Consider the following 72,089-nt stretch of genomic DNA (forward strand, 5'->3'; position numbering starts at 1 on the left):
ACCACTGTAGTCCATATGTCTAAACGGCTCCAAAACCAAGGATTGACAAACGAGACACAGTGAAGTCAACTACATGATCTAGAGAAACCTTTCTTCGACTGGGTTCCTGGCTGAGAGACAGCCTCAATTCCTAGCATCCAGCAAGTCTCACAATCCCTCAAACCACCCTGATGGGATCACCATATATTCCTGGAAAGATGGCAAGCTTATACCTGTGTGTCGACCCTGGATGATACCTACAGCTATCACAGGGTTGGGCAACAGGAAGGCGCTGCAAATCAAAGGGAGGAGTACAAGATCAGCAAGTATAGAGACATAAGCCATCAGTATCAATATGTCCTAGTGGGATCAGAGACCCTGAGATCACTGGGAAAGAATGCCGCATGTTTTCTCAAAGAACTGAGTTTCACTCTGATACCACTAGGGACCAAAGGGCGATCACTCCAGCATCTCAATGTGGCCATCCAGAGAGGAAATGCTTGCTGCATACTTGGCTCACATCCAGTTTCAGAATAGCTGGAGGAGATTCATATTTGATATATATATATATATATATATATATATATATATATATATATATATATATATATATATATATATATATATATATTCGTGCCGAATAGGTAAAGTTGGTCAATTAGCAAGAACTCATTTAAAATTAAGTCCTTTCTAAAAATTTCTCTTACACGTTTAAAGATATATTTTTTTTTCATTTATACAAGGAAGGTCAGACACTGCAACATCATGGAATCTTGGTTCATAGGACATCTACAAGACCTTCTTCACGGCTGCTACAACTAACCCATCTCTTTGGGAAGGACCTACTTCCACTGGGAAATTCCGCCTACCAGTGACTGTGTCCTCGTCTGCTACCCATCCCTATCCACTGACGCCTATATAACCGCCAGTCTTCATGCCTTTGCTCCAGATTCTCCTCCACCACGATGCTGTGAACACTAACTCCAAGGCTGAGGGACTGATTACCTCATCTTTTGTACATAGTTCTACTGTCTTCTAATTATGTCCTAGAATCTGTATTGATATTGAGGGGCTCTGGTGGCCTAGTGGTTAACGCTCTCGCTTCACACGGCGAGGGCCTGGGTTCGATTCCCAGCCAGAGTAGAAACATTGGGCGCGTTCTTTCCACCTGTTGTCTATGTTTCCCATCAGCAAAATGGGTACCTGGGTGTTAGTGGACTGGTGTGGGTCGCATCCTGGGACACTGACCTAATTTGCCCGACATGCTCAGCATAACAAATAGCTTTCTAAGTAGTAGTATGTCATTGTTGTCAGCGTAGGGAGACACTGGTCAGAGAAATAGCAAACATCGAACTTAAGCTAAAGGAATCTTATAGGAGTCAGGAATCGCGGGAAGAACTAAAAGCCATAAATGAAATTGAAAGAAACCCAAAGTATTTCTTCTCCTATGCCAAATCAAAGTCGAGAACAACGTCCAGTATTGGGCCCTTACTTAAACAAGATGGGTCCTACACAGATGACAGCAAGGAAATGAGTGAGCTACTCAAGTCCCAATATGACTCAGTTTTTAGCAAGCCACTAACCAGACTGAGAGTCGAAGATCAAAATGAATTTTTTATGAGAGAGCCACAGAATTTGGTTAACACAAGCCTATCTGATGTTATCCTGACGCCAAATGACTTCGAACAGGCGATAAATGACATGCCCATGCACTCTGCCCCAGGGCCAGACTCATGGAACTCCGTGTTCATCAAGAACTGCAAGAAGCCCCTATCACGAGCCTTTACCATCCTATGGAGAGGGAGCATGGACACGGGGGTCGTCCCTCAGTTACTAAAAACAACAGACATAACCCCACTCCACAAAGGGGGCAGTAAAGCAACAGCAAAGAACTACAGACCGATAGCACTAACATCCCATATCATAAAAATCTTTGAAAGAGTCCTAAGAAGCAAGATCACCACCCATCTAGAAACCCATCAGTTACACAACCCAGGGCAACATGGGTTTAGAACAGGTCGCTCCTGTCTGTCTCAACTATTGGATCACTACGACAAGGTCCTAGATGCACTAGAAGACAAAAAGAATGCAGATGTAATATATACAGACTTTGCAAAAGCCTTCGACAAGTGTGACCATGGCGTAATAGCGCACAAAATGCGTGCTAAAGGAATAACAGGAAAAGTCGGTCGATGGATCTATAATTTCCTCACTAACAGAACACAGAGAGTAGTCGTCAACAGAGTAAAGTCCGAGGCAGGCACGGTGAAAAGCTCTGTTCCACAAGGCACAGTACTTGCTCCCATCTTGTTCCTCATCCTCATATCTGACATAGACAAGGATGTCAGCCACAGCACCGTGTCTTCCTTTGCAGATGACACCCAAATCTGCATGACAGTGTCTTCCATTGCAGACACTGCAAGGCTCCAGGCGGACATCAACCAAATCTTTCAGTGAGCTGCAGAAAACAATATGAAGTTCAACGATGAGAAATTTCAATTACTCAGATATGGTAAACACGAGGAAATTAAATCTTCATCAGAGTACAAAACAAATTCTGGCCACAAAATAGAGCGAAACACCAACGTCAAAGACCTGGGAGTGATCATGTCGGAGGATCTCACCTTCAAGGACCATAACATTGTATCGATCGCATCTGCTAGAAAAATGACAGGATGGATAATGAGAACCTTCAAAACGAGGGATGCCAAGCCCATGCTGACACTCTTCAGGTCACTTGTTCTATCTAGGCTGGAATATTGCTGCACACTAACAGCACCTTTCAAGGCAGGTGAAATTGCTGACCTAGAAAATGTACAGAGAGCCTTCACGGCGCGCATAACGGAGATAAAACACCTCAGTTACTGGGAGCGCTTGAGGTTCCTGAATCTGTATTCCCTGGAACGCAGGCGGGAGAGATACATGATTATATACACCTTGAAAATCCTAGAGGGACTAGTACCGAACTTGCAAACGAAAATCACTCACGACGAAAGCAAAAGACTTGGCAGACGATGCACCATCCCCCCAATGAAAAGCAGGGGTGTCACTAGCACGTTGAGACCATACAATAAGTGTCAGGGGCCCAAGACTGTTCAACTGCCTCCCAGCACACATAAGGGGGATTACCAACAGACCCCTGGCAGTCTTCAAGCTGGCACTGGACAAGCACCTAAAGTCAGTTCCTGATCAGCCGGGCTGTGGCTCGTACGTTGGTTTGCATGCAGCCAGCAGCAACAGCCTGGTTGATCAGGCTCTGATCCACCAGGAGGCCTGGTCACAGACCGGGCCGCGGGGGCGTTGACCCCGGAACTCTCTCCAGGTAAACTCCAGGTAAACAATACCATGCTGACACTCACCTCGCAATACCATGCTGACACTCACCTCGCTATACCATGCTGACACTCACCTCACAATACCATGCTGACACCTCACAATACCATGCTGACACCTCACAATACCATGCTGACACTCACCTCACAATACCATGCTGACACTCACCTCACAATACCATGCTGACACTCACCTCACAATACCATGTTGACACCTCACAATACCATGCTGACATCTCACAGTACCATGCTGACACACCTCACAATACCATGCTGACACCTCACAATACCATGCTGACACCTCACAGTACCATGCTGACACACCTAACAATACCATGCTGACACCTCACAATACCATGCTGACACCTCACAATACAATGCTGACACCTCACAATACCATACTGACACTCATCTCACAATACCATACTGACACCTCACAGTACCATGCTAACACACCTCACAATACCAGGCTGACACCTCACAATACCATGCTGACTCACCTCACAATACCATGCTACACCTCACAATACCATGCTGACACCTCACAATACCATGCTGACACCCCACAATACCATGCTGACACCTCACAATACCATGCTGACACTCACCTCACAATACCATGCTGACACTCATCTCAATACCATGCTGACACCCACTTCACAATACCATGCTGACACCTCACAATACCATGCTGACACCTCACAATACCATGCTGATAATCACCTCACAATACCATGCTGACACCTCACAATACCATGCTGACACTCACCTCCTCACAATACCATGCTGACACCCCCTCATTGTACCATGCTGACACTCACCCCCTCACAATACCATACTGGCACTCACCTCACAATACCATGCTGAAACTCACCTCACAATACCATACTGATACCTCAACACTATGCTGATACCTCACAATACCATGCTGACACTCACCTCTTCACAATACCATGCTGACACTCACCCCCTCACTGTACCATGCTGACACCCCCTCACAATACCATGCTGACACTCACCTCACAATACCATGCTGACATTCATCTCATAATACCATGCTGACACCTCACAATACCATGCTGACACCTCACTATACCTTACCGCTGTCTCCTCATTGTTTCGTCCACAGAAAAAAATTCTGCTCACAAGACAGACTATGTTGTTTCTTTTAATAAAAAAAATGTCCTTTAATGAAACAAATTAAATTTACAGTTCAGTGAATCATTCGCTAGCGCACTCACCTCACACACTGAGGTCCGGGGTTCGAATCTCCTCCGGTACGGCTGGAAAACATTAGGGACGTGTTTCCATAAGACACCTGCTTTTCATGTTCACCCATCAGTTTAAAATGGGTACCTGGGTGTTAGTAGACTGGTGTGGGTCGCATCCTGGGACAAAACTGACCTAATTTCCCCGAAATGCTCAGCATAACACAGACTTTGCAAAAGCCTTCGACAAGTGTGACCATGGCGTAATAGCGCACAAAATGCGTGCTAAAGGAATAACAGGAAAAGTTGGTAGATGGATCTATAATTTCCTCACTAACAGAACACAGAGTAGTCGTCAACAGAGTAAAGTCTGAGGCGGCTACGGTGAAAAGCTCTGTTCCACAAGGCACAGTACTCGCTCCCATCTTGTTCCTCATCCTCATATCCGACATAGACAAGGATGTCAGCCACAGCACCGTGTCTTCCTTTGCAGATGACACCCGAATCTGCATGACAGTGTCTTCCATTGCAGACACTGCAAGGCTCCAGGCGGACAACAACCAAATCTTCAACGATGAGAAATTTCAATTACTCCGATATGGTAGACACGAGGAAATCAAGACTTCATCAGAGTACAAAACAAATTCCGGCCACAAAATAGAGCGAAAAACAAACGTCAAAGACCTGGGAGTGATCATGTCGGAGGATCTCACCTTCAAGGACCATAACATTATATCAATTGCAGCTACTAGAAAAATGATAGGATGGATAATGAGAACCTTCAAAACTAGGGAGGCCAAGCCCATGATGACAGTCTTTAGGTCGCATGTTCTATCTAGGCTGGAATATTGCTGCACACTAACAGCACCTTTCAAGGCAGGTGAAATTACTGACCTAGAAAATGTACAGAGAACCTTCACAGCGCACATAACGGAGATAAAACACCTCAATTATTTGGAGCGCTTTAAGTTCCTGAACCTGTATTCCCTGGAATGCAGGCGGGAGAGATACATGATTATATACACCTGGAAAATCCTAGAGGGACTAGTACCGAACTTGCACACGAAAATCACTCACTACGAAAGCAAAAGACTTGGCAGACGATGCAACATCCCCCCAATGAAAAGCAGGCGTGTCACTAGCACGTTAAGAGACAATACAATAAGTGTCAGGGGCCCGAGACTGTTCAACTGCCTCCCAGCATACATAAGGGGGATTACCAATAGACCACTGGCAGTCTTCAAGCTGGCATTGGACAACCACCTAAAGTCGGTACCTGACCAGCCGGGCTGTGGCTCGTACGTTGGATTGCGTGCAGCCAGCAGTAACAGCCTGGTTGATCAGGCTCTGATTCACCAGGAGGCCTGGTCCCAGACCGGGCCGCGGGGGCGTTGACCCCCGGAACTCTCTCCAGGTAAATAACAAGCGGCTTTCTATATAGTAGCATGTCATTGGTGTCAGCTATGGTCTGTGTAGCTTGTACATGTACTGGTAGTAAATATACTGATGCCAAGTTAGTTAGGAGCAGTTAGTTTTATCGAAAAAGCATTGCACCTGTATGGGCAACAGTTGAGAGATAAACACCAAGATGCAGACTCTCTGTAACTAGCTAGAATCACACTAATTAGTCCTGTTGTTACTACAGATTCTTCAGAAATAGTCTATTAAAAAATATATTAATTGCCCCACTTGTCGCTTCCATTATCAGCTAAGGCTGCCACCACCCGGTTGATCTACGGGGTGTAGAGACTTGTTCTATCAATAAATCCACTTGAAGTCGGCGAGTTTCGACCTATATTGTCTCTGAGAACAAACACATGTGGATAACACTGTACGAGAGGAAGGGAGAGAAGACATGACATGAGACAATGAGCCAATTTATGGCTGTGCTGCCTTTGAAAGCGTTCCAGATTCTATTGTCCTTCGTGCCTAAGCCTATTAGAATTGACCTCCTAATACCGCCACATTACCTGGAGAGGGTTTCAGGGTGAACGCCCCCGCGGCCCGGTCTGAGACCAGGCCTCAATTTAGACCAATTACAACTGCCACAGTTATCTATGACAAACGGACCTCATCTCAGAGCTGTTGCTACATGGTTCGGTGGCACATGTTTCTTTTGTCTCCGTCCTCCTCTATGATATGATCAGGCAGTTGAGTGCCAAGATCGGTAACTCATTTAACTAGATGACTAACCTATCTGTGGATTATTAAACAAATAGCAGCATCCTAAATTACAAAAATAGAATCAAATTTGTTTCCCACACCACAGCTGCAGGACGAACACAGACAATTGCAACACTGAAAAAGACAGTACAGCTGTGACAAGGACATACACAGCAGTAGCTGCGTCAAGGAAACACAAATTTGCAGACAGGGCAGGGACGCAGACAGTTATATCTGTATCAGGAATATGGGTATTTACAGCTGCGGCAGTTAACTGCAGCTGTGACAGGGACATAGTTACAGCTGTAACAGGAACACCAATAGTAGTGAGTCATTTGAAGCTATGACTGACACACAAAGATGTAGTAATAACAATAACCAGGGGCGTCGTAAGGAGGGGGGCCGCCCCGGGTGACACCATTTAGGGGGTGACACCATAGAGCCTCTAAAGAAGGTGACACTAATGCACATTATTATTATAATCAAGGGGGAAGCGCTAAACCCGGAGGATTATACAGCGCCTGGGGGGGTGGAAGGCATTCAGGCTTAATTCGGGGAACTGGAGCACAGATCCAATTCCCTAAATCAAGAGCCCCTCACCAACATCAAGGAACCTTCCTTGAGGGGCACTAATGCACAAAACAGTGCTGCACCAACATAACAGAAGAATCCTTCGTTTCTACATAGCCTATTATATATTAACAAAATACAAATAAGCCTATATAGGGAAAATCATTGATTTTGATGATGTGATAGATGATTTTTGCATAACTGAAGGCAAGGAAATGTAAGATCAGATTCACTGAGATGTTACCTGTACTCAGGGTCAAATGTAAGATCAGATTCACTCAGATGTTACCTGTACTCAAGGTCAAATGTAAGATCAGATTCACTGAGATGTTACCTGTACTCAGGGTCAAATGTAAGATCAGATTCACTCAGATGTTACCTGTACTCAGGGTCAAATGTAAGATCAGATTCACTCAGATGTTACCTGTACTCAGGGTCAAATGTAAGATCAGATTCACTCAGATGTTACCTGTACTCAAGGTCAAATGTAAGATCAGATTCACTCAGATGTTACCTGTACTCAAGGTCAAATGTAAGATCAGATTCACTCAGATGTTACCTGTACTCAGGGTCAAATTGGAACTAGTGTTTCTCTGATATTTCAATGTTTTTCTTTATTTTTCAATTTTTTTTTGTATTGTTGAAGATTAATAAATGTAGGATGTGTTGGTGTATTCAAAGTGCTATTTGAGTTTATGTTTCCTCAATATTACTACGATTATTTATTTTATCATTAACAAAGTTGAGAAGTATTCTCCTGTTCAGTTTATGGCCTTTAAACGTTCTCATTGTTATATATTAGTTACTGGTCATGCAGTAGTGACGTAGCTGGTCATGCAGTAGTGACGTAACTGGTCATGCAGTAGTGACGTAACTGGTCATGCAGTAGTGACGTAACTGGTCATGCAGTAGTGACGTAGCTGGTCATGCAGTAGTGACGTAACTGGTCATGCAGTAGTGACGTAGCTGGTTATGCAGTAGTGACGTAACTGGTCATGCAGTAGTGACGTAGCTGGTCATGCAGTAGTGACGTAGCTGGTCATGCAGTAGTGACGTAGCTGGTCATGCAGTAGTGACGTAGCTGGTCATGCAGTAGTGACGTAACTGGTCATGCAGTAGTGACGTAGCTGGTCATGCAGTAGTGACGTAGCTGGTCATGCATTAGTGACGTAGCTGGTCATGCAGTAGTGACGTAGCTGGTCATGCAGTAGTGACGTAGCTGGTCATGCAGTAGTGACGTAGCTGGTCATGCAGTAGTGACGTAACTGGTCATGCAGTAGTGACGTAGCTGGTCATGCAGTAGTGACGTAACTGGTCATGCAGTAGTGACGTAACTGGAGTTTAACCCCCCCCATCCCCCCGGCCTTGAATTTCCTGGGGGTGACACCAGAGATTCCGCCCCAGGTGACACTAGCGACGCCTCTGGCAGTAACATAGATAGTAACAGCTGCAGCAAGAAGACAGTTGAAGCTGAGACATGAACAGTGAAACAGACAGCTGTGGCAGATAGTAGTTTTTCTCAACAGATAACCTCGATATGTACTGAAAGGTGTTCTGATATCGTACTTTCTCATATAGTCTACTAGTAAGATGCCAGAATCAACATCCAACTTTAGCTAAGCGGAGACGGACCAGCTGGAAGAAGATAGACAAAGGCAAAGAGACAGCAAATAAACAAAAGATTATGCAACGAAAACATAGACCTAGCGAATGCTTCATCCTGTTTATATCATTGTTACTAAGAGAGTAACTGCATAAGAATATCCACAAGCATTTTCTTAAGTGTACATATATATATATATATATATATATATATATATATATATATATATATATATATATATATATATATATATTTAACCTCTAGTTGGTCGATGCATGCAGGGGATGAGATGAAAAGCTGTAAGCCTTCTCCCTGAAAGCTAGTTGCCTTGGATCAACGTCTAGCGTGAGCTGGGCGCCAAGGTATTGGTCCAGTGTGGTGAGAATGGTAAAGCACTGAATACCTTGTTCCTAGGTTCGTAGGTTCGAGTCTCCTTCGGCCAGAGATCAGTGTTTGTGTATATTTCGCCTGCTCTTGCGAATTAAACACATCGGCTGTTTCCCACCATGGCAGGGTGACTGGAAAAAGAAGAAACACTTCCAGCATCATTCACTCCATCACTGTCTTGCCAGAGGCACATCTACACTACAGTCAATAAACTGCAGTACCGTCAGTGTACTTCCCATCTCCAGGAATTCCTCCATAAATGTTACATTGCACACACTCCAACAGCACATCAAGCCATAAAATATATTTGTCTCCATTCGCTATCTAACACGCTCACACACGCTTGCTGGAAGTCCAAGCCCATCACACACAAAACCTCCTTTACCCCTTCTCTCCAACCCCTACTCTCCCTTCCTTCCGCTACAGATTTATATGTTCTTTAAGTCATTCTATTTTGTTCCAACCTCTATACATGTCCAAACCACCTCAACAACCCCTCCTCAGCCTTCTGAATAATACTTTTAGTAACCCCACACCTACTAATTTCCAAACTATGGATTCTTTGCTTTATATTCACACATTATATTCAGACACATCTCCACTGCCTCCAGTCTTCTCCTTGTTGCAACATTCACCACCCGTGCATCATACCTATATAAGAGTGTTGGTGTAGCTAAACTCTCATACATTCCCCCCTTGCTTCCGTGGATAATGTTGTTTCCAGACTCCTCAGAGCACCGTTCAACTTTTTCCCCTCATCAATTCTATGATTCACCTCGTCCTTCATAAACCCATCTGTTAATAATGCACTCCCAGACATCTAAATACATTCACTTCCTCCATACTCTCTCCTTCTAATCTGATATCCAATCTTTCGTTACCTAATTTTTTTATCCGCATCACCTTACTCTTTCGTATGTTCACTTTTGGTTTCTTGTTTTTTTACATAGCCTTTCAAACTCATCAACCAATTTCTCTTTAGAATCTGCCAAAAGCACAATATCAGCAAGAAATATTTGCGACAACTTTCACTTTGTTAGATTCTTTATCTTTTAATTTCACACCTCTTGCCAACACTCTAGCATTCACTTCTCTTACAACCCCATTTATAAATATATAGAACTATGGTGACATCATGCATCCCTGTCTAAGGCCTACTTTACTGGGAAATAATCCCCTCTCTCCTACATACCACCGAGGTTGGAGGCCATCTAGTAACTCTAGAATAAGAAAGCCGAGAAAGTCTCCTTTGGAGGCGGAGATGGGAGACTGCCATTGTGTAAGAGAAACCTTCTTTCACTTTGAGCTAGCAGATTTCTCGTTCCTTTAAGAAAACCTGGCAATGACGAGAATAAGCTGGGTGAGCCTCATTACAATTAAAGCAACAGGGAGGATGGTCAGCAGCACCACAGACCGGGTATTCCGCCATGGACCTAAAATATTTCACTGGGTGGCCAAAGTGCCAGCAATTTCTACATTGTTGTGATGTAGGGATCAAATCCCATACTTTTAAATGGTGTTTCGAAATATAAACAGAGGATGGAAGTTCACAGCAGTCAAAAGTTAACCGAGCTATATTGCAGAGAAAGCATCTCTGCCCACAGGCAAATAGTACACGAGTTTCCAGTTTAAGAACTGGGAGGTCTTGGAGCTCAAGCTGCCCCAAAATGTTTGCATCACATAAAAGGAAATCACGTTGAACAATGGTACATGGAAGAACTATGGTTCCACTTCTGCAAGAACTGAGAGAAATGTGTTTATGAATCATGGCAGGAACATTGTCATTGGAACAAAGAATGGAAAGATTGTGAGCCTGTCCAGCATTTTGCACCGTGACAATGTATGCACCACTGTTAAGAACATGAAATATTTTGACCACCATGGAGTAGGAATGCCTTACTGACACTATGATCTGAAAGATAGTTAGTGGGAGATGTCAGTTACAGAGTGAAGAACAGTCCATTGTATACCTTGAAACGTAGAGTGTAAAGGAAGTGTCATGACAGTCATTTTTGGGAAAAGCGAGAGGTATCCGAGACAATGTCATCTGTTAGTGTCCTTGGTTGTTTGGGTGGGGGATCGGTGGTGGTCCATCCTGAGATGAGCGAGTGATCTGAAAATTGTCACACTGTACAGGGTGAAGCCAGAAGCATGGTCAAAGACACATAGGTTGGATATATCAGAAGAGTAGGGAAGAACCTCGGTACCAGAGGTGGGCAATGAAATGTTACCTGAATAAGGTACCGGGTTGTTAGAGAGATCCAAAGAATGGTCCAATGAGGAGCCAGGGTCGTGAAGGGATGCCAAAGGAGGGTCCAGGAGGAGGAATTTCATGGACATGGGACCCCCATTTCAAGGTTTCCTTTTTTTTTTAAAAAAAAAAAGGGGGTACATGCAGGGATACCATGCAGAAATTGAGCATCTCTCTCTGTGCCCAAGAGGGTCCTCAGTGTGGCTGGTAGTGCAGATGCAGCATGGAACCTGTACCATACCCTACCCCTCATGCTGGTAACCCAGCAACCCATAACAGTAACCTCACATCTACTGAGCCACCTCGGTGGGCAAAAGAGGGCAGTTGGAAGCCCACTACAAGGCATACTTCCTTCGGCCACCACTTCCTGGAGTCGACAGGCAGCCTCCAGAGATACATCCATCACTTGAGGGGGGAGGCACAAATTAAAAAAAAATCAAAAGTTTATAAATTTTTTTCTTACTGGAAAATAGTGCATAAATCTGGCAACATGTTGATGCAATCAGCTTGTTACTACCAGATTTCTAAGTACCTTTTTCCAAAAATGTATTTTTTTTTTGTTCTTGCTGTCATCAAGAGGATATGATGCCATGTCGTTTTTTTTAACTGAAAAATTACGAGTTTTATGATTGTTTCTTTGCAAATACACAACATGGCATCTTGTCTGTCACTCCATATTAGTGCTCACAGGGAGAGCTGCTCAGTCCCCTGTGGGCTGCCTTTGTGAATGGAGGTATGTGCTCCCGCGGCTTGAGGCGGGCAAACTCTGTAGAGTTTTACAGAAAATGGAATTTCTGTTTTACTCAGGAATAAGTTATATACAAACAAATTTTTTCTTTGCATGATTATATTGAGATTATGAAATTACAAACATGAGTTGCAGTGCAAAGAGAGCCATTATCATGCCTAGGCATTATGGGCAGACTTAATTTAATGGCTTACAGGCTACTTAATACCTTTCAGTATGCTTTTTGCAAAAACTATTTGATAGAATGTCATGATTTTTGCACACATTATTGAGGAATGATGTTTTAACAAAGTCATAACTGGAATTTGCAATAGCCTTTGCCATTTTTTTATTGATTTTTTTGCAACCGCTTATTTCTCTACGTGCCTCTTATGAATGAAAATGTTGATCCTGATATCAACCTCATATTGAACTGCACAAATAATCCTAACAGTAACTGCCATTACTGCACTGCTAGTCAGGCTAAAACTCTACTCAGTGCCAGCAAGAACATTACAGTTTTCAACTACAGTGGCACCCCGAGTTTCGAACTTTCTTCGTTCCAGAAGGCTGTTTAAGTGCAGTTACTGACCGGATTCAAACAGATTCATTGATAACAAGGTATCCTCTGACTGGTTTCACTAACTGACAGGGCTCTACGTGTCTTTATCAAACACTCAAACAGTAACTACAACAAATAGTTACAATACAGATACAGATCTAGTGTTAAGGTGATCATTAGAAAAAAGATATACAGTGATCCACTAACTGGATTCGTCCGGATTCACTGGATTCGGGTAGATTCAAACAGTTTCGTTGGAAATAAAGCCAAATCAGAAGAACTGTTACAAAAAATTAAATAAATACTTCGGGGAATTGTAGACTAGCTAGCTATGAGAGTTGTCAAGTATTGTAAGATGACCACCACCATGAAGATCTGTGTAGGCTGCAGAAAGGGTAAGGGACAAAAACAGGCCTGGATTGCTTGCCATCTCTGTGGTCAGTGGTCCCATGGTATATGCAGGGACTTTAATTAAACCAGTGACCACACTTGACAAACTCAAAGAGATGTTTTTGGGTCTGCCCAAACGAGATACACCTGTATGAGGTAATGACATCTATATCAAAAGACAAGAACACCAATAAAACATCCTTATTTAAAGATATGTCAGCAGGGTATGACAGCTGGGAAAATAAGATGGGTGGTAGGGACAGGGCTGTCTTGGACAGGGCTGTCTTGGACAGGGCTGTCTTGGACAGGGCTGTCTTGGACAGGGCTGTCTTGGACAGTGCTCCTGAGGGTGGTAGTGCTGTCCTGGAGGACAGTGCTGAGGGTGCTAGTGTTGTCCTGGAGGACAGTGCTGAGGGTGCTAGTGTTGTCCTGGAGGACAGTGCTGAGGGTGCTAGTGTTGTCCTGGAGGACAGTGCTCCAGAGGGTCATAGTGATGTCTTAGAAGACAGTGTTTGTGAGGGTATTAGTGTTGTCTTGGAGGACAATGAAGACGTTATTCAGTCCACAGAGGTTCAAAATAGAGATACTGCTGGAGATGGATCAAAATGGGATGATGCCTCAGGAAACAGCGTCGACACACTACCAGCAAAACCTGGTGGAAGCACTGATGTCCATACAGGGTGAGAGATAGGGAGGAAACAGGAAAAATAAATGCACCAGCAGCGAACGCAGCTACAATATGCCTTGGGTATCTGCAGGCATGGCATATCTGGTAAAACAGGTGGGACATGCACCTCTGACCATCCCAAAAAATGCCGCACCCACATGACAACAGGAGAGTGCAACTTCCCTTCTTGTAACTTATTTCACCCAGAAATGTGTCACTCATCAATCCATGAAAGAAAATGCTACAATGCATACTGCCAGGCACATCATCTACAGGGGACTAGAAGATGGACCAGCCAGACTATGGGAAACAAAAGAGAGGAACCACAACCTCTCCAGGGACAGGGTTTCTAGGACCAGGAGGGAAAAAAGACTGGCAAGAAATAACAATAATCCTACACCACCTGAAAACACTTCTGGAGCAGAGGCACGGACATTGCCCTCTACTCCAGAACAACAGATATTAGAGCCAGCAAATAAAACCCCCCTAAATTCCACCAATACAACGATATTTGTCTTTGCAAACATACAGGGTCTAAAGCCATCAAAAAACAACAAAATTCCTTACATCAAGGGACTGCTCACGGAATCAAATGCAATGTTTGCAGCATTCACAGAGACCCACATAAAGGATCATTATGACAACGAAATATGGATCCTAGGTTATAACCTATTCCAATGCAACAGACTAAACAGGCAACAAGGGGAGATTGGCCTGTATGTCACAGTCGCTCATTTGCACAAAACTACTAAACACCACAAATGATGTAGTTGAATTTTTGGCAGTAAAGATTGAAAACCAAAACCTTGTCATTGTGGTAGTATACAAGCCTCCAGATGCAACTTCCCAGCAATTCCAGGAGCAGCTTGAGAAAATTGACAACTCTCTGGAGAATCTCCCAATTCCTGCTACTACAAGGAGATTTCAACTCGAGATGCCTAAAATGGAAGAGTATAGCAAACAATGTTTTAGCAGAGATCACCCCGGGAGGCAGCTCAGATGAAAATTCACACACACATGAACTATTATATCTCTGCACCAAATTCACCTTAAGTCAGCAAATAGTAGAGCCTACTACAAGACTAGAAAATACGCTGGACCTCATCTTCACTAACAATGATGATCTGATATGTAATATAACTGTATCAAAGACAATACACTCAGATCATTTATTAATACATAATTGAACACTATATTTGTTGTGTGTATGTAAAATTGCAATTAATCTCTATAAAATGTATTTTTTTGTGAATATTTTTGAGTTTCTGGAATGGATTAATTGTATTTCCATTATTTCTTATGGTAAACATTGCTTCACTTTTCAAACTTTCCGAATTTAGAACTAGCTCCTGGAACGGATTAAGTTCGATATTTGAGGTTCCACTGTATGTCATTACGTATGTGATGAGTGGTGCTGTGTTGTTTGTTGTTGGGTGTATAAGGGCCACTGAAAGATAATCCTTACACAGTGCAGCAGCAGAGAGAGCGGTGTTGTCAGTCACCCTATATACCTCCAACAACACTGGAGGAGTCAGTTTCATGCTGTCCTTTTTTTATCGATTAATTGCTTAACTTATCTGCTATACTGTTAATGCTACACTTTACCATTGGCTGGCGCTTTAGCCTTTACTGACTCCTGCTGCTTTAGTATCGTACATATCGCAGAATCACTCAAGAAGGTACATTCTTCCCTCTCTCTCAGCCCGTTACCTAAGGGCTGGCTGGCACTAAGAACTTTCTTTGGGCCCATGGTGGCTTATTTAGCAGTTGCAAGCACTAAAAAGAATGATTATGAAATGTATCGTAGGAACGCATGGGGTGACGGTCATTCTCTGATAAACAATGACAGACTGACTGTGAATAGTGTGGAATGGTGTGTGGGGCGGCTCGTATGCATTCGGAACGAACGACTATTACCGAGCTAAATGACGATCACTGAGCCAATATTTTGACAAAAAAAAGTTACAATTACTGAATATTATGAAATCCGATGACTACGACATCCGGGGGTCCACTGTATATTAATGTAATATACAACATTTAATGCACCTCAAAGTGATTATTATTGTCTATTATTATTATCTTTATTAACCATTAAACTGTCCAAACCTAGATCTACGTTTTTTCAACATTTGAAAGTATGTAAAAAAAGTAGATCTTTTCTTTTTTTTACATTTGAAAACATGTAAAAAAAACTTTGATCTACTTTTTTTTTGTTATATTTGAAAATATGTAAAAAAAACGTAGATCTACTTTTGGAGCACTACGCATGTGAACGTAAATTTGTTTGGACAGTTTAAGGGTTAATATGGCATCCTCAAGACTAGTAAGACACTCTTATTGATTTTAATGTGTACCTGCATGCCAGCACAGTGTGCAAGTTTATTACGGTACAGGTACACATAAGTATAATTATCAGAGTACAGTGGACCCCCGGTTAACGATATTTTTTCACTCCAGAAGTATGTTCAGGTGCCAGTACTGACCGAATTTATTCCCATAAGGAATATTGTGAAGTAGATTAGTCCATTTCAGACCCCCAAACATACACGTACAAACGCACTTACATAAATACACTTACATAATTGGTCGCATTCGGAGGTAATCGTTATGCGGGGGTCCACTGTACAGTGGTACCCTAAGTTTCAAACTGCTCCCAACTCGACCAATTATGCAAGTCTATTATTGACAGTGCTTTTGGGGGTCTGAAATGGACTAATCTAATTTACATTATTCCTTACAGAAACAAATTCATTCGGTAACGGCACTTGAACAGCCTTCTGGAACAAAGAAAGTTCGAAACTCGGGGTACCACTGTAGTACATATAAAACGTGAAAATAACTTTAAAACACTTGAAATTTTGGAAAGTTTCCACACATAATGGAGAGACGCAGTGCTCATGGAGAATGTAAACTGGGTGGGGCGCGGTGACCGTATTAGAAAGTCAGGTGGGGGGAGCCGTACAGCGAGTTTTGGTCACAATTTTAAATGTCCATATTAGCAGCAAAATGCTGTAAAGCGGGGCCCTATTGCATTTATATATAAAAGTTCTTTTACTGAGTCTTCTTATTACACCTTGTTGGCTCTTGCCCAACTTCACTTATGATTCTTCTATGTAAAGTTTGAGCGAAAATAGATTACACTCAGAATAGGAAGTATGGCTGTGTTATGCCTGGAGTTTACCTGGAGAGAGTTCCGGGGGTCAACGCCCCCGCGGCCCGGTCTGTGACCAGGCCTCCTGGTGGATCAGAGCCTGATCAACCAGGCTGTTGCTGCTGGCTGCACGCAAACCAACGTACGAGCCACAGCCCGGCTGATCAGGAACTGACTTTAGGTGCTTGTCCAGTGCCAGCTTGAAGACTGCCAGGGGTCTGTTGGTAATCCCTCTTATGTGTGCTGGGAGGCAGTTGAACAGTCTCGGGCCCCTGACACTTATTGTATGGTCTCTTAACGTGCTAGTGACACCCCTGCTTTTCATTGGGGGGATGGTGCATCGTCTGCCAAGTCTTTTGCTTTCGTAGTGAGTGATTTTCGTGTGCAAGTTCGGTACTAGTCCCTCTAGGATTTTCCAGGTGTATATAATCATGTATCTCTCCCTCCTGCATTCCAGGGAATACAGGTTTAGGAACCTCAAGCGCTCCCAATAATTGAGGTGTTTTATCTCCGTTATGCGCGCCGTGAAAGTTCTCTGTACATTTTCTAGGTTGGCAATTTCACCTGCCTTGAAAGGTGCTGTTAGTGTGCAGCAATATTCCAGCCTAGATAGAACAAGTGACCTGAAGAGTGTCATCATGGGCTTGGCCCCCCTAGTTTTGAAGGTTCTCATTATCCATCCTGTCATTTTTCTAGCAGATGCGATTAGGTTTTTGTAAACAAATACATACAGAGGAAAATGGGGCATCAGCATTTGGGGCTCTCACTGACACCCCTTGTCAAGTCTTCTAATCAAACTGTACATTAATAAAATTTCCCTTCCATATGACTTTTGATGTTTTTGTGTATTAGATTTTTATTACAACTCTTTTAGAACTTGAATACTTATGCAACTTTTTCCTTGTATGAATTCTCTTGTGTTTTATTAAGCTAGAATTTTGGGTAAAGTGTTTTAGACACACTTTACATTGATACGGCTTCTCTCCAGTATGAATTCTCTTGTGTTTTCTTAAATTAGATTTTTCGGAAAACTCTTTTAGACACTCTGAGCACTGATATGGTTTCTCTTTAGTATGAATTCTCATGTGTTTTGTTAAACTGGATTTTCGGGAAAAACCTTTTAAACACACCAAACACTGGAATGGTTTATCTCCAGTATGAACACTCATATGACTTATTAAACCAGATTTATGATTGAAGTCTTTTAAACACTCCGAACAATGATATGGCTTTTCTTCAGTATGAATTCTAATGTGTTCTATTAAATACGATTTTTGGTTAAAGTCTTTCAGACACTCCGAACATTGATACAGTTTTTTCCCACTGTGAATTCTCATGTGTTTCATTAAACCTGATTTATCTTTAAAGTTTCTTGGACAGTCTGAACACTGATATGGTTTTTCTCCAGTATGAATTCTTGTGTGTTCTATTAAGTGAGATTTTTGGTTGAAGTCTCTCGGGCACACCGAACACTGATATGGTTTTTTTCCAGTATGAATCCTCATGTGACATATTAAATTAGACTTTCGGGTAAAGTCTTTTAGACATTCTGAGCACTGAAATGGTTTCTCACCAGTATGAATTTTTGTGTGTTCAATTAAACTATATTTTTGGGAAAAACGTTTCAGACACTCTGAACAGTGAAAAGGTTTCTCTTCAGTATGATTTCTCATGTGTTTTTTTAAACTAGATTTTAGGGTGAAGTTTTTCAGACACTTTGAACACCGGAAAGGCTTCTCTCCAGTATGAACTCTCATGTGTGTTATTAAACGAGATTTAAATGAAAAGTCCTTCAGACACACTGAACACTGAAGTGTTTTTCTGTCCTTGATAATTCTCATGTGTGATACTGGCTGAGACTTTTGTGATAAGCTTTTTAAATGCTCTGAATACTGACATAGTTTATCCTCTGGCTGAATTATAATTAGTGTTGCTTGAGGTGATTCTTCTTCAAGTATTTTAGACATAATGAACACTTAAAAGTCTTCCCTACGAATTATAAAATACTTAACCAAAATATATTTACGAATTTCTTTTACACTGAAAAATTATAATTCTCTAATACAGTACTAATGAATTAATGTAAGATACAATAAGACCAGAGTAAACAGATATCACAATATGCAAAATATTATAAAAATGTAGTAGTTTAAATCCATAAGGGTTATCACAGCACTTGGGAAATGCAATGGTTGATTAGAAGAATGCGAGGATAGTCCCAGTTCTTTGGATCAACAGCCCTTCACCAACAGTAGAACACCTCCATTCAAGGATTCTCTAATATGGTATTTGAATTTAAATGTTTGTTCCTGAAGCTTTCACAACAGTTTATAACAATCTTGAAATCACAAAACACTGAAGTGTTTCTTCTTTTCTACAGTCTTGGTTCCTCTTATACACTCAAGTTATGTTACCAAGTCTTCACAACCAGTGACATGCACTAAGAATGTGGGTTTAGTAATGAGTACATATTCAGATCATTTAAACTTGAATTATTTAGACACTCAGCCAAGTATGTAAAACTGAACCAACCAACAAGCTGTACATAACATAATCCAAATAAGTGGAATTACTGTCAACAGGTTGTAAAGGAATAGTGAACAAGAGCACTTATGCCACTTGTATAAGCTCAGTCATACTTGTAATGGTACTGGAAAAGAAGTATTTGCAACACTGAGGTTACACAATATTGTTACTGTATATTACACTACATGTATTTATGTCAGTTAAATGAGGTTTATGACGCTAGTGTAGCACAGTAAATGTAGTTCTTGTAGCACTGCGGTTAGACAGTATAAATATTTCAGTATGTATGCCACTTACACGAGCTTCATAATACTGAGTACTGGCACTTTGGGTGTAATTACTCTGCTGCAAGGAGGACCTGCAAAAAATAAATCAATAAATCAATGAACAATAACAAATATCTACCACATTTAATATATTAAATTCTGAACATTAAAATGGTATAAAATACTGACAGGTTGTTAGGTAAGACACATATGCAACAGTTAGGTATCTTTATTTCGAAACGTTTCGCCTACACAGTAGGCTTCTTCAGTCGAGTACAGAAAAGTTGATAGAAGCAGAAGATACTTGAAGACGATGTAATCAGTCCATCACCCTTAAAGTTTTGAGGTGGTCAGTCCCTCAGTCTGGAGAAGAGCATTGTTCCATAGTATGAAACAATATGGAGATAAAGTGACAGGATGGAGCCTTATATAGCGCCAACAGGTGAGACGTAGGTCACTAGAAGAGGTAAGAACTCAGATGTTGGGAGGTCAGGTCCCTCTCAAATCCAGCCGTTCTCACTAGTAGAGGTTGTCAAAGTTGACTGGTACAGACCTACAATCAACTTCGACAACCTCTACTAGTGAGAACGGCTGGATTTGAGAGGGACCTGACCTCCCAACATCTGAGTTCTTACCTCTTCTAGTGACCTACGTCTCACCTGTTGGCGCTATATAAGGCTCCATCCTGTCACTTCATCTCCATATTGTTTCATACTATGGAACAATGCTCTTCTCCAGACTGAGGGACTGACCACCTCAAAACTTTAAGGGTGATGGACTGATTACATCGTCTTCAAGTATCTTCTGCTTCTATCAACTTTTCTGTACTCGACTGAAGAAGCCTACTGTGTAGGCGAAACGTTTCGAAATAAAGATACCTAACTGTTGCATATGTGTCTTACCATATTAAATTCTATTTACTTCAGCAAAAGCCACATTTTTTAAGTACATTATAAGAATATTGTGTAGCACAGTAGACCCTCGGTTTTCGGCTGGTGCAGAAATCGTACAATTCGGATTTCGAGCACTTTTTTCAGCAAAATTTCTCCCCGGGTTTCGTACATCAAATTGGAAAGCGTTAGTACCAGACGTGTCTGCCTGGGCTACTCATACGTTCGTGACTCACTCTTGGGCACATTAAATGTCTTATTTTGCATTAACATAGACATTTTTAATAATCCATCTATGATATTTCCTTCAAAATTATATAGAAACATGTTACAGGTGGCCCTCCACATTCGCAAGGGTTAGGGGATCAAGAACCTCATGAATGTTGAAAATTGGTGAATGTTTGGTGCATAAAATATATTGTAGGGAAATATAATAGCATTTATTTGCTATCTAGGGGATTTCCTTTTATATTTTGGTCTGAAATCCACACAAATAATGCTGATTCCATCTTAGACATCGCACTGTTTCTTACTTGTGACACTTGCTTGGCTGAGGGAGGAGCAGTAGATGCTAGTGCCGCCCTTATCTTCACCTCATTTTTCTTGATAGAGTGCACTATGCTTTCATTTATGCTAAATAATTTTCCAATGGCAGAACTGTTCAAGTAACCTACCCTACACTTGTCTAGCAATTTCCCCTTCTCCTCCAGATTCATGGTTTTCTTTGAGGGCTTAGGGGTTGGCTCATCAATAGCTGTTGCTGCTCACTTGCAGGCCAAACTTGAACCATCACACAAATGCACGTGTACAGTAGGACACACAAACAGCATAGACCAACATGAAGAGTAAATGGACAATGATTGAGTGGCAGACTGGCTGCCAGTTGAGGGGGTAAGAGGGAGGGTAGCAGGACATGACGGGAAGCATAAATATGACTGGGCGGCTGGGCATTCGTAAATGTTCGAAGCTGCACATAACACATAAACATGCAATGTTTATACACTATCAAGGGGTTAGTGGAGGGTAAACATTACATTTTCTCTGGTCCAGCTTCAGAGAAAACATTTATGAATCTGCGTTGGCCCAGTAACTGCCCTTAATACATAAGGTTTTTGTTTACAATTCTCAGCATGAATTATTCATTACTTCTCCATTTGTTTATGATGGCATATAAAGGTAGTTGTAAGAAACGGTTTAACTCAGTGAGCATGGTATGTCGATGGTAATAATATGGCTGTAGGCCGCAATGTATATAGCCGGTAGGTATACACCTGGGATGTAGTCTGCCTGGGACAACAAATAATACTACTCACCAACAAGAGCCTTCAATAAAGGTATGTAATGTTCATTTATCATTAAAATTAGTCATTTATATTTATTTCTCATTGTTTTCTGTACGTAAAACTATAGTTATTCTCTATAAATTGTATTTTTTGTTAATATTTTTGGGTGTCTGAAATGGGAAATATTACTTCGGTTTTCAGCCATTTCGGATTTCGGCCAACTTTCTGGAATGGATTAATTACGAAAATTGGTGGTCCACTGTACTTGAGGATTATATATAATGTGACTGACTAATTGTTGTACAACTACTGTAGTATTTTTTAAAGAGGAAGAAGAGGCGAGAACAGAATGAGGTGTCGAGGCAGGAACCTCAGAATCCAGGACAGCAAAAGAATTAGAGACGGGTGACTGTGGAAGGGGTGACCACAGAGGAGGCTGCGGAAGTTGGAACCCCAGAGGTGAGGGGTCATTTAGTAACTCAAGAATAAGAAATACAGTGGACCCCCGGTTCACGAAGACATCGGTATCCGATAAATCCGGTATCTGAAGCATTATATCGCAAAAAATTTGCCTCGGTTCCCGTTACAAAACCTGGTATGCGATACGATTCGTACGAGACGTGTCCAGTGTTTACAAGCCAGCCAGTGTGCGTGCATCTAAGGATACATTCGGTACATTCTATATTATCCATATTATCACTGTTTTTGGTGCTTTTTTCTGCAAAATAAGTCACCATGGGCCCCAAGAAAGCTTCTAGTGCCAACCCATCGAGACCAAGGATGCTAATGACTATTGAAATTAAGGAAATGTGTGCAAAGTGGCTTGAAGTGCAAACCTTTTTTGATGAAAATCACCCTGACACAGCTACTGCAAGCTGTGTTGGCAACCTGTACACTGACAATGTTGTGAACCACTTTAGGAAAGTCATAAAGGAACGAGAGGTACAGGCCTCTATGGACAGATATGTTGTGCGACAGAAGTCCAGTGACTCTCAAGCTGGTCCTAGTGGCATTAAAAGAAGAAGGGAAGTAACCCCGGAAAAGGACTTGCTACCTCAAGTCCTAATGGAGGGGGATTCCCCTTCTAAACATTGAAAACTTCGACACTCCCCTCCTCCCATCCCATCAATCATCACCAGATCTTCATTGAAGGTAAGTGTCAATTATTCTATTGTGAATATTCTATTGTTATTATTGTTATTGTAATTGTTACATTGCATTAAACTTAATATATCATGTGGTAAAAGTTTTTTTTCATACTTTTGGGTGTCTTGTACGGATTAATTTGATTTCCATTATTTCTTATGTTTTTCTTCTTCTCTTATGGGGAAAATTGATTCGCTTTCCGATAATTTTGGTTTATGATGAGCTCTCAGGAACGGATTAATATCGTGAACTGGGGGTCCACTGTATTGTTAGCCATTTTGGGGGCTATCAGGAACATCACCTTATTTTTCCCATATGTTCATCAGTATTTTAATTACACATTGCTTTCAGGAACATATATTCCATAACTGCCTATTCCATATATTTGTCATGTCTATTACCAGGCTTATACATACTAACCCTCTGAGTGTTGTGACCCCTGCTCGCAAACTTACTCATAGTGTCAAAGAATTTAACCCTTAAACTGTCCAAACGTAGATCTACATTCACTCGCATAGTGCTTTGAATGTAGATCTAATTTCGATTTTACATGCTATCTTATGTAAAAAAAAAGAAGTAGATCTACGTTCAGAGTGCTACGCGAGTGAATGTAGATCTACATTTGGACAGTTTAAAGGTTAAAAAAAAAAATTCTCATGAAATGATAAAGAATCTTTTTTCTGAAGGTAATGATGGAAAAATTACGGAATTACGCTCTCGCAAAGTTAGTGGACTTGGAGATATTTATGCATCAGCGATTTTGCCCATTTTTAGCTCTATTTTAGACCAATTTGTTCCACTCAACCAAACTCATGGCTATTTCACTAGAACGCCTTTTATTCTATCGCCTGAATACATGAAACTGCCCATTTACCTTTTACAACTAGACAAAAATTGATCAGAATTTACTAATTTGGCTAATTTCACACAAAATTTAAGAAAGGCCAATTTCAAAATAGAGGCCAGAATAAACAATTTCTGGCACTAAAATAACATTTTTTCTCTGTTCATTAGTCAAGGCTCCAGGCCCCTCTTATACAGTGGACCCCCGCCTTACGAACGCATTGCGATATGTTAAATCTGCCATACGAAGCATTTGAATGCAAAAATTTTGCCTTGTCTCACGATAAAAAACTTGCCTTACATGATTCGTTTGGGACGCGTCCCACGTGTGGCCTCAGCGCTCGAGTTTACAAGCCAGCCAGTGCAGTTGCATCTACGCATACATTCAGTACATTTCACATTATCCCAGTGTTTTTAGTGCTTGTAACTGCAAAATAAGTCACCATGGACCCCAAGAAAGCTTCTAGTGCCATCCCTGTGGTAAAAAGGGTGAGAATTAGTATGGAATTGAGAAAAGAGATTAAGGAAATGTGTGCAAAGTGGGTTGAACTGCAAACCTTTACGGATGAAAATCACCCTGACACAGCTACTGCAGGCTGTGTTGGTAACCTGTACAATGACAATGTTATGGCCCATTTTAGGAAAGTCTTAAAGGAATGGGAGGTACAGAGTTCTATGGACAGATTTGTTGAGCGACAGAGGTCCAGTGACTCTCAAGCTGGTCCTAATGGCATTAGGATCTTCAATAAAGGTAAGTGTCATGTATTCTATTCTTAGTAGAGTAGTAATTGTGCATGTCTTCTTCAGTCTGTGTGTATTAAAATTAATATTTCATGTGGTAAAAAATTTTTGTTTTTCATACTTTGGGGTGTCAGGAACGGATTAATTTGATTTCCATTATTTCTTAGGAGGAAAATTAATTCGATTAACGATAATTTCAGCTTACGATGAGCTCTCAGGAACAGATTAATATCGTAAGGCGGGGATCCCCTGTATTATGCTTGTTTTCATTTTGAATTTTTATTCACACAAAAAAATAGATGATTTACTGTTATTCAGACTACTGCATAATTGTAATAATTACATAAATAATATCAGCACATTTGTGAATGCATATCAGACCCCACCAGTTGACCTGTATTGGAAGCTTGACATGTTTTGTTTACTCTTGAACATGGTCAAAAATCTAACATCACAACTCTGAGCTCAATTTCAAGCTACTCTTACTCGGTAAACCTTTGAAAATCATCTCTGTTTCTGTAATATATCTTCCATCCTATCAAATAAGACCAAGAAAATGAGAACACAACCATACAAAAATACATTGCAAAGTCGATGTTTTAAACCAAAAACATGGTCGCAGTGTTTTCTCTTATTATGTACTGCTTGCTGCAGGATATTTTTTATACTGTACACACTGACAGTGTGAACCCATTCTTTCACATGTAGGCCTACCAGCTTTCTTCCACAAGATTTAAAGCCACTAGAATTTTGGCATTGTATTACGGGACCAACACAAGCTTTAAAGCTGTTAAGCATGACACAACAGACATCTATACCTTACTGGGATACATAGCCATTCACAACTGCAGGACTGATGAAATGAGTGGGATGGGGGGGCGGTTGCCCCCATCTAATATTCTAATGACCTGTTAAGTAATAACTCTACATGTTTCAGAGATGAATATGGTGAATACAAATTTGCTAACTTCTCAACCAAAAACCCTAAAGACTCCCATTACAGTTGGTACAATCTACAGGATACCTCATACTAACATCCCAAACTTTAGTGACAACCTAAAAAACTAGTAACTAATAATATAATGCGACATTAATAAATAAGGTGACTAACACCCAGGTACCTACCTGCTGCTAGGTGAACAGTGACAACATGTGTAAGGTAACTAACACCCAGGTACCTACTTGTTGCTAGGTGAACAGTGACAGTAGGTGTAAGATGGCTAACACCTAGGTACCTACATACTGCAAGGTGAACAGTAACAGCAGGTGCAAGGTAACTAAGACCCAGGTACCTACTTACTGCTAGGTGAACAGTGACAGCAGGTGTAAAGCAACTAACATCCAGGTACCTACTTACTGCAAGGTGAACAGTGACAGCAGGTGTAAGGTAACTAACATCCAAGTACCTACTTACTGCTAGGTGAACAGTGACAGCAGGTGTAAGGTAACTAAGACCCAGGTACCTACTTACTGCTAGGTGAACAGTGACAGCAGGTGTAAGGTAACTAACATCCAGGTACCTACTTACTGCAACATGAGCAGTGACAGCAGGTGTAAGGTAACTAACATCCAGGTACCTACTTACTGCAAGGTGAGCAGTGACAGCAGGTGTAAAGTAACTAACATCCAGGTTCCTACTTACTGCTACGTGAACAGTGAAAGCAGGTGTAAGGTAACTAAGACCCAGGTACCTACTTACTGCTAGGTGAACAGTGACAGCAGGTGTAAGGTAACTAACATCCAGGCACCTACTTACTGCTAGGTGAACAGTGACAGCAGGTGTAAGGTAACTAACATCCAGGTACCTACTTACTGCAAGGTGAACAGTGACAGCAGGTGTAAGGTAAATAACATCCAGGTACCTACTTACTGCTAGGTGAACAGTGACAGCAGGTGTAAGGTAACTAACATCCAGGTACCTACTTACTGCTAGGTGAACAGTGACAGCAGGTGTAAGGTAACTAACATCCAGGTACCTACTTACTGCAAGGTGAACAGTGACAACAGGTGTAAGGTAACTAACATCCAGGTACCTACTTACTTCAAGGTGAACAGTTACAGCAGGTGTAAGGTAACTAAGGCCCAGGTACCTACTTACTGCAAGGTGAACAGTGACAGCAGGTGTAAGGTAACTAACATCCAGGTACCTACTTACTGCAAGGTGAAGTGACAGCAGGTGTAAGGTAACTAAGACCCAGGTACCTACTTACTGCTAGGTGAGCAGTGACAGCAGGTGTAAGGTAACTAAGACCCAGGTACCTACTTACTGCTAGGTGAAGTGACAGCAGGTGTAAGGTAACTAACATCCAGGTACCTACTTACTGCTAGGTGAGCAGTGTCAGCAGGTGTAAGGTAACTAAGACCCAGGTACCTACTTACTGCTAGGTGGACAGTGACAGCAGGTGTAAGGTAACTAAGACCCAGGTACCTACTTACTGCTAGGTGAACAGTGACAGAAGGTGTAAGGTAACTAAGACCCAGGTACCTGCTTACTGCTAGGTGAACAGTGACAGCAGGTGTAAGGTAACTAACATCCAGGTACCTACTTACTGCTAGGTGAACAGTGACAGCAGGTGTAAGGTAACTAAGACCCAGGTACCTGCTTACTGCTAGGTGAACAGTGACAGCAGGTGTAAGGTAACTAAGACCCAGGTACCTACTTACTGCTAGGTGAACAGTGACAGCAGGTGTAAGGTAACTAAGACCCAGGTACCTGCTTACTGCTAGGTGAACAGTGACAGCAGGTGTAAGGTAACTAACATCTAGGTACCTACTTACTGCTAGGTGAACAGTGACAGCAGGTGTAAGGTAACTAACATCCAGGTACCTACTTACTGCTAGGTGAACAGTGACAGCAGGTGTAAGGTAACTAAGACCCAGGTACCTGCTTACTGCTAGGTGAACAGTGACAGCAGGTGTAAGGTAACTAAGACCCAGGTACCTACTTACTGCTAGGTGAACAGTGACAGCAGGTATAAGGTAACTAAGACTCAGGTACCTACTTACTGCTAGGTGAACAGTGACAGCAGGTGTAAAGTAACTAACATCCAGGTACCTACTTACTGCTACGTGAACAGTGACAGCAGGTGTAAAGTAACTAACATCCAGGTACCTACTTACTGCTAGGTGAGCAGTGACAGCAGGTGTAAGGTAACTAAGACCCAGGTACCTACTTACTGCTAGGTGAACAGTGACAGCAGGTGTAAGGTAACTAACATCCAGGTACCTACTTACTGCTAGGTGAGCAGTGTCAGCAGGTGTAAGGTAACTAAGACCCAGGTACCTACTTACTGCTAGGTGAAGTGACAGCAGGTGTAAGGTAACTAAGACCCAGGTACCTACTTACTGCTAGGTGAACAGTGACAGAAGGTGTAAGGTAACTAACATCCAGGTACCTGCTTACTGCTAGGTGAACCGTGACAGCAGGTGTAAGGTAACTAACATCCAGGTACCTACTTGCTGCTAGGTGAACAGTGACAGCAGGTGTAAGGTAACTAAGACCCAGGTACCTACTTACTGCTAGGTGAACAGTGACAGAAGGTGTAAGGTAACTAAGACCCAGGTACCTGCTTACTGCTAGGTGAACAGTGACAGCAGGTGTAAGGTAACTAACATCCAGGTACCTACTTACTGCTAGGTGAACAGTGACAGAAGGTGTAAGGTAACTAAGACCCAGGTACCTGCTTACTGCTAGGTGAACAGTGACAGCATGTGTAAAGTAACTAACATCCAGGTACCTACTTACTGCTGAGTGAACAGTGACAGCAGGTGTAAAGTAACTAACATCCAGGTACCTACTTACTGCTAGGTGAGCAGTGACAGCAGGTGTAAGGTAACTAAGACCCAGGTACCTACTTACTGCTAGGTGAAGTGACAGCAGGTGTAAGGTAACTAACATCCAGGTACCTACTTACTGCTAGGTGAGCAGTGACAGCAGGTGTAAGGTAACTAAGACCCAGGTACCTACTTACTGCTAGGTGCACCAGCAGTGTACAAGGCAGCTACCAGCTGAGCCAACACACCTCTGGATCCCAGACTCAGGAACAACAATGAACACCAGAAGAAATAACCCACAGGAGCTTCATTAGGTCACTCTGGATTAACTCTGAAAAAAAAATCTTCAAATTAAACATAATCGAAATAAAAGATCAACATGGAAGAGAGACGCCAATATATTCACCATTTCTGGCACCACTGCAGTTTCTATGGTAAAAAATACAATTATAGTAACACTGGTAGTTATCAGAGTCATCAATGGATCCAAAACGTACAGTGAACACGGTTAACAGTGGTGTTATTGGTGCAACATAACATTGTTGTCAGACATCACAGGTGAACAGCTGTTGTGGTGGTTACACAGCTTTCCTACCACTGTTGTATATTATTGTACCACCACTTATCTTGTTGTACCACCACTTATCTTGTTGTACCACCACTTATCTTGTACCACCAGTCCCTAAGTAAGTTTGTTCAGGTATACACAAATACAGTTATATAGATTATCATACATAGCAGCATATGTGTAGTGAACCTGGGATAACACAAAAAAGTCAGACAAAGTGACTTATTTCCATTGGGGTCCTTTTATCTTATTATTATAAAGGTTATAATATATTTTTATTATTCTATAATGAAGATAACATTTTATTATCATACTAAAAAGACTATCTACTACACGAGGGTCATTAAGACTATCTACAATACGAGAGTCATTACTAGGAATAAGGTAAAATTACACGTGTGTTAGCTAAAAAAAATAAAAAAATAATTCTCCTCCCTTTCTGTAGCTACATTCATCAGACACCTTTTACCTGGAGTTTACCTGGAGAGAGTTCCGGGGGTCAACGCCCCCGCGGCCCGGTCTGAGACCAGGCCTCCTGGTGGATCAGAGCCTGATCAACCAGGCTGTTGCTGCTGGCTGCACGCAAACCAACATACGAGCCACAGCCCGGCTGATCCGGAACTGACTTTAGGTGCTTGTCCAGTGCCAGCTTGAAGACTGCCAGGGGTCTGTTGGTAATCCCCCTTATGTGTGCTGGGAGGCAGTTGAACAGTCTCGGGCCCCTGACACTTATTGTATGGTCTCTTAACGTGCTAGTGACACCCCTGCTTTTCATTGGGGGGATGGTGCATCGTCTGCCAAGTCTTTTGCTTTCGTAGTGGGTGATTTTCGTGTGCAAGTTCGGTACTAGTCCCTCTAGGATTTTCCAGGTGTATATAATCATGTATCTCTCCCTCCTGCGTTCCAGGGAATACAGGTTTAGGAACCTCAAGCGCTCCCAATAATTGAGGTGTTTTATCTCCGTTATGCGCGCCGTGAAAGTTCTCTGTACATTTTCTAGGTCGGCAATTTCACCTGCCTTGAAAGGTGCTGTTAGTGTGCAGCAATATTCCAGCCTAGATAGAACAAGTGACCTGAAGAGTGTCATCATGGGCTTGGCCTCCCTAGTTTTGAAGGTTCTCATTATCCATCCTGTCATTTTTCTAGCAGATGCGATTGATACAGTGTTATGGTCCTTGAAGGTGAGATCCTCCGACATGATCACTCCCAGGTCTTTGACGTTGGTGTTTCGCTCTATTTTGTGGCCAGAATTTGTTATGTACTCTGATGAAGATTTAATTTCCTCATGTTTACCATATCTGAGTAATTGAAATTTCTCATCGTTGAACTTCATATTGTTTTCTGCAGCCCACTGAAAGATTTGGTTGATGTCTGCCTGGAGCTTTGCAGTGTCTGCAATGGAAGACACTGTCATGCAGATTCGGGTGTCATCTGCAAAGGAAGACACGGTGCTGTGGCTGACATCCTTGTCTATGTCGGATATAAGGATGAGGAACAAGATGGGAGCGAGTACTGTGCCTTGTGGAACAGAGCTTTTCACCGTAGCTGCCTCGGACTTTACTCTGTTGACGACTACTCTCTGTGTTCTGTTAGTGAGGAAATTATAGATCCATCGACCGACTTTTCCTGTTATTCCTTTAGCACGCATTTTGTGCGCTATTACGCCATGGTCACACTTGTCGAAGGCTTTTGCAAAGTCTGTATATATTACATCTGCATTCTTTTTGTCTTCTAGTGCATTTAGGACCTTGTCGTAGTGGTCCAATAGTTGAGACAGACAGGAGCGACCTGTTCTAAACCCATGTTGCCCTGGGTTGTATAACTGATGGGTTTCTAGATGCGTGGTGATCTTGCTTCTTAGGACCCTTTCAAAGATTTTTATGATATGGGATGTTAGTGCTATTGGTCTGTAGTTCTTTGCTGTTGCTTTACTGCCCCCTTTGTGGAGTGGGGCTATGTCTGTTGTTTTTAGTAACTGTGGGACGACCCCCGTGTCCATGCTCCCTCTCCATAGGATGGAAAAGGCTCGTGATAGGGGCTTCTTGCAGTTCTTGATGAACACAGAGTTCCATGAGTCTGGCCCTGGGGCAGAGTGCATGGGCATGTCATTTATCGCCTGTTCGAAGTCATTTGGCGTCAGGATAACATCGGATAGGTTTGTGTTAATCAAATTTTGTGGCTCTCTCATAAAAAATTCATTTTGATCTTCGACTCTCAGTCTGGTTAGCGGCTTGCTAAAAACTGAGTCATATTGGGACTTGAGTAGCTCACTCATTTCCTTGTTGTCATCTGTGTAGGACCCATCTTGTTTAAGTAGGGGCCCAATACTGGACGTTGTTCTCGATTTTGATTTGGCATAGGAGAAGAAATACTTTGGGTTTCTTTCGATTTCATTTATGGCTTTTAGTTCTTCCCGCGATTCCTGACTCCTAAAGGATTCTTTTAGCTTAAGTTCGATGCTTGCTATTTCTCTGACCAGTGTCTCCCTACGCATTTCAGATATATTGACCTCTTTTAGCCGCTCTGTTATTCTTTTCCGTCGCCTGTAAAGGGAGCGCCTGTCTCTTTCTGTTTTACATCTACTCCTCCTTTTTCTTAGAGGAATAAGCCTTGTGCATACATCGAGTGCTACCGAGTTAATCTGTTCTAGGCATAAGTTGGGGTCTGTGTTGCTTAGTATATCTTCCCAGCTTATATCGGTTAGGACTTGGTTTACTTGGTCCCACTTTATGTTTTTGTTATTGAAGTTGAATTTGGTGAATGCTCCCTCGTGACTAATCTCATTATGTCGGTCTGGGGCTCCGCGCATACATGACTGAACCTCAATTATGTTGTGATCTGAGTATATTGTTTTTGATATGGTGATATTTCTTATCAGATCATCATTGTTAGTGAAGATGAGGTCTAGTGTATTCTCCAGTCTAGTAGGCTCTATTATTTGCTGGTTTAAATTGAATTTTGTGCAGAGATTTAAAAGCTCGCGTGAGTGTGAGTTTTCATCAGAGCTGCCTCCTGGTGTTATTACTGCAACAATATTATTTGCTATATTCCTCCATTTTAGGTGCCTTAAGTTGAAATCCCCCAGGAGCAAGATGTTGGGTGCAGGAGCTGGAAGGTTTTCCAGACAGTGGTCAATTTTTAACAGCTGTTCCTGGAATTGCTGGGATGTTGCATCCGGAGGCTTGTAGACTATCACAATGACTAGGTTTTGGTTCTCGACCTTTACTGCTAAAACTTCCACTACATCATTTGAGGCATTTAGCAGTTCTGTGCAAACAAGTGACTCTGCAATGTACAGGCCAACCCCCCCCTTTTGCCTGTTCACTCTGTCACATCTGTATAGGTTGTAACCTGGGATCCATATTTCGTTGTCCAAGTGATCCTTTATGTGGGTCTCAGTGAAAGCCGCGAACATTGCCTTTGCCTCTGCAAGCAGTCCACGGATGAATGGTATTTTGTTGTTTGTTGCTGGCTTTAGACCCTGTATATTTGCAAAGAAGAATGTTATCGGACTGGTGGTATTGTTGGCACTCTTCTTGAACTGGTTCATGCTATGACTGGCTTTGATATGTGCGGGTAGTCTGTTCCATTCCTTTATTGCTGTACAATAAAAGGTGTTTGAAGCCTGGCCACTGACTGTGGGTACTACAAAGTTGTGCTCTCTCCCCCTAGTACTATGATTGCTTTGGTTCCCAACCTTGACAAAATTGACAGCAAGATATTCTGGACACTGTTTGTGAGCAATTTTATAAACATGATTTAGCTTCAGTTGTTTTACTCTGTCTTCAACATTCAGCATATCCAACTGCTGTAATTCATCCTGGCCTAAGATAAGATAAGATAAGATTTCGTTCGGATTTTTAACCCCGGAGGGTTAGCCACCCAGGATAACCCAAGAAAGTCAGTGCGTCATCGAGGACTGTCTAACTTATTTCCATTGGGGTCCTTAATCTTGTCCCCCAGGATGCGACCCACACCAGTCGACTAACACCCAGGTACCTATTTGCTGCTAGGTGAACAGGACAACAGGTGTAAGGAAACGTGTCGAAATGTTTCCACCCGCCGGGAATCGAACCCGGGCCCTCCGTGTGTGAAGCGGGAGCTTTAGCCACCAGGCCAGGAAAAATCTTACCATTTTGTTCTGGGTGATTTGCAGTCTATCTTTCAGTTTTGTTTTGTTTTTTTGCCAAGGCAGAGTACCATAAAGAGCAAGCGTAATTCACGTGACAATAAAGCAGACTATAAACAGATGGGGTATTAGGCGCCCTTATCAAACACAAACAATAACTATAAAACAGGAACGTACACCGGTAAGCTGATGTCCTAATATTCAAGTACAGTTAGAAATAGAAATACAAATAGCCAGATCTTCACTTTAAGGAGGTTATTAGTAGAATATTCAAGAGGTTACTAGTAGAATTAGAGTAAATCAACCATTGAAAGCACATTATGAAGCTCTGTGTAGTCTGCAGTCAATCAAACAAACGGGCTTCCACATGGATTACTTGCCACCATTCGTCTCTCGACCTCCGGGGAGAGAGGACGCACGCCTAGTAGCTACACCTGCCCTTTGGTGGTGACCTTCAGCAACTGGAAGGCAAAATGGCGTATCGAGTGGGTCAGCGGATCAACACTGTTTGTATACAGCTGGTACGTGGCACGCTCACTGGAGAAACGATGAATACATTGCTACCGGCTATCATCAGAGACGTCTATGGTGTCCCCAACGATGAAGTATATGGTGTAGCCTTAAATGGGATGACCAGAGTATTCCTGAAACTGAATCGTACTGGCGTCTACGACAGACTTGTTGATAAGTACCAGGAGAGAAAGGTGACTGTGAATTCGGCAGTGGATGTCGTCTTGCACGACGTATCTAGGTACTATACGTGGGTGAAGGTGAGAAACGTCCCTTTCGAGGCGACTGCATATAGTATACAGGAGGTCTTCAACAGTTATGGTAAAGTTCATTCGGCTATGATGGGAGTATGGAAAGATGGGCCATATGAGGGACGACCTGAGGGTTCTTATACCCTCAAAATGACGTTGGCTAGGCCTATACCGTCCTACGTCATGCTAGTGGGTTCCAGGACACAGGTTTTTGTGCACTATGCCGGCCAGAGAAGGACCTGTCGATTATGTAGCTCCTACGACCATATGGCAGCACAGTGTCCTAGGAGGCAGCCTACCAGGGCTCCTGGTACGTTGGCAGTGGAGCAGCGGCCTTGTGAGTTGATGCCTGAGTTGGGAGAGGAGGAAGCAGGGACGAGTGGTCGTTGGAGTGAAGAGGTTGATCGGGAAGTACCGATGGTCGGTACCTGTGTTACACTCCCAGTAGGCTCGGGGGAGCAGACAGGACCGTCGGGGGCTCCAACAGGAAGGAAAGATGTTCCTCAGGAAGATTTACTGGAGGACGTGTTGAGAGGTTGTTTGGACGGGTAGGGGACCTCCACCGTAAGTGCTGCCGAGGCTGATGTGAGGGAGGAACAGCAGTCTGTGGTACAAACATTGTGTGGAACTCGCTTAGAGCAAGTGGTGGAGGTGGAGGTCCATCAGGAGCATTTGTCAGATGAAGACATGTGTGTGGGTAATGGTTCTAGGAAAAGGCCTGCTGGCACGGTTGAGGCCGAGGAGGTACTCACGCCGGGGCAGAGGCCGGGCAAAAAAGCTTGGGCAAAGGATGAGGAGTTGCTGGACCAAAAGGATCTAGTGGATCCTGATTTCTGTAGTGAAAGGGTAAAAGGTGGGGAGGGAACCAGGGGAAAGTCTGGTGAGGCGTCGGGTCGACGCACAGGAAAAGGGATGGTGGGCAAGCCACAGAGGCATAGAGGGAAGCCGCCATTCTTATAAATTTCAGGTGTGTCACTCTAAATGTGAACGGTCTCAAGGCTGAGATCAAAACTGTGTGGTTAGTATGGTTCTTACGCAGGTTCCAGGTGGATGTGTGTTTCTTGCAGGAACACAATCATAAGATTGGTAGTGAGTTGTTGTTGCATGGGTATAAGTTGTACGTTAGTTATGCTTGGCAGTTGAAAGGGGGGCGGGTGGCAATAGCGATAAAGGAGACCAGCCCCTTACGTGTCATGGGTTGGGAGGAGGCAGGGGGGAGGGTTGTGTGGGTAGATGGTGTATGGGGTGATAGAAGGGCATGTTTCATAGGAGTGTATGTGCCGGCGTCGAGCAATACACGAGTAAAAGCGGATTTTGTGAGGGAAGACTTATTGTACCATCTGCGGGGATTGCCTGCCATCACGATTATTGATGGGGATTGGAATTGTGTAATTCGGGGCCAGGATGTTGAACCGAGGGGGGTGGGTTGTGTATTACGTGTTCTGAGGGATGTGTTGAGGGACGTGGGTGTCGTAGATGTTGCAGGGGGAGGAGGTTATATGGTGGAGCACACGTTCATTCGCAAGGGGTATGCTGCAAGACTAGACAGGATTTACGTCATGAAGGGTTGGAGGTCGGGAGGGTGCAGACTTTTGATGTGGGTTTCTCGGACCATAGGGCAGTGATAGTGGATCTGTCGTGGGAAGGTGCCGTGCATATTTACCCCAGCTATTGGAAGTTGAATGTGCGGCTGCTCGGGGGGAAGGGGGGGAATGGGATTTGATGAGTGGTGGAATGGGTTTTGGGGAGATAGGGATCGGGCTATGGAGCTTGTAGAATGGTGGGAGTTGTGGGCAAAACTTTGGGATCGCGAATTTTTATAGAGTCAAGGGCCGTGAGGAAGCGAGATGCAGATATGGTTTGCAGAATTTTTTGGAGGGACAGTTGCAGGCATGTTATGGGAGGGGGAAGATATAGCACTGCTTCAAGGTAGGATTGAGGAGATTCATAAAGAACGTTTTGACGCGATACGTTTTCGTTCAGGGTTGGACGATGTGTTGTGGGGGGATAAACCGACTGGGTATGTGCTGCGTAAGTTTAGGGAGCGTAGGAGAGTGACCACGTTATTGCAGTTAGAGACTAGTGCGGGAGTGGGGGATTACCCGGAAGGTGAGGTCCTCATCTCCACTGAGAGTATGAGCATTTATGCAGGTGAATGGCTCAGGAGAAAATGGAGAGAGGGTGGGAGGCGGGGCGCCTGGCAGGCGTCTTTCGGTAGGGGGGTTCATAAGGCTATAGGAGAAAAGGATAGGGTGGGGTTGGAGGCTGATATTAGTGAGGCTGAGGTGGCAGATGCGGTCTTCAGCATGCATACGGGTAAGGCGCCAGGCACTGACGGTTTGCCTATTGACTTTTATAGGGCTCATTGGGGGTGCATGAGGCATTGTTTAGTTGGGGCTTTGAAAAATATGCTAGATAGAAAGAGAATGGGTGAGTCACAATGTACAGGCATAGTAGTATTAGTACCAAAGAAGGAAGGGGCGCGAGCACTGAGTGCTTTCCAGGCAATTTCCTTAATGTGCGCAGACTATAAGGTATTCGCAAAGATTCTAGGGAATAGAATGAAGGCAGTTCTCGGAGCACTTTTACACAGAGGTCAGTTTGGGATTCCAGGGAGGAGTATGCGGGATGGACACGGGCGCATAAGGGTTTTCTTAGAGGGCTGTGGAGGGGTGGGGGTTCTAGGGGTTGATTGGGAGAATGCGTATGATTGTGTGGACAGGGTGTTTTTGCGTGAGAGTTTGTGAGATCTGGGTTTTGGTGCCAGGGTGGTAGGGTGGGTGGATGCATTGTATGCGGGGGCGATCATGCGTGTGCAGGTGAACGGTAGGTTGGGTTCTGGGATTCGTATGGAGAGGGGTTTGCAGCAGGGTTGCCCACTTTCACAGCTATTATTTGCTTGTGTTCAGAACCCATTTTATGAGCGTGTAGACCGAGAGTTGTGTGGGGAGGGGGTTGAGGGGAATGACGGGGGGGTTGTGGGTTACATTGATGATACGACGATCTTACTTAGTGGAAGGGAGGATTTTTCAAGGGTGGGTAGAGTCATCGAGAAGTTTGGGGCCGTAACAGGAATGAGGGTAAACAAAAGCAAGTCGATGTTGTTAGAGGTGGGCACCTGGGTAGGCAGGAGATTGGGTCAGGGGTTTGGATGGAATGTAGTAGAACGGATTAAGATTTGTGGGATTTGGTACACAGCGGACAGGCAAGAAAGTAGAAAGATTAATTCAGAGGCAGTTAGGGACAGGGCAGTGGGTAGGCTACGTAGCCTTCGGGCCAGAGATGTTACGTTGCACCAAAGGGCTGTGATTGCGAATTCGTTGGTATACAGTAAGGTTTGGGGAGCGGCGGCAGTATATCCCTTGAGAAATTGTGATGTAACAGACATACAGAGGAGGGCATTAAGGTATATATGGGGTTATGGGAGGGCGTGGTTGGGACGTGATGTAGTAATGACTGGAGTGCGTCAGGGGGGATTGGGTTTGTTGGCATTGGGGCCCAGGGTGAGGGCAATATACGTCAAGGTGATGTACCTCTGTAATCTTTTGACTACCGCCCACAGGATGGGTATGGGGTGCATAATAAACATATTAAACTGGAACTGGAACTGGTGAGATACCTCAGTGAGGGGGGTCTGGGGGAGGTGATGCGGGACTTACATTGTTGGTGGAGTGGGAGGGACCTGGAGGTGTGTGAGGATATGTTGCAGTATATGTTAAGAGTGCGAGATGTACGTCATTTGCGAATAGGGAGGCTGGTGGGAGTAGAGTATCATCGGGAGATGCTGCAAGGGGTGGCTGTCTTCCCCACATATAATTGGAGGGTAATATGGGAGGAATTTCGAAAGCTAAGAATGCCTGCAAGGGTGAGAGAAGTGGTCTACAGATTCCTCATGGGGACATTGGCATCAAAACAGGTGTTGAGGCAGATGGGATATGTGAGTGATGCTTCATGTGTGCATTGTGGCGACGTGGAAAATGCTTTCCATGTGGTGTACTTTTGTCCTTTTTTGGAAAATGTAAGGGTGTGGTTGAGGGGTGTTTTTGGATTATTGGAAGGGGGAAGGGTGGGGGTCCTTAGGGCTTTACTTTTAGGCGTGGGAGGAGTGTCTAATGAGGTAGCGAGGGCGTTAAGGTATATAATGGTTGATTTTTTGTATGTTTCTTGGGGAATGAGGGAGGTGGGGGGTAATGTCAGGATCAAGGCCTTAGCGGCGAGTTTTTATAGGTCGGTGGGTAGGAATAGGAGCTTATATGGGGGTCAGTGGGTTGCTCTTTTTCCGGAGAGTTATCGGGGACTGACTGTGGCACGACTACTACAGTTGGTGCCGGGGAAAGGCAGCAAGGGGTTGGCTTCCGGAGGTGAGTGATGAGTACTTGGAGATGATTGTAGTAAGGAAGAGAAGAGATGGTGGCTGCTCCAGTGGTGTATGTGAGATAACATGATGTAAGGCCTGTCTGTGTGAAGGCCTTTGTGTGTGTGTACTCACTCACCTATTTGTACTCACCTATTTGTGGTTGCAGGGGTCGAGTCTTAGCTCCTGGCCCCACCTCTTCACTGGTTGCTACTGGGCCCTCTCTCTCCCCGCTCCATGAGTTTTATCAAACCTCGTCTTAAAACTGTGTATGGTTCCTGCCTCCACTACGTCATTTTCTAGGCTATTGCACTGCCTTACAACTCTATGACTGAAGAAATACTTCCTAATATCTCTCTGACTCATTTGTGTCTTCAACTTCCAATTGTGGCCCCTTGTTTCTGTGTCCCCTCCCTGGAACATCCTGTCTTGTCCACCTTGTCTATTCCATGCAGTATTTTATATGTCGTTATCATGTCTCCCCTGACCCTCCTGTCCTCCAGTGTCGTCAGGCCGATTTCCCTTAATCTTTCTTCATAGGACATTCCCCTTAGCTCTGGAACTAACCTTGTCACAAACCTTTGTACTTTCTCTAGTTTCTTGACGTGCTTTATCAAGTGCGGGTTCCAAACAGGTGCTGCATACTCCAGTATGGGCCTGACATACACGGTGTACAGTGTCTTGAACGATTCCTTACTAAGGTATCGGAATGCTGTTCTCAGGTTTGCCAGGCGCCCACATGCTGCAGCAGTTATCTGATTGATGTGTGCTTCCAGAGACATGCTCGGTGTTATACTCACCCCAAGATCTTTCTCCTTGAGTGAGGTTTGCAGTCTTTGGCCACCTAGCCTATACTCTGTCTGTGGTCTTCTGTGCCCTTCCCCTATCTTCATGACTTTGCATTTGGCAGGATTAAATTCGAGAAGCCATTTGCTGGACCAGGTGTCCAGTCTGTCCAGGTCTCTTTGAAGTCCTGCCTGGTCCTCATCAGATTTAATTCTCCTCATTAACTTCACATCATCTGCAAACAGGGACACTTCTGAGTCTAACCCTTCCATCATGTCGTTCACATATACCAAAAATAGCACTGGTCCTAGGACCGACCCCTGTGGGACCCCGCTCGTCACAGGTGCCCACTGTGATACATCATTACGTACCATGACTCGTTGTTGCCTCCCTGTCAGGTATTCTCTGATCCATTGCAGTGCCCTTCCTGTTATATGCGCCTGATGCTCTAGCTTCTGCACTAATCTCTTGTGAGGAACTGTGTCAAAGGCCTTCTTGCAGTCCAAGAAGATGCAATCAACCCACCCCTCTCTCTCGTGTCTTACTTCTGTTATTTTATCATAAAACTCCAGAAGGTTTGTGACACAGGATTTGCCTTCCGTGAATCCGTGCTGGTTGGCATTTATACTCTTGTTCCATTCCAGGTGCTCCACCACTCTCCTCCTGATAATCTTCTCCATAACTTTGCATACTATACATGTCAATGACACAGGTCTATAGTTTAGTGCCTCTTTTCTGTCTCCTTTTTTAAAAATGGGAACTACATTTGCCGTCTTCCATACCTCAGGTAGTTGCCCAGTTTCCAGAGATGTGTTGAAGATTGTGGTAAGTGGCACGCACAACATATCTGCTCCCTCTCTAAGGACCCACGGGGAGATGTTGTCCGGTCCCATTGCCTTTGAGGTATTGATGTCTCTTAGCAGTTTCTTCACCTCCTCCTCATCTGTATGTATGTCGTCCAACACTTGTTGGTATATTCCTTGCTGGTGTCCCCATCTGATCTGTCATCCCAAAGTCCTTCCTGTCTCTACTGTAAATACTTCCTTAAATCTCGTGTTGAGCTCCTCACATACCTCTTGATCGTTTCTTGTGAGTTCTCCACCTTCTTTCCTCAGCCTTATCACCTGGTCCTTGACTGTTGTCTTCCTCCTAATGTGGCTATACAGTAGTTTCGGGTCAGATTTGACTTTCGATGCTATGTCGTTTTCATACTGTCGCTGGGCCTCCCTCCTTATCTGTGCATACTCGTTTCTGGCTCTTCTACTAATCTCCTTGTTTTCCTGGGTCCTATGCCTCCTGTACCTTTTCCATTCTCTGTTGCACTTAGTTTTTGCCTCCCTACACCTTCGGGTAAACCAAGGACTCGTTTTGGTCTTCCTATTATTTCTGTTTCCCTTGGGAACAAAACTTTCCTCTGCCTCCTTGCACTTTGTTGCCACATATTCCATCATCTCGTTTACTGATTTTCCTACCATTTCTCTGTCCCACTGAACCTCCTGCAGGAAGTTTCTCATACCTGTGTAGTCCCCCCTTTTATAGTTTGGCCTGTCCCCTTCAGTTCCTGTTACCTTCTCCACTTGTAACTCTACTATATAATCAAAACTCAGAACCACGTGATCGCTAGCTCCAAGGGGCCTCTCGTAAGTGATGTCCTCAATGTCTGAACTGCTCAGGGTGAACACAAGATCCAGTCTTGCTGGCTCATCCTCCCCTCTCTCTCTGGTTGTGTCCTTGACATGTTGATGCATGAGGTTTTCAAGATTGTACATTGCCCTATTCAGTATTCCTTCCTGTTGGGAAGTTAATGAGGTAGGAACGTATATACACACGGATTAAGGGTATATTTCACCTGTTCATACTGTGTACCTGGTGGGTGATGGGAGGAGGCACACATCTTAGAAATTTTTTTCTTATTTATCATTTATTCTAGAATAGGCAAAGTTCCATATGATGTGTATTTGGCTTATATGGGGTGTGGGGAGTACGATTTAGTCTCCTCGAAAACATTGTCAGGAGGTTTTAGTTTTCGAGAATCTATGTACGTAATATGTTACTATACAAAATAATTGTATGAGAAATGTTTTGGTGTATACTTAATGTTTTGTATATAAAGTTTTGTACAAAATATGCATAAGTGTAACAGGTTTTGTTTTGTAGCCTTTTTTGTTAAGGAATGCTTATGTGTAGCTTCTTCTGTTTCATTCCTAGTTAGGCTTGTTTTTTCTCAGTGTTGAGTTTTTTTTGTTAAGTTTTATGTATAACAACATGTAGATTGTATACTGTGTCCTTACCTGGAGTTTACCTGGAGAGAGTTCCGGGGGTCAACGCCCCCGCGGCCCGGTCTGTGACCAGGCCTCCTGGTGGATCAGAGCCTGATCAACCAGGCTGTTGCTGCTGGCTGCACGCAAACCAACGTACGAGCCAAAATATAAAAAAAATTTGCCATTTTTGTGAAAACTGGTGTCACGCCTCTTGTGCAGATATCCAAGAACTATCTACAAGCAGTATTAAATCAGGGAAGTGTTTTTGGGTATGTCCAAATGAGATCAATCTGTGGACTAAAATTACATTGGTATTAAAAGAGGATAACATCAAAGCTGCTTTCATAGAAAACCTGGAAGCTTTCTATAACAGATGGGAAAATAAAAAGTCTGGGCTGGAGGTGCTGTCCTGGGAGACAGTAACTGTGGGACTGGAAGTGCTGTCCTGGTAGACAGTAATGGTGAGGCTGTAGGTGCTGTCCAGGTAGACAGTAAATGTATGCATGAGGGAATGCATATAAATGGCCTCGAGGGAGACAGTAGCTGTAGTGGGGAAACAAATGTAGTCAAGGACAAGATAAAACCAATATTACAAACTATTAATACCACAGGAGATAACAAACAAGGGGACTCTACTAGCAATAATGAGGATATATTACCAGAAACAACTGGTGAGAGCTTCCTTGTTAGTACTAGTGAGGATAGGAATGAGACAGGTAAAAAACATGCACCAACAGGGAATACAGTTACAAAAACCCAAGGCAAACAGAAACCAAGCCTGTGCACATACTACGCACTTGGTATCTGCAGACATGGAAAATCTGGAAAAACAGACGGGACATGCAGCTTTGACCACCCTAGAAAATGCTGTGCCCATATGACAACAGGAAAATGCAAACTCCCTTCCAGTAAGCTTTTTCACCCTGAAATGTGTCCCTCTTCAGTACAGGAAAGATTGTGCTATAACTTAAATTCCCAGGCACACCATCTAAAGGGGGCAAAAAGATACAAAACATCCAGGCCATGGGAAAACCTGGGTAGCCACAGCCACTCAAGAGGGAGAGGTTTTTTAGTCCCAGGAAGGAAAAAAAACTGGCAGGAAATGGCAGAAATCGTACGCCAAATCCAGTCATTTCTGGAGTGGAACCACAGTCGATGGCCTCCACTCCAAACCAACAGATACAGATACTAGTGCCGGAAAGAAAGTCCCCCAGTACCACCAATACCACCAGTCCAATGACATTCTTCTTTGCAAATATACAGGGTCTAAAGCCAGCAACGAACAACAAAATACCTTTCATCCGTTGACTGCTTGCAGAGGCAAATGCAATGTTCCCGGCTTTCACAGAGACCCACATAAAGGATCACTTGGACAACGAAATATGGATCCCAGGTTACAACCTATACAGATGAGACAGAATGAACAGGCAAAAGGGGGGGGTTGGCCTGTATATCGCAGAGTCACTTATTTGCACAGAACTGCTTAATGCCTCAAATGATGTAGTGGAAGTTTTAGCAGTAAGATCGAGAACCAAAACCTAGTCATTGTGGTAGTCTACAAGCCTCCGGACACAACGTCCCAGCAATTCCAGGAACAGCTGTTAAAAATTGACCACTGTCTGGAAAAATCTTCCAGCTCCTGCCCCCAACATCTTGTTCCTGGGGGATTTCAACTTGAGGCACCTAAAATGTAGGAATATAGTAAATAATGTTGTTGCAGTGATAACACCAGGAGGCAGCTCTGACGAGAACTCACACACACACGAGCTTTTAAATCTCTGCACAAAATTCAACTTAAACCAGCAAATAATAGAGCCTGCTAGACTGGAGAATACACTAGACCTCATCTTCACTAACAATAATGATCTGATACGAAATGTCACCCTATCAAAAAAATATACTCAGATCACAACATAATCAAGATTCAGACATGTATGTGCGGAGCCCCAGACCGACAAAATGAGATCAGTCACGAGGCAGCCTTCACCAAATTCAACTTCAGTAACAAGAACATAAAGTGGGACCAAGTAAATCAAGTCCTAAACGATATAAGCTGGTAAGATAGACTAAGCAACACAGACCCCAACTTATGCCTGGAACAGATTAACTCGGTGGCACTCGATGTATGCTCAAGGCTTATTCCTTTAAGAAAAGGGAGTAGATGTAAAATAGAAAGAGGCGCTACCTTTACAGGCAACGGAAATGAATAACACAGCGGCTAAAAGAGGCCAATGTATCTGAAATGCGTAGGGAGACACTGGTCAGAGAAATAGCAAACATTGAACTTAAGCTAAAAGAATCTTATAGGAGTCAGGAATCGCATGAAGAACTAAAAGTCATAAATGAAATCGAAAGAAACCCAAAGTATTTCTTTTCTTATGTCAAATCAAAGTCGATAACAACATCCAGTATTGGGCTAACAAGATGGGTCCTACACAGATGACAGCAAGGAAATGAGTGAGCTACTCAAGTCCCAATATGACTCAGTTTTTAGCAAGCCTCTAACCAGACTGAGAGTCGAAGATCTAAATGATTTTTTTATGAGTCACAGAATTTGGTAAGCACAAGCCAGTCCAGAGGGCTGAGGAAGGGTTGTTGAGGTGGTTCGGACATGTAGAGAGAATGGAGCGAAACAGAATGACTTCAAGAGTGTATCAGTCTGTAGTGGAAGGAAGGCGGGGTAGGGGTCGGCCTAGGAAGGGTTGGAGGGAGGGGGTAAAGGAGGTTTTGTGTGCGAGGGGCTTGGACTTCCAGCAGGCATGCGTGAGCGTGTTTGATAGGAGTGAATGGAGACAAATGGTTTTTAATACTTGACGTGCTGTTGGAGTGTGAGCAAAGTAACATTTATGAAGGGATTCAGGGAAACCGGCAGGCCGGACTTGAGTCCTGGAGATGGGAAGTACAGTGCCTGCACTCTGAAGGAGGGGTGTTAATGTTGCAGTTTAAAAACTGTAGTGTAAAGCACCCTTCTGGCAAGACAGTGATGGAGTGAATGATGGTGAAAGTTTTTCTTTTTCGGGCCACCCTGCCTTGGTGGGAATCGGCCGGTGTGATAATAAAAAAAAAAAAAAAAATAAGCCTATCTGATGTTATCCTGATGTCAAATGACTTCGAACAGGCGATAAATGACATGCCAATGCACTCTGCCCCAGGGCCAGACTCATGGAACTCTGTGTTCATCAAGAACTGCAAGAAGCCCGTATTGCGTGCTTTTACCATCCTATGGAGAGTGAGCATGGACATGTGGGTCGTCCCACAGTTACTAAAAACAACAGACATAGCCCCACTCCACAAAGGGGGCAGTAAAGCAAGAGCAAAGAACTACAGACCGATAGCACTAACATCCCATATCATAAAATTCTTTGAAAGGGTCCTAAGAAGCAAGATCGCCACCCATCTAGATACCCATCAATTACACAATCATTCGTCTCTCAACCTACGGGCTGAGAGGACGCTTTCTGAGCCTGCTCCTGCTTACACCTGGTGGCGAACTGTGTACTACAGTATGCAAGATGGCGGATCGTCAGGGTAGAAGAGTAAACACGGTCTGTGTTGAATTCATTCGTGGCTCTCTCAGTGGTGCAAGGATGCATGTCTTGTTGCCTACCATTATTCGCGACATCTACAGCATCCCCACTGAGGAATTATATGGTGTGGCTCTCAATGGGATGTCGAGGTTTTTTGTAAAACTTGCAAATGCCGGTTTTTACTCCAAGATTGTGGAAGCTTTTCAAGAGAGGAAAATGGCGGTGAATTCGGCCGTAGAGGTTTGCCTGCATGACGTCTCCACATACGTGACCTGGGTCAAAGTAAGGAACGTGCCTTTCGAGGCGGAGGAGTATGTTATTTGGAAAGTTTTTGGTAGATACGGCACGGTACATGCAGCGACCAAGGGAGTGTGGAGGGAGGGCCCATACGAGGGGCTTCCAGAAGGCTCCTGCACCCTCAAGATGACGTTAAAACAGCCGATTCCATCTTACGTTCATCTTGAACACTACAGGACCCAAGTTTTTGTTCACTATGCAGGCCAATGGAAGATATGCAGGTTATGCAACTCGTATGACCATATGGCTGCTCAGTGCTCCAGACGCCTGGTTGTACGCATCCGGGAACCTTCTCCTGTGGTTCTACGAACCGAAGCCTTTGATCTGGGGGCTGGTCCTTCGCCTGAGCAAGGACCTAAGCTTTGGAGTGAGGAAGTACAACAAGAGGAGACGCGGTCTATGGCGTGTGCCACCCTGTCGGTGGACACTACAAACGTGCCCACGCCACCTGTGGGGCCTACGGAGCCTGTGGAGTTGTCACAGGAAAGTTTGCTGGAGAACGTGCTAAACGATCTCCTGGATGGGGCAGAGCATAGCCCAGACGTTCCACCGAAGTGTCAAGAAGTGGTGAAGGAAGATTCACCAAATATGGGAGACCTGGACATGATTACAATGACACGGTTGCATGAGGTGGTGGTGGAAGTCCACCAGGAGGTTTCGTCTGGTGAGATGTGTGTGGAAGGTGGTTCCCGCAAACGGACGGCAGGAGTGTCGGATATGGACGAGGTACTGACACCGGGACAGTGTCCAGGGAAGAAATTATGGTCGAAAGTGGCTGAGGCGCCTCTTGAAGACGGGGTTGTGGCAAGCGCCCAGCATATGGGTAGGGCACGGGGGGTTGAGGGGAGCCTTGGGAAGTCAAAGGTCAAAGAAGGTCAGTGTAATGTACGTGTGGGTACGGGAAAGACCCACAAACATAGAGGAAAACCTCCTTTTGTGAATTCAAGTGTGTTACCATCAATGTAAATGGCCTGCGGGCAGAGTTTAAGTGTGTGTGGATGGAGTGGTTCTTGCGCAGGTATGCCGTGGACGTATGTTTCATACAAGAACACAATTATAAGTTTGGGCGAGAGTTACGGTTAAAAGGCTACCGAATGTATGTTAGCAGTTCTTTAAAATTAAAGGGTGGGGAAGCTATAGCGGTGAAGGAGTCCAGCCCTTGGCGTGTCTTGAGATGGGAGGAGGGGGGAGGTGGGAGGGTGGTGAGGGTAGATGGGTACTGGGGTGAGGTGAGGGTTTGTTTTATTGGCGTTTACATGCCTGCGGAAAGCAACACTAAAGTTAAAATAGAATTTGTGAGGGAGGCTTTAACATTTCACACTTGGGGTTTGCCGTTCATTACCGTCATGGGCGGGGATTGGAATTGCATTATCCGCCATGGTGATGTTGAGCCGAGGGGGGCGGGGTGCGTTTTACCTGACTTACGGAATCTGCTGGGGGATGCAGGGGTTTATGATGTGGTGGGGCGGGGTGGGTGGTGGGTGGAGCATACGTTCGTTCGCAGGGGCTATGCAGCCCGTCTGGATAGACTTTATGTAACACAAGGAATTAGAGTTGGGCACGTACAGACCTTTGATGTGGGGTTTTCAGATCACCGCGCAGTGCTAGCGGACTTGGACTGGGATGGGATGATCAGGGTTTATCCAGGTTATTGGAAACTGAACGTACAGCTATTGGAGGGGGAGGGGGATGGGTGTGCTTTTCAGGACTGGTGGAAGAATCTCTGGGAAACGCAACGGGCAGGTGAATGTTTGTTGGAATGGTGGGAAACGCGTGCCAAACCCGGAATAGCGAGTTATTATAAGAAGCGGGGAAAAGAGGAGGCGAGGTGGAGGTTTGGGCTGCAAAACTATCTGGAAGGGCAGCTAAATGATTACTATGTGGGGGGGCGGGAGTAGTAGGTATGACGACATTGAACATCTTCATAGTCGACTTGCAGAAATTCACAATGAACGTTTCAATGCGGTTTGAGTCAGAGCAGGTATGGAAGAAGTGCTCTGGGGTGACAAACCTTCGGGTTGTGTCTTGCGCAAATTTAGGGTAAGACAACAGGCGATGTCTCTCCTGCAATTGGAAGTATGCAGGGGTTTGGGTGGTTACCTGCCGGGTCAAGTACTCCTCACCACGGACAGCATGAGTTTTTATGCTGATCTATGGTTTGAGGAAAAGCTACGGCAGGTAGTAGGGGGGGCCCATGTGGGTGGCCTGGTGGGGAGGGATTTCAGAAAAGTTATTAGTGACAGGGATAGAACGGTACTAGAAGGTAGAATTCGAGTGGAGGAGGTAGAGGAGGCGATTTTTAGTATGAGTAAAGGAAAGGCACCAGGTATAGATGGCATTTTGAATGATTTTTATAGGGCGCATTGGGGAAGTATTAAGCATTGTTTGATTGATGTATTAAATTGCATGCTCACGGAGGGGAGGTTAGGTATGTCACAAAGTACGGGGGTAGTTGTGTTGGTGCCCAAAAAGGGAGGGGGGAGGGGTCTAAGTGCATATAAAGCAATATCTCTTATGTGCTCGGACTATAAAATCTTTGCAAAAGTTTTAGGAAACAGAATGAGGAAGGTTATGGGGTCGGTTATTCACGAGGGACAGCTAGGCATACCAGGTATACAAGTTCTGTTTGTGACTTGAAAAAGCCCACTCTGCGGGCGAAACGTAGCCAATAAAGGATCACATTATACTGCATATGTGTTTATATTCCCATTACCTCTCATGATGTCATCCAGACGGCTAACAATATCCTTCATCCCAGCCCCAGGAAAACACACTCTCTGCCTCCTACTCCTGTCCTTCAAGCAGAATGCCCTATCCATGTACCTAATCTGGCTATCCCCAACAACAACAATGTTTTTACCTTTCTTGGCATCGTCCGTCGTGATGCTCCAAGTAGTCGACTCACATTCGCCAGGTAGCATTACACCACTTGTAGAATTCGTCAAGACGTTCTGGATGGTCTTCGTTCGGGTTTCTAGGGATGTCTCATTCACGTCTGCCAATGCTTCTTTGGTGCTCGTTGTGGCATTCCTAGTAGAACACTCACATTCGTCGGGTAGCACCGAGGATGGGTTGGAAGTTTCCACGGTAGTCTTCTGGTTTCTCATTGTTTCTGCCTCTCCAACCGTTTTCTTGATCTTTAGCTTGGTTCCATGTTGCCCGGCCACTGACCAAGCTCCCCTCTTAACCTGGGGACTCACAACAGGAGGATTACTATGAATCCTCTTGTTCTCCTCCGTTAATCGCCGTATCTCCATCTTAGCAACTCTGAGCTCTTCTCTCAGCTGCTGGTAAAGTTGCTCAAGAGAGGGCATCCTGGTTCAGATTCACAGAGAGCACACAAACAGGTCTTATGGCATTGAAAGTTAGGTTGGTCAAATGTTTGTTAGTGGGATGAATTGTAAAGGACCTGCCTAGTATGGGCCAACAGGCCTGCTGCAGTGTTCCTCCTTTCTTATGTTCTTATGTTCTTATGAGGGACGGACATGTACGTATTAGGGAGTTTTTGGAGGAATGTCAAGGGGGGGTGTCCTCGGGCTTGACTGGCAAAATGCTTATGACTGTGTTGATAGGGATTTATTGAGGCTTATTTTATTGAAGCAGGGTTTTGGAGAGGGGATTGTAAGATGGGTTGATACCTTGTATGTCTCGGCTATGGTACGCGTACAGGTAAACGGTAAATTGGGGCAGCCGGTCCGTATGGAAAGGGGTTTGAGGCAAGGATGCCCCCTCTCCCAGCTGCTTTTTGCTTGTATGCAAAACCCCTTTTATGAGCTGGTGGATGGTGGTTTGAGGCGTGGAACGCTGAGCAGTGACCATGCAGCGCGTGTAGTCGGGTACGTAGATGATACCACGATTTTGTTAAAAGGGGAGGAGGATTTGCAGATCGTGGGATGGATTGTTGAGTTTTTTGGGGCAGAGTCTGGCATGTGTGTCAATAAGGCAAAATCGAAATTATTGGAGGTGGGTACATGGGTGGGGGGGAGGTTGGGCGAAAGGTATGGGTGGTCAGTCGTGGTGCAACTTAGAATATGTGGTATCGTGTACATGACAGATGAGAGGGAGGGCCGAAGGGTAAACTCTGAATTGTAAAGTAAAAGGACACAAGTGCAACTAATGTGACATTTATTGTGGCAACGTTTCGCTCTCCAGGAGCTTTATCAAGCCATTACAAACAATACATGGACACAGAGGGTATATAAAGGCTCAGAGTGAGGTGAATATTAGTGAGGTACCTCACTAATATTCACCTCACTCTGAGCCTTTATATACCCTCTGTGTCCATGTATTGTTTGTAATGGCTTGATAAAGCTCCTGGAGAGCGAAACGTTGCCACAATAAATGTCACATTAGTTGCACTTGTGTCCTTTTACTTTACATATTGTCGGTAATTCTACCAACTTTATTACAAACTCTGAATTGGTGGTTAACAAGGCTTTAGATCGACTTCGGGGGTTAAGAGCTGGGGAAGTCTCGTTGCAACAGAGGACAATAGTGGTTAATACACTTGTTTATAGTAAGGTATGGGGTGTGGCTGAGGTGTACCCTTTAAGAGAGATGGATATTCAGGAACTGCAGAGAAGGATCTTACGTTATGTTTGGGGTTTTGGGAGAGCTTGGTTAAGTCGGGAGGTTGTCATGACCCATGTTCGTCGTGGGGGTTTAGGTCTATTGGCTTTGGGGCCACGGGTGAAGGCCCTCTATGTAAAGCAGCGGTTCCTCAGGGCGGGCGGTGAGAAGGGCGGGCGGTGAGAAGGGCATCCGGGTGGGTCGGGTAATGATCGAAATGCGTAAATGGTGGAGCAGCAGGGGATTAATCGAGTGTGAGGACATGCTGCGTTTGTTGTTAAAGTTGAGAAATGCGCAACGGATCCGGGTGGGGCAAATGGTCAGCATATGTTGTCATGGGGAAATTGTACAGGGATTGTCTGTTTTTCCGCTGTATAATTGGGGGGAAATATGGGAAGGATTTTGTAAACTTAAGTTGGCACCAAGGATTCGTGAATTGGTGTACAGATTTGTCATGGTGATTTTAGCATCAAAATCGGTCTTAAATAGGATGGGTTTGGTAAGGGAGGTGGATTGCTTGCATTGCGGTCTCGAAGAAACAGCTTTTCATGCTGTCTACTTTTGTGATACCTTGGACAAAGTTCGTTCGTGGTTGGGGCGGGTTTTAGATTTTCTTAGTGGGGGAAGTATTTCAACCTTACGGGCCTTAACATTGGACGTTAGCAGTGTATCAAGTGAGGTACGAAGAGCAATAATGTACGTGGTGGCTGATTTCCTCTTTATCTCATGGGGTATGCGGGAAACCGGGGGATCAGTTAGGATCAGGGCAATTGCGGCAGGTATCTACAGAACGTATTGCAGAAATAAACTCATATATGGTAGAAGTTGGGATAATAGTTTTCCTTCAAAGTATCAAAGTCTTACTGTTCAAAGGTTACTGCAACTGGGGGTGGGGCAAGGCAATGGGGGGCTGGACTCCCCCCGTGGTTTACCTGGAGTTTACCTGGAGAGAGTTTCGGGGGTCAACGCCCCCGCGGCCCGGTCTGTGTAGCACCAAACGGTATGTTCGGGACTTCAGGGTAGAGGGCGGGTTTTAGGGAGTGACGTGTATGTATTATGAATGGTACCGTGTGTCTGTGTGTGTATGGTTGTGGCGCTGTGTGGCACTGAGATCTTGGATTAATCCTAAAATGGTCATGCATCTTGATAATACAGATAAAAAACAATATTTCAGTATATGTTCCAGCCTCTAGCAAGACTGAACTGGTTCCCGACTATGGCCGGGGCTTGGTGAAGTATGTTGGGTCTTTCCTGGGATTCCCGTTAGGTTTAGTTTAGTCATTTGTACGCGGATGTCACGCTGATATCACTGCTAAAAGTACAACGTTATACTGGCCTTTATGGGGAATGTTCGTAAGCAGACCTTTTGGTGATGATTGTAAACTTTTGTTGAAGGGCAAAAAGTTTCATTTGCCTGAGATGTTTTGTATATGTAGTAGCGGCCACCGCTGTGAGGGGGGGGGGGGGTGAGATGTATAATGTCCTATATTGTAATCTTTGGTCCCCTCATGGAAGGTTCCTTGATGTTGGTGAGGGGCTCTTGATTTAGGGAATTGGATCTGTGCTCCAGTTCTCCGAATTAAGCCTGAATGCCTTCCACATCCCCCCCCCCCTGGGCGCTGTATAATCCTACGGGTTTAGCGCTTCCCCCTTGATTATAATAATAATGTAATCTTTGGACATTCAGGTTTCTTGGGCAGCAGCTTTTGTGGGATATGTTGTTCTGTCACCCAGTGATATCACATGTGTTTTTTTTTTATCATTTATGGTGCATATAGTCAGTTGATGTTCAATTAAGCACCTTTACTAATATCACTGTATACAAGTAAGGTATATTTTTTTGTGGGTTTATAATTAGTTTGAGAAACTAAATATGGGGTTGGTCGGGGTATTAGGTGTCTTAGTGTTTCCTCATATGTAATCATACATGTTAGATCTGTAAAAGTCTTATGTTAATTATTAAAGGCTTTTTGCATATTTTGATTCCTTTTTCAATATATGCAAAACCAAAAATAAAGAACACCATGTTCCAATTTCAAGAGTCATGTAGGTTTCTGATAGTTATTTTATATAACCATAGTACCATTGAGTGTACAATGTATTAGTTTATATGATATTGTTTTTGTATATAAAATTTTATATAATCGTAGTACCATGGTGTGTGCAATGCATTAGTTTTTGATGAAATTGCTTTTGTATATAAAATTTCATATACAATATGAATAAGACTGTCAGGTTTTGGTTATATAGTTATTTTGTGGTTAAGATATGTTCTGGTAGCCCTCTGTTTAGTTATATGTCTTCTTATATAAAGTTTTCGTGTTTTTTGTTTTAAATCATTTATGTATACCATCCATGTATACTGTGTTTTTTAAATAAAATATAAAAAAAAAATTACACAACCCAGGGCAACATGGGTTTAGAGCAGGTCGCTCCTGTCTGTCCCAACTACTGGATCACTACGACAAGGTCCTAGAAGCGCTAGAAGACAAAAAGAATGCAGATGTAATATATACAGACTTTGCAAAAGCCTTCGACAAGTATGACCATGGCGTAATAGCGCACAAAATGCGTGCTAAAGAAATAACAGGAAAAGTTGGTAGATGGATCTATAATTTCCTCACAAACAGAACACAAAGAGTAGTAGTCAACAGAGTAAAGTCTGTGGCGGCTACAGTGAAAAGCTCTGTTCCACAAGGCGCAGTACTTGCTCCCATCTTGTTTCTCATCCTCATATCTGACATAGACAAGGATGTCAGCCACAGCACCATGTCTTCCTTTGCAGATGACACCTAAATCTGCATGACAATGTCTTCCACTGCAGACACTGCAAGGCTCCAGGCGGACATCAACCAAATCTTTCACTGGGCTGCAGAAAACAATATGAAGTTCAACGATGAGAATTTCAATTACTCCGATATGGTAAACATGAGGAAATTAAAACTTCATCAGAGTACAAAACAAATTCCAACCACAAAATAGAGCGAAAAACCAACGTCAAAGATCTGGGAGTGATCATGTCGGAGGATCTCACCTTCAAGGACCATAACATTGTATCAATCGCATCTGCTAGAAAAATGACAGGATGGATAATGAGAACCTTCAAAACTAGGGATGCCAAGCCCATGATGACACTCTTCAGGTTGCTTGTTCTATCTAGGCTGGAATATTGCTGCACACTAACAGCACCTTTAAAAGGCAGGTGAAATTGCTGACCAAGAAAATGTACAGAGAACCTTCACAGCACACTAACTCTGATAAAACACCTCAATTACTGGGAACGCTTGAAGCTCCTCAACCTGTCCTCTTAGAACGCAGGCGGGAGAAATACATGATTATACACACTTGGAAATTTCTAGAGGGATTAATACCAAATATGCACACACGAAAATCACTCCCTACGAAAGCAAAAGACTCGGCAGCCGATGGAACATCCCCCCAATGAAAAGCAGGGGTCCCCAAGACTATTCAACTGCCTCCCAGCATACATAACGGTGCCCCGTGACCTGGTGCCAACAGCTCTCGCTTCACACCATGAGTGTCCGCGTTCGATTCCGGGGAAGAGATGGAAACATTGGACGTGTTTCCATACACCGGTTGTCTATGTTTACCCATCATTAAAATGGGTACCTGGGTGTTAGTCGATTGGTGTGGGTCGCATTCAGGGACAAAACTGATCTAATTTGCAGGAATGGCTTAGCTTAACAAGCGGCTTTCTATGTAATAGTATGTTATTGATGTCAGCTATGGTCTATGTACCTTGTACATGTACTTGTAGTAAATAAAGATACTATTATTTATTATTTATTATAAGAGGGATTACCAATAGATCCTTGGCTGACTGTTGGGCAGGCACCTAAAATCAGTTTCTCACCAGCCGGGCTGTGATTCGTACGTCGGTTTTCGTGTGGCCAACAGTAACAGTCTGAGGGCTGTTGGACACCGGAACCCTCTTCAGGTATATATATATATATATATATATATATATATATATATATATATATATATATATATATATATATATATATATATATATATATATATATATATATTAATCATACAGAGGTGCAACTTGTCCTGTAAACATAAGAAACAGTAGCAGCACAATACTAAATATCAATCAGCTTGATTAATTATAAGAATGTCATGGTGAGTTACCTACTGATATGCGCCTCTTATCTTCCCAAGGTTACTTATAGATGCACATCTTGTATGCTCTTAGGCCACCTACACCAGGCTTGTAGTAATTACTTAATTCAACGTTCATCACAATTACATGTTATATTTACTATTATTTAATCAGAAAAATAACAATTTACAATTACTTAATAATTTGTATTAAATTATTTTCATGAATTGCCGGAAAATTTACTAATGTTGAAATCATTGTTAAATGTTCGAAATAATAGACGAACATGAATGGTAATTAAATGTGAGTACGTGAACATTGCACAATATTATATTAATTACATTTTCGATTGCAGTCAAACATGTTGAACATAAGCATCACTTTGGTTACACTAAATTAGTAAAAAAAACAGGAAGATGACAACTAATTGGGCTTCGTTCCACATAATATACTTTATTGTGGTGGATCTTAGACACAGTGTTTAGTAATTATTTTCTTTTCATTCTATACATTTTAAATAAGAAAACTGGATCTAAAAGCTGAAGAAAATTATAATAAATGTTGCACTGAATTCTTGCAGAAAGTTACCAGTGACTTATTTAACAACGTGATAAACCATAATGATGCACTAGAAGACAAAAAGAATGCAGATGTAATATATACAGACTTTGCAAAAGCCTTCGACAAGTGTGACCATGGCGTAATAGCGCACAAAATGCGTGCTAAAGGAATAACAGGAAAAGTCGGTCGATGGATCTATAATTTCCTCACTAACAGAACACAGAGAGTAGTCGTCAACAGAGTAAAGTCCGAGGCAGCTACAGTGAAAAGCTCTGTTCCACAAGGCACAGTACTCGCTCCCATATTTATTTATTTATATTATGTCTTTGCAAACAGTACATTGAGATTTTGTATTTGCAATAGTGGGTTGCAATGCAAAGACAGCCTCTATTATGCCTAGGCATTATGGACCAACTTAACATTATTGGCTTACAGACTACTTACCTGGAGTTTACCTGGAGAGAGTTCCGGGGGTCAACGCCCCCGCGGCCCGGTCTGTGACCAGGCCTCCTGGTGGATCAGAGCCTGATCAACCAGGCTGTTGCTGCTGGCTGCACGCAAACCAACGTACGAGCCACAGCCTGGCTGGTCAGGAACCGACTTTAGGTGCTTGTCCAGTGCCAGCTTGAAGACTGCCAGGGGTCTGTTGGTAATCCCCCTTATGTATGCTGGGAGGCAGTTGAACAGTCTTGGGCCCCTGACACTTATTGTATGGTCTCTTAATGTGCTAGTGACACCCCTGCTTTTCATTGGGGGGATGTTGCATCGTCTGCCAAGTCTTTTGCTTTCGTAGTGAGTGATTTTCGTAAGCAAGTTCGGTACTAGTCTAGGATTTTCCAGGTGTATATAATCATGTATCTCTCCCGCCTGCGTTCCAGGGAATACAGTTTTAGGAACCTCAAGCGCTCCCAGTAATTGAGGTGTTTTATCTCCGTTATGCGCGCCGTGAAGGTTCTCTGTACATTTTCTAGGTCAGCAATTTCACCTGCCTTGAAAGATGCTGTTAGTGTGCAGCAATATTCCAGCCTAGATAGAACAAGTGACCTGAAGAGTGTCATCATGGGCTTGGCCTCCCTAGTTTTGAAGGTTCTCATTATCCATCCTGTCATTTTTCTAGCAGATGCGATTGATACAATGTTATGGTCCTTGAAGGTGAGATCCTCCGACATGATCACTCCCAGGTCTTTGACGTTGGTGTATTGCTCTATTTTGTGGCCAGAATTTGTTTAGTACTCTGATGAAGATTTAATTTCCTCGTGTTTACCATATCTGAGTAATTGAAATTTCTTATCGTTGAACTTCATATTGTTTTCTGCAGCCCACTGAAAGATTTGGTTGATGTCCGCCTGGAGCCTTGCAGTGTCTGCAATGGAAGACACTGTCATGCAGATTCGGGTGTCATCTGCAAAGGAAGACACGGTGCTGTGGCTGACATCCTTGTCTATGTCGGATATAAGGATGAGGAACAAGATGGGAGCAAGTACTGTGCCTTGTGGAACAGAGCTTTTCACCGTAGCTGCCTCGGACTTTACTCTGTTGACGACTACTCTCTGTGTTCTGTTAGTGAGGAAATTATAGATCCATCGACCGACTTTTCCTGTTATTCCTTTAGCACTCATTTTGTGCGCTATTACGCCATGGTCACACTTGTCGAAGGCTTTTGCAAAATCTGTATATATTACATCTGCATTCTTTTTGTCTTCTAGTGCATTTAGGACCTTGTCGTAGTGATCCAATAGTTGAGACAGACAGGAGCGACCTGTTCTAAACCCATGTTGCCCTGGGTTGTGTAACTGATGGGTTTCTAGATGGGTGGTGATCTTGCTTCTTAGGACCCTTTCAAAGAATTTTATGATATGGGATGTTAGTGCTATCGGTCTGTAGTTCTTTGCTCTTGCTTTACTGCCCCCTTTGTGGAGTGGGGCTATGTCTGTTGTTTTTAGTAACTGTGGGACGACCCCAGTGTCCATGCTCCCTCTCCATAGGATGGAAAAGGCTCGTGATGAACACGGAGTTCCATGAGTCTGGCCCTGGGGCAGAGTGCATGGGCATGTCATTTATCGCCTGTTCGAAGTCGTTTGGCGTCAGGATAACATCGGATAGGCTTGTGTTAACCAAATTTTGTGGCTCTCTCATAAAAAATTAATTTTGATCTTCGACTCTCAGTCTGGTTAGCGGCTTGCTAAAAACTGAGTCATATTGGGACTTGAGTAAGTAAGTAAGTAAGTAAGTTTATTCAGGTATACACAAATACAGTTACATAGAATTATCATACATAGCAGCACACTCATAGCTCACTCATTTCCTTGCTGTCATCTGTGTAGGACCCATCTTGTTTAAGTAGGGGCCCAATACTGGACGTTGTTCTCGACTTTGATTTGGCATAGGAGAAGAAATACTTTGGGTTTCTTTCGATTTCATTTATGGCTTTTAGTTCTTCCCGCGATTCCTGACTCCTATAAGATTCCTTTAGCTTAAGTTCGATGCTTGCTATTTCTCTGACCAGTGTCTCCCTACCCATTTCAGATATATTGACCTCTTTTAGCCGCTGTTATTCTTTTCCATCGCCTGTAAAGGGAGCGCCTGTCTCTTTCTATTTTACATCTACTCCTCCTTTTTCTTAGAGGAATAAGCCTTTTGCATACATCGAGTGCCACCAAGTTAATCTGTTCTAAGATAAGATAAGATAAGATAAGATTTCGTTCGGATTTTTAACCCCGGAGGGTTAGCCACCCAGGATAACCCAAGAAAGTCAGTGCGTCATCGAGGACTGTCTAACTTATTTCCATTGGGGTCCTTAATCTTGTCCCCCAGGATGCGACCCACACCAGTCGACTAACACCCAGGTACCTATTTGCTGCTAGGTGAACAGGACAACAGGTGTAAGGAAACGTGTCGAAATGTTCCCACCCGCCGGGAATCGAACCCGGGCCCTCCGTGTGTGAAGCGGGAGCTTTAGCCACCAGGCCACCGGGCATAAGTTGGGGCCTGTGTTGCTTAGTATATCTTCCCAGCTTATATCGGTTAGGACATGGTTTACTTGGTCCCACTTTGTTTTTGTTATTGAAGTTGAATTTGGTGAATGATCCCTCGTGACTAATCTCATTATATCGGTCTGGGGCTCCACGCATACATGTCTGAACCTCAATTATGTTGTGATCTGAGTATATTGTTTTTGATATGGTGACATTTCTTATCAGATCATCATTGTTAGTGAAGATGAGGTCTAGTGTATTCTCCAATCTAGTAGGCTCTATTATTTGCTGGTTTAAATTGAATTTTGTGCAGAGATTTAAAAGCTCGTGTGAGTGTGAGTTTTCATCCGAGCTGCCTCCTGGTGTTATTACTGCAACAATATTATTTGCTATTTTCCAGGAGCAAGATGTTGGGTGCAGGAGCTGGAAGATTTTCCAGACAGTGGTCAATTTTTAACAGCTGTTCCTGGAATTGCTGGGATGTTGCATCCGGAGGCTTGTAGACTACCACAATGACTAGGTTTTGGTTCTCGACCTTTACTGCTAAAACTTCCACTACATCATTTGAGGCATTAAGCAGTTCTGTGCAAACAAGTGACTCTGCAATGTACAGGCCAACCCCCCCCCCCTTTTTTTTTTACCTGTTCACTCTGTTTATTACCTGGACCTCAGCAATGAGAGTCGCTACTCTCACCGCTGGGCAACGGCGACCAGTGCTGTTGATGTTAAGAGAAACTCAAGATAACAGTAATGTGTACCCATAAATAACCCTGTGCTTGAGATAACTGAAAGGAGTGATGATAACATATTAGTGTCAGGTCCCAGCCAGGCACTGACACTCTCCCAGCCAGGCCAGGACACTGCCAGACAGGCACTGACACTCTCCCAGGCAGGCCAGCCAGGCACTGACACTCCCAGGCAGGCCAGCCAGGCACTGACACTCTCCCAGCCAGGCCAGGACACTGCCAACCAGGCACTGACACTCTCCCAGCCAGGCCAGGACACTGCCAGCCAGGCACTGACACTCTCCCAGCCAGGCCAGGACACTGCCAGACAGGCACTGACACTCTCCCAGGCAGGCCAGCCAGGCACTGACACATCCCAGCCAGGCCAGAACACTGCCAGCCAGGCACTGACACTCTCCCAGCCAGGCCAGGACACTGCCAGCCAAGCTAGCCAGGCACTGACACACCTCTCCTCACTACTGCTGGTATTATCATCATCTGCCATTATTACAGTCAAGTAAGAGTACCAGGATGGCACCCAAGGTACGCACTGTGAGGCTGCATACTGGACAAGAGATGCCAATCATTGGCATTGGTACATGGAGGGTGAGTATATTAAATTGTAACAGTGAACTTAACATAACCAGTCACTAGCTGCCACTGCTCACAAATTACCACAAAATATCACAAAAAAAGACAATATACCATAAACATACTAGTAAACTACACCATACTGCCACTTATTAACAACTCAACCATTATGTAACATATATCGTTGCATTATGAGCAAAAATATCTCGTAATTAATGTTTCAATCTCAAGGTAACTACACACACAGGGTATGCAGTGACGTCACACTGCCCATCAACATACTACGCAGATATTTCTTTCCAGTCAATTTTTTTATTTTTTTTTATTCGCCGGTATTCTCCCGGCCCGGGTCTTTTCCAAGTAGTGGTGACCCGGCCTTGGCTCCCTATCCAGTCAATTTTTATTCAGGCAATAAGTACATATTTTTTTTATAGCAATCCTTAAGTAAGTAAGTTTATTCAGGTATACACAAATACAGTTAAGATAAGATAAGATAAGATTTCGTTCGGATTTTTAACCCCGGAGGGTTAACCACCCAGGATAACCCAAGAAAGTCAGTGCGTCATCGAGGACTGTCTAACTTATTTCCATTGGGGTCCTTAATCTTGTCCCCCAGGATGCGACCCACACCAGTCGACTAACACCCAGGTACCTATTTGCTGCTAGGTGAACAGGACAATAGGTGTAAGGAAACGTGTCGGAATTTCCACCCGCCGGGAATCGAACCCGGGCCCTCCGTGTGTGAAGTGGGAGTTTTAGCCACCAGGCCACCGGGCCATTATCATACATAGCAGCATATGTGTAGAGAACCTATGGCACACGGATGTTATGGACACATAAAATGTACATTATGTAGATTTAACATAGAAGAAATCGATAAAATAAAAAAAAATGTGCCTTATTTCCAATGGAGTCCCTTGTCAAAATTTTATTTCTCCAAAAAATTGATATATGTGAATTACAGCGTTCTTTCAGCCCCCAGATTAAATATTTTTGTACATTCTAAGCCCCTCACCAAGGTGCCTTGATCCAAGGAAATGGACGTATCTTCTCTTTACTTGGTTTGAAACAGATTTCTTCCTATTACACTGGAAGCTTTATGTCCCCTGTGAGTTTAGCGCTCCCAATGAATGTATAATAATAATAATAATAATAATAATAATAATAATAATAATAATAATAATAATAATAATGTACATTCTTAGGAAAGCCAGTTGTTACACAAAGTGTCTCGGGTAAAGCAAAAGTTATGTAGGATGTTTGAGATTTTTTTTTTTTTTTTTATTCACCGGTATTCTCCCGGCCCGGGTCTTTTCCAAGTAGTGGTGACCCGGCCTTAGCTCCCTATCTGGGGAGTGTCTCGAGACTTAAGTCTCCCATGGGAGGAGGTACAGTACCTCCTCATCTTTGGGACCAAGTGTCCCCAGGCCTAGCCACATTCCCCGCCCTCACGGGGCTCATAGGGAGAAGCTAGGCCTCTGGTCTGCCATCTACCCTGCCTCGAAGTGGCTCGTGGGGATGGCAGCCTTATGAGCTGCAGATGGTAGCAAGCTCTGACCTTAATGTTGGAGATGTTGGATGATAGTCCCAGACTGAGTGAGTCAGTACTTGTTGTTATAATAACAATATTTATTGTTACAATAACAATATTTGTTGTTACAATAACAATATTTGTTGTTATAATAATATTTGTTGTTACAATAACAATATTTGTTGTTACAATAACAATATTTGTTGTTACAATAACAATACTTGTTGTTACAATAACAATACTTGTTGTTACAATAACAATACTTGTTACAATAACAATATTTGTTATAATAATATTTGTTGTTACAATAACAATACTTGTTGTTACAATAACAATACTTGTTACAATAACAATATTTGTTATAATAATATTTGTTGTTACAATAACAATATTTGTTACAATAACAATACTTGTTACAATAACAATACTTGTTACAATAACAATATTTGTTATAACAATATTTGTTGTTACAATAACAATATTTGTTGTTACAATAACAATACTTGTTACAATAACAATACTTGTTGTTACAATAACAATATTTGTTATAATAACAATATTTGTTGTTACAATAACAATATTTGTTGTTACAATAACAATACTTGTTGTTACAATAACAATACTTGTTGTTACAATAACAATATTTGTTATAATAACAATATTTGTTGTTACAATAACAATACTTGTTACAATAACAATACTTGTTACAATAACAATACTTGTTGTTACAATAACAATATTTGTTGTTACAATAACAATACTTGTTGTTACAATAACAATACTTGTTGTTACAATAACAATACTTGTTACAATAACAATATTTGTTGTTACAATAACAATAATTGTTGTTACAATAACAATATTTGTTGTTATAATAACAATATTTGTTGTTACAATAACAATACTTGTTACAATAACAATACTTGGTGTTACAATAACAATATTTGTTGTTAAGATAAGATAAGATAAGATTTAGTTCGGATTTTTAACCCCGGAGGGTTAGCCACCCAGGATAACCCAAGAAAGTCAGTGCGTCATCGAGGCCTGTCTAACTTATTTCCATTGGGGTCCTTAATCTTGTCCCCCAGGATGCGACCCACACCAGTCGACTAACACCCAGGTACCTATTTGCTGCTAGGTGAACAGGACAACAGTGTAAGGAAACGTGTCGAAATGTTTCCACCCGCCGGGAATCGAACCCGGGCCCTCCGTGTGTGAAGCAGGAGCTTTAGCCACCAGGCCACCGGGCCACCTCCAATAACAATAACAATACTTGTTACAATAACAATACTTGGTGTTACAATAACAATACTTGGTGTTACAATAACAATATTTGTTGTTACAATAACAATACTTGGTGACCTGGTGGTTAACACTCTCGCTTCACACGGCGAGGGTCTGGGTTCGATTCCCAGCCAGAGTAGAAACATTGGGCGTGTTTCTTTCCACCTGTTGTCTATGTTCCCCATCAGTAAAATGGGTACGTGGGTGTTAGTGGACTGGTGTGGGTCGCATCCTGGGTGTTAGTCGACTGGTGTGGGTCGCATCCTGGGTGTTAGTGGACTGGTGTGGGTCGCATCCTGGGTGTTAGTCGACTGGTGTGGGTCGCATCCTGGGTGTTAGTGGACTGGTGTGGGTCGCATCCTGGGTGTTAGTCGACTGGTGTGGGTCGCATCCTGGGTGTTAGTCGACTGGTGTGGGTCGCATCCTGGGTGTTAGTCGACTGGTGTGGGTCGCATCCTGGGTGTTAGTCGACTGGTGTGGGTCGCATCCTGGAACACTGACCTAATTTGCCCGAAATGCTGAGCATAACAAGCGGCTTTCTATACAGTAGTATGTCATTGTTGTCAGCTAGGACTGTATACCTTGTACATGTACTTGTAGTAAATAAAGATATTATTATTATTATTATTATTATTATTACAATAACAATACTTGTTACAATAACAATACTTGTTACAATAACAATACTTGTTGTCACAATAACAATATTTGTTGTTACAATAACAATACTTGTTGTTGCAATAACAGTATTTGTTACAATAACAATACTTGTTACAATAACAATACCTTGTTACAATAACAATATTTGTTGTTACAATAACAATACCTTGTTACAATAACAATACTTGTTACAATAACAATACTTGTTACAATAACAATACCTTGTTAAAATAACAATACTTGTTACAATAACAATACCTTGTTACAATAACAATACTTGTTACAATAACAATACTTGTTGTTACAATAAAAATACCTTGTTACAATAATACTTGTTACAATAACAATACTTGTTACAATAAAAATACCTTCTTACAATAACAATATTTGTTACAATAATAATACTTGTTACAATAACAATACTTGTTACAATAACAATACTTGTTACAATAACAATACTTCTTGTTACAATAACAATACTTGTTACAATAACAATACTTGTTGTTACAATAACAATACCTTGTTACAATAACAATACTTGTTACAATAACAATACTTCTTGTTACAATAACAATACTTGTTACAATAACAATACTTGTTACAATAACAATACTTGTTACAATAACAATACCTTGTTACAATAATATTTGTTGTTACAATAACAATACTTGTTGTTACAATAACAATACCTGTTGTTACAGTAACAATACCTTGTTACAATAACAATATTTGTTACAATAACAATACTTGTTACAATAACAATACTTGTTACAATAACAGTACTTGATACAATAACAATATTTGTTGTTACAATAACAATACTTGTTACAATAACAATATTTGTTGTTACAATAACAATAATTGTTACAATAACAATAATTGTTACAATAACAATACTTACAATAACAATATTTGTTGTTACAATAATAACAACTGTTACAATAACAATACTTGTTACAATAACAATACTTGTTACAAAAACAATACTTGTTGTTACAATAACAATACTTGTTGCAATAATACTTGTTGTTACAATAACAATACTTGTTACAATAACAATTATTGTTACAATAACAATTATTGTTACAATAACAGTAATTGTTACAATAACAATACTTGGTGATACAATACTTGTTGTTACAATAACAATACTTGTTACAATAATACTTGTTGTTACAATAATACTTGTTACAATAACAATTATTGTTACAATAACAATAATTGTTACAATAACAATACTTGGTGATACAGTAACAATACTTGTTGCAATAATACTTGTTGTTACAATAACAATATTTGTTGTTACAATAACAATACTTGTTGTTACAATAACAATACTTGTTGCAATAATACTTGTTGTTACAATAACAATAGTTGTTACAATAACAATTATTGTTACAATAACAATAATTGTTACAATATCAATACTTGGTGATACAGTAACAATACTTGTTGCAATAATACTTGTTGTTACAATAATAATATTTGTTGTTACAATAACAATACTTGTTGTTACAATAACAATACTTGTTACAATAATACTTGTTGTTACAATAACAATACTTGTTACAATAATAATTATTGTTACAATAATAATTGTTACAATAACAATACTTGGTGGTACAATAACAATATTTGTTGTTACAATAATAATACTTGTTGTTACAATAACAATATTTGCTATTACAATAACAATGCTTGTTACAAAAACAATACTTGTTGTTACAATAACAATACTTGTTACAATAATACTTGTTACAAGAACAATACTTGTTACAATAACAATACTTGTTGTTACAATAACAATACTTGTTACAATAACAATACTTGTTGTTACAATAACAATATTTGTTGTTACAATAATAATACTTGTTGTTACAATAACAATATTTGTTGTTACAATAACAATACTTGTTACAATAACAATACTTGTTACAATAACAATATTTGTTACAATAACAACAATTGTTACAATAACAATACTTGTTGCAATAACAATACTTGTTTCAATAACAATACCTGTTACAATAACAATATTTGTTGTTACAATAACAGTACTTGTTACAATAACAATACTTGTTGCAATAACAATACTTGTTACAATAACAATACTTGTTACAATAACAATACTTGTTGTTACAATAACAATACTTGTTGTTACAATAACAATACTTGTTACAATTACAATACTTGTTGCTACAATAGCAATACCTGTTACAATAACAATACTTGTTGCAATAACAATACTTGTTACAATAACAATACTTGTTGCAATAAAAATACTTATTGTTACAATAGCAATACTTGTTACAATAACAATACGTGTTTCAATAACAATACTTGTTACAATAACAATACTTGTTAAAATAACAATACAGTGGTCCCTTGTTTATCATATTTAATCCGTTCCTGGAGGTGCTACTATTATCGAAATCTACGATTTTCGAATCAATTTTCCACATAAGAAATAATGTAAATACAATTAATCCGTTCCTGACACCCAGAAGTATTAAAACAAAAAAATTTTTTACATGAAATATAGATGTAGTACATAAACAATACAATGGGACATGATGAATGAAACATTATCAGCATAACACTTACCTTTATTGGCGATTCTTCTTAGTGTATGGAAGACTGGAGGAGGAGAGAGATTGGATTATTTACAGTTTGGAAGGGGAATCCCCTTCCATCAACACCTCAGGTTCCAATTGCTTTTCTGGGCTTATGTCTCTTCTCTGTTTCTTAATGCCACTAGGACCAGCTTGAGAGTGACTGGAGTCCTGTCTCGCAAAATAACTGCGCACTTTCATATTGTTCAGTGATGTTTTTATTAAATTCAATCGTATTTCTCACCTTCTTTACCAAAGGCTTGGCACTAGGAGCTTTCTTTGGAGCCATGGTAGCTTATTTAGTACTTGCAAGCACTAAAATGAATGGAATATTATGAAATATTTTGTAGGAGCAAGTGAGGGGACCGTCGCTCACTGGTAAACAATGCCACACTGGCTGTGAAGGGAGGCCGCCCTGGCTCACAGCATGCGTACGCGTCCCGGACGAACTACTATTCGCGAGTCAATCTACGATTAGCGAGCCCATGTTTATACGAAAATATCGCTATGATTTCCGAAATCTACGACTCTCGAGCTCTACGATTATCGTAGAGCTCGAGAGTACTTGTTACAATAACAATACTTGTTACAATAACAAACAATTCTGACCATCACAGACCCACCCTCCCTTCTTACAACTTAATCTAACTTTATCAAATGTTACTTAACAACCAGATTTGCTCTAACTTAACCTTACCTAACAACCTAATATTACCAAATATAACTCAACCAGTAACCATACCATACCTAGCTTAACTAAGCTATCCTAGCTCAGGCCTGGCTTGGTTGGATACTCTTGGCTTGGTTAACGGACTCCAATGGAAATAAGTCACTTTGTCTGACTTTTCTGGGTTACCCCAGGTTCACTACACATATGCTGCTATATATGATAATCTATGTAACTGTATTTGTGTATACCTGAATAAAGTTACTTACCATTTTCCAACAAGTTGTAGCTTTAAAATGACTCTTCTCCAATAAAAGGATGTTCCATGGTGCTGGTGAAAGGTCCTCGGTCCAAGACACTGGACTTATCTTTTCCTTCCACGGATCAGTTAGAAATGCTTCCCATTCCACCTGGGATCTATATGACCCACTTATATATTTGGTAGTTTCTTCTGATTAAAATAAAATAATTATGAATGCTATCAAACTTTAATGGTTAATGTAAAGTTTGAAATGGATTAAACAGTTTTTTGGATATTGGTTGTGTATGTATAAATTTTGTTGAGTTCAATGTAATAACTGGAGAATATATCTTCAGTTCGAATTCAACTTTCAGTGATGATGTGTTTTCATCAAAGAAAACTTTTAGATTTTAAGTTGTGTAAGTTTTAATATGTCAGTTTTATTAATGAAATTGATTTCAGTGAATTAATTTGAGAGCGTCTCTTCTGTTGAGAAATAAGTCAGCGTTAAAAAAATACATATACTTTTATTCAATTCAATTCAATTCAAAGTTTATTCTCTATAAGGATTACAATGCTGAGTTTACAGAAATTTGGTTATTGTGTGGTTTACATGTAGTAAAATTGTGATTACAGAGTGTACCACTAGAACGCTTAGCATGGCTAGGCATTTCGGGCAGAAATTACATTTGTGTGCTACAAATCCAATTTAAAAAAAAGTAATGCTATATACCAGAGCTTAAATAAAACTTAACAGATAATTTCTGAGAGCCTCATTGGATGACTTTATATCCTAACATCTCAGAAGCTTTAGATTTAAAACTGATGTATGATCAGATAGTGAACTGAGATAACCAGAGAATGTCTCTTCAGTTTAGTTTCAGAGCTGGTGTTTATTAGTGGAATGATTGAATTAGAGCTGGGCTCTGTTCCCTATTGTGGAAAATTAAATTTACCTGGATGTAACTCATAAGATACATACCAGTAAATGGTAACAAAGATAATTATTCTTTATCAAGGTTACAGAGACAAGTAGGAATTTTAGGACACCTAGGTCACAAAAAAATGTCCCCCTTCGATACCTACCATAATCTATCTCTCCACAAGTCACTCTGGACCTATATAAATTTCATATTAATTTCAAATGAAATATACATCACTAGGAATTCTGGTAAAAACATTAATATAACTATGTGGACTGTATATTAAAATTAATAAATGGTTACATATACACATTTAGGTAACAGAAGGAGACTTTATAATAATAAGACTCGCCAATTAGTCTGGAGATTACGGTGTGTCATATCCCCCTGTCTAAATTATGAAGAAAATACTGGCCAGAATCTCAATATAAATAGACATGACTTAGCTGCAGTTCCAAAGCTGTCCTGTCCATCTGCTTAATGCTCACGTTATGCAGGACTGCAAATCCAACAATTTTGGCTCCTATTTGGGAAGTTTCAAACACAATTTAACTTCCAGAGCGACGAAATTTATGCACATTTCATTAGCGTGCCCAGGGCCGGATTAAGAAGTCTCCGGGCCCTAGGCTATTCAGATTGGCGGGGCCCCTTTGAGTTACGGGTAAATGAAGCAACCCCTTCCAGCTTGGGGGTGGGGGGGGGGTCGGTGTGAGCCTGTTTAAGGTCTAATTAAATATATTCTGGCTATTTAGATTAAATTTAATAGGGAAAGTACATCAAGACAACCAAAACCATTTACCAACAGCCATTATAACTATCTTGTTAAATCATGCATTTTAAAGAGAATAAACTCAAGACAGCATAGTATTACTAGATTAAGCTATTAAAGTAGTGACATCATGTACCTGTTATATTCAGCATAACCACTACAGCACTATTATTCCCTTTATAAATCACTGACCATTATTGTTATCATTGCATCATGCATAAGACTATCAAATCATATAAACTCAAGAAAGTAAAGAATTGTTTATATTCACAGGCACTTCTTAAATAAACTTTTTTCTGGATTTCATATTGGCAAAATCATCAGTTATATTCTGAAAATCAATATTTCTTGTTAGATCGGACTCAATGGTCAACAAGGCTAGGTTACACAATTTGTCTTGGCTCATTGTTGAACGGAGCTGGTTTTTCACTCTTTTCAAAACAGAAAATGAATGTTCTCCTTCACAGTTAGTAGCTGGAAGTGTTAGGTAAAGGCGATACACTATGTCAACATTAGGGAAGGTTTCTGAGATACCTGCATTTCTTAAATGTTTCAAAGCAGCTGAGGGCGCACATTTTTCAGGTGGAGCTTTAATCTGATTCATATACCCAGAAAAATGAACTATTTCTTCAACAAATGTGTCCTGAACATCTGCTGAAAGGTGTTGTTGCAACTTTAATGCAGCTTCTCTCAATTCTGCATCTGGCATAGTAGTAATTTTGAACAGAAATCCAAACTTGTCATTGAGATTCTGGTAGATTTCTTTTCTTTTCACCAATTCTGTAATCAGTGAATCCAGAATGACGAAGTATGTAGCTGTCTTACATTTCTGCCTTGGTAGCAACACAATTTCATTGTCTGGCTCTTCAAAATTGCGTTTCCTCTTCCTTGACCGCTGATGATCAGCCCGGTAACTGTAGTCTTTCACCAGCAGTTTAGCTTTCTCTTCAAACATTTCAAAAGCTTCATCATTGCAAAGTGAGCTTACAAATTCCACTAAGCCTGCATAGAGGTTAGCACAAGTAGCCATTTCAATTTCAATTTTCTGAAGTGTCTTGTTCGTGGCATTTAACCGTTCCAGTATACAGTCCCAAAGCACACAGAGTAAGGCCAATTCAAAATCTTCCAACTTTGATGCTAAGCTGGCTGCTTCGCTTCTTGTAGTTGCTGTCTGATCTTCATCCTCTGCTATTTGGATCAAAGCAGAACGTATTTCAGCAAAGCTGTCTTTCAAAGCATGTGTTGCATCATGCTGCGCTGACCACCTTGTAGTTGATAATGATTTGATGACATCTCCATGAATGGTTGACTTGCGTATACTCCACCGATGCGTTGAAGCAGAGAAAAAATTAAAGAGTGCTTGTAAAAGTCCAAAAAATGAAACTGCAGCGACACAACACTCCGCAGCACATGGCCCAACAAGATTAAAAGAATGTGCTGAGCAGGGCACATATTCAGCAAGTGGGTTGATTTGCTTGATTTTATTTTATTTTATTATTTATTTTTGTTTTGATTAATTTTTTAAAATAAATTTTACTCTTCAAACACTTGAACTTTTTAGGTAGGGACCCCTTTGCACTTGCACCATGTGCGCAGTCTTGGATGAGCCCCTGAACCCCTTGGACCGCAGGGCCCCCAAATGCGCGGGGCCCTAGGCAAATGCCTAGTTTGCCTATGAGGTAATCCAGCCTTGAGCGTGCCTGTACCACATTCAAAACAATGGTGTCTCCCCCCTGCTCGTCAGTGCAGGCGCAGAGCTTCCCTGTTGGTTCACTTCTTTAAAATACACTTTAGAGCAATAGTAATGTATTAATCAGGTATATTTACATTATAAAAAATATACAGCATAATTTTGGGAAATTATTTTCCACACCTATGATGATCTGTCAATGTGTCTTCTGACTCGTTTCAAAATTTAAGTGCATTATAACGTATACTGCAAAATGAATAGTTATGCAATATTGGGATACCTTTCCTAGATCGTACTGTTACAAAAATATGTCTAGTTTGTTTACATAGTACAAGGAATCCAGAGATCAGGCGCTTGATATGTGACACCAATTCACAGCATTTACCAGTCACACAGCTTGAATTCTGTAGTTATAGTTAGAAAATTAGTAAGATGATCAATGCAAGGGGAAGGCAAGTGATAGTTTCAATGAGCATTGTGTGACTACCTTAAGGTTGTTGGCTCATAACATAAATAAATGTTTGATGTTTTATTAATTCTATACGTGCAAATTTTCAGGCACGTGATGAATTCCGAGTGGTATTAAGTGAGGCTCTTGAGTTTGGATATCGTCACATTGACACTGCAACCATGTACGAGAATGAACATATTATTGGTGAAGAATTGGATAAGTTGTTTAGCAGCGGAAAACTAAAGAGAGAAGATGTCTTCATCACTGCCAAGGTGAGCATCAATGGATACTGAAGACATGGTTAATACATCTAGTATAAACTCCTTACTGATGACAATTTCTCTCCATTTTTGGACTTTCCCTATTTGTCGTTTAAAATTGAAAAAGATATATATTTGGTAGTTATATATTTATTCAGATAAATATTAAATATAAGTAATTTAACAGAACTGGTTTCCTTTGTTGAATGCACTGACAAAAATGAGCATTTGGAAAAATAAATACATAAGCAGTATAATGTGACTATTGACAATGTTTCGCCCACACAATGGGCTTCATCAAGTCACAAACAGATGTACTTGGGTGAAACAATGCCTTCTATAACATAACTGAGCCCCTTGCCAAGAAACTTCTTCATCATTATCCCACGTAACTACACACACACCCGCCAGTCCCATCCAGGTCCTTATGAAATCCAGCTTACCTAGCATTCTCCACCTGACACCGTCCTCTAAATACTCACGTACCTTTCACCCAGGTAGATCTGTTTGTGACTTGATAAAGCCTGCTGTGTGAGTGAAACATTGTCTATAAAGGATCACATTGTACTGCTTATGTGTTTATTTTTCCATTGTGTCAGTATTTTATACCATTTATTTCCAAAAATGAGAATTTGCTTCATGGTAGATTAATAGGATTTAGAGTTTGTCGACTTTAACCCTTAAGTTGTTGGTCAGGTAGATCTATGTGAGTGGGTTCAGTGTCCGTGCTGTAGATCTACGAAAGGACTGGTAGACTTAGGCATCAGAAAATGGATGTGCATGTTTCCTGTGCATGGTAAACAAATAAACGCAGACCTCGTAGTGCATCACGGGAGAACAGCATGCTAGTCCACCGTGGCACACTTCCATTCTCTTATTTTCATTCTTTTTGCATCAGACCATGAGGAGAATCATTCAGGAATAGAGTTCTATGGATTCGAGATGTAGATAATCAAAAATGAAGAGAAAAATTATGAGAATGGTGCCGACTCACGACCCTTTATCTCTGGCCTCAGCACATCCTTTACACATCCACAGAATAAGTAAAAATCTAACATTCTTTCGTAGTTCAGGTGCTGATATGGGTAGTAATGATGACTTAATAGCCAGTGGTGATAATACAAGTGATTGTGAGTCAGTGGACCCCTGACTTAAATGGCCTCAACCAACTTATGATGCTTGTCAGCGTAAAAATTTGACCCCGACCTACGTTGAAAAACTCGACTTACATCATTTATCCTGAATGTGGCTGTCTGGCCTGAGCACCTCAGCTGAGCTAGTGTGACATTGTTTACAAGTTAGGGCGGACGGTTGCACGCATACATTCGATAAATTTTGTATTATTCCAGTGTTTTTAGTGCTTGTAACTGCTAAATAAGCCACCATGGGTTATCGAGAAAACTGAGAAATAATTAACTCCAGAGGGTTAGCCACCCAGGATAACCCAAGAAAGTCAGTGCGTCATCGAAGACTGTCTAACTTATTTCCATTGGGATCCTTAATCTTGTCCCCCAGGATGCGACCCACACCAATCGACTAACACCCAGGTGAACAGGAAAAAATGCCTGGAACTAGTGCTCATATTGGTGAATTTAAGGCCAGCAAAGGATGGCTTGAGAGATTTAAGAATCATAGTGACATACACAGTGTGATAAGGCCTGTTCTGGAAGAAAATGCCAAACAGGACCTACATTACTCAGGAGGAAAAGATACTCCCAGGACACAGTGTCTCATCACTCATCACCACATCTTCAATAAAGGTTAGTGTCATTTATTCTTCATTTAGTACACTAGTACATGCACAATATACAGTGGACCCCCGGTTAACGATACTTTTTCACTCCAGAAGTATGTTCAGGTGCCAGTACTGACCGAATTTGTTCCCGTAAGAAATATTGTGAAGTAGATTAGTCCATTTCAGACCCCCAAACATACACGTACAAACGCACTTACATAAATACACTTACATAATTGGTCGCATTCAGAGGTAATCGTTATGCGGGGGTCCACTGTATATTGCACATGTATCCTTCTTTTTGTGTGTAGGAAAATGTATATTTCATGTGGTAAAATTTTTTTTTCATACTTTTGGGTGTCTTGAACGGATTAATTTGATTTCCATTATTTCTCATGGGGAAAATTAATTCGACTTACGATAATTTCATCTTACGATGTGCTCTCTGGAATGATTAATATCATAAGTCAGTGTGTCATCGAGGACTGTCTAACTTATTTCCATTGGGGTCCTCAATCTTGTCCCCCAGGATGCGACCCACACCAGTCGACTAACACCCAGGTACCTATTT

The 72,089-nt window shown here is 42.1% G+C and overlaps 2 protein-coding genes across 10 annotated transcripts in view; one reads left to right on the plus strand and one right to left on the minus strand.

Moving 5' to 3' along the window:
- Window positions 1-17,665: 17,665 nt before the first annotated feature.
- LOC138854530 (gastrula zinc finger protein XlCGF57.1-like) lies at window positions 17,666-29,104 on the minus strand. 8 transcript variants are annotated; one of them, XM_070098309.1, is made up of 3 exons: window positions 28,960-29,104; window positions 28,711-28,793; window positions 17,666-19,877 (listed from the first exon to the last, which is right to left on the minus strand). In XM_070098309.1, the coding sequence occupies exon 3, from the start codon at window positions 18,958-18,960 to the stop codon at window positions 17,842-17,844; it is 1,119 nt and encodes a 372-aa protein (XP_069954410.1). In that variant the 5' UTR covers window positions 18,961-19,877; window positions 28,711-28,793; window positions 28,960-29,104; the 3' UTR covers window positions 17,666-17,841. The 8 variants fall into 8 exon arrangements, with proteins under 8 accessions (XP_069954410.1, XP_069954406.1, XP_069954408.1 ...); XM_070098305.1 differs by having other exon boundaries at window positions 28,660-28,793; XM_070098307.1 differs by having other exon boundaries at window positions 28,656-28,793.
- A 29,092-nt stretch (window positions 29,105-58,196) lies between these two features.
- Window positions 58,197-72,089, plus strand: part of LOC128687302 (aldo-keto reductase family 1 member A1) — a 59,055-nt gene continuing 45,162 nt past the window's right edge. The window contains exons 1-3 of one of the 2 annotated variants that reach the window (XM_070098336.1): window positions 58,223-58,310; window positions 58,395-58,710; window positions 69,631-69,795. In XM_070098336.1, the coding sequence (XP_069954437.1) occupies window positions 58,636-58,710; window positions 69,631-69,795 (240 nt within the window). In that variant the 5' untranslated portion in view covers window positions 58,223-58,310; window positions 58,395-58,635. Of the gene's footprint in view, window positions 58,711-69,630; window positions 69,796-72,089 lie in introns of both variants that reach the window. The other variant, XM_070098335.1, reaches the window with a different exon arrangement.

This window comes from Cherax quadricarinatus, chromosome 62 (assembly GCF_038502225.1).
Source record: "Cherax quadricarinatus isolate ZL_2023a chromosome 62, ASM3850222v1, whole genome shotgun sequence".
Classification (NCBI taxonomy): domain Eukaryota; kingdom Metazoa; phylum Arthropoda; class Malacostraca; order Decapoda; family Parastacidae; genus Cherax; species Cherax quadricarinatus.

Coding starts and splice junctions, on each gene's coding strand:
- LOC138854530 (XM_070098309.1), bottom strand. CDS start 18,960: ATGTCTAAAATACTTGAAGAAGAATCACCTCAAGCAACACTAATTATA.